General features: G+C 42.2%; 3 protein-coding genes and 5 non-coding genes across 11 annotated transcripts in view; 5 read left to right on the top strand and 3 right to left on the bottom strand.

The window, feature by feature from the left end:
• Window positions 1-10,501, top strand: part of POLR3GL (RNA polymerase III subunit G like) — a 12,798-nt gene extending 2,297 nt beyond the window's left edge. Inside the window, exons 2-9 of one of the 2 annotated variants that reach the window (XM_029231328.1) lie at window positions 798-1,001; window positions 7,183-7,350; window positions 7,691-7,820; window positions 8,675-8,743; window positions 9,084-9,140; window positions 9,381-9,454; window positions 9,579-9,692; window positions 9,987-10,501. In XM_029231328.1, coding sequence (XP_029087161.1) covers window positions 7,225-7,350; window positions 7,691-7,820; window positions 8,675-8,743; window positions 9,084-9,140; window positions 9,381-9,454; window positions 9,579-9,692; window positions 9,987-10,073 — 657 coding nt within the window. In that variant the 5' untranslated portion in view covers window positions 798-1,001; window positions 7,183-7,224 and the 3' untranslated portion in view covers window positions 10,074-10,501. Of the gene's footprint in view, window positions 1-797; window positions 1,002-7,182; window positions 7,351-7,690; window positions 7,821-8,674; window positions 8,744-9,083; window positions 9,141-9,380; window positions 9,455-9,578; window positions 9,944-9,986 lie in introns of those variants that run through there. The other variant, XM_029231327.1, reaches the window with a different exon arrangement.
• An 11,763-nt stretch (window positions 10,502-22,264) lies between these two features.
• Window positions 22,265-26,003, bottom strand: TXNIP (thioredoxin interacting protein). The gene is made up of 8 exons (XM_029228966.1): window positions 25,451-26,003; window positions 24,853-24,925; window positions 24,599-24,746; window positions 24,280-24,382; window positions 23,890-24,146; window positions 23,632-23,788; window positions 23,367-23,518; window positions 22,265-23,237 (listed from the first exon to the last, which is right to left on the bottom strand). The coding sequence occupies exons 1-8, from the start codon at window positions 25,698-25,700 to the stop codon at window positions 23,202-23,204; spliced, it is 1,176 nt and encodes a 391-aa protein (XP_029084799.1). The 5' UTR covers window positions 25,701-26,003; the 3' UTR covers window positions 22,265-23,201.
• An 11,090-nt stretch (window positions 26,004-37,093) lies between these two features.
• Window positions 37,094-41,464, bottom strand: HJV (hemojuvelin BMP co-receptor). Of its 3 annotated transcripts, XM_029227265.1 has the most exons (4): window positions 41,306-41,451; window positions 39,830-40,034; window positions 38,854-39,416; window positions 37,094-38,353 (listed from the first exon to the last, which is right to left on the bottom strand). In XM_029227265.1, the coding sequence occupies exons 2-4, from the start codon at window positions 39,924-39,926 to the stop codon at window positions 37,730-37,732; spliced, it is 1,284 nt and encodes a 427-aa protein (XP_029083098.1). In that variant the 5' UTR covers window positions 39,927-40,034; window positions 41,306-41,451; the 3' UTR covers window positions 37,094-37,729. The 3 variants fall into 3 exon arrangements, with proteins under 3 accessions (XP_029083098.1, XP_029083099.1, XP_029083100.1); XM_029227266.1 differs by lacking the exon at window positions 39,830-40,034 and having other exon boundaries at window positions 37,099-38,353; window positions 41,306-41,464; XM_029227267.1 differs by lacking the exon at window positions 41,306-41,451 and having other exon boundaries at window positions 37,099-38,353; window positions 39,380-40,616.
• A 15,623-nt stretch (window positions 41,465-57,087) lies between these two features.
• Window positions 57,088-57,159, top strand: TRNAE-CUC. The gene has a single exon. It is a non-coding gene; the product is annotated as a tRNA-Glu (tRNA).
• A 2,279-nt stretch (window positions 57,160-59,438) lies between these two features.
• Window positions 59,439-59,510, top strand: TRNAG-UCC. The gene has a single exon. It is a non-coding gene; the product is annotated as a tRNA-Gly (tRNA).
• An 818-nt stretch (window positions 59,511-60,328) lies between these two features.
• TRNAH-GUG lies at window positions 60,329-60,400 on the top strand. The gene has a single exon. It is a non-coding gene; the product is annotated as a tRNA-His (tRNA).
• A 990-nt stretch (window positions 60,401-61,390) lies between these two features.
• On the top strand, window positions 61,391-61,463 carry TRNAK-CUU. The gene has a single exon. It is a non-coding gene; the product is annotated as a tRNA-Lys (tRNA).
• A 7,107-nt stretch (window positions 61,464-68,570) lies between these two features.
• Window positions 68,571-68,644, bottom strand: TRNAN-GUU. The gene has a single exon. It is a non-coding gene; the product is annotated as a tRNA-Asn (tRNA).
• Between the last annotated feature and the right edge of the window lie 862 nt (window positions 68,645-69,506).

The following is a 69,506-nucleotide window of genomic DNA, read 5'->3' as shown; positions in this document are numbered from 1 at the left end:
TTACATACATTATCTCCAATCCTCACAACAACACTATAAAGTAGGAATTATTTTCTTGTTATAGATGAAGAAACTGAGACTTAGCAAAGTTAAGTAAGTTCTCCAAAGCCTCACAGCTCTGTTTCTGTCCTATTGCAAAGACTTTGTGCTTGCCACTCCACCTACAGCCTTCCCAGTCCAGAGGCTTCACTCCCAGGGCCATTTTCTCTGACGTCTGGGTTATTGTTCTTAACTAACTCCTAGATTCTATCTCTACTCTGAACTCTTTCCCTCTGTTTGTTTTTTGCGAAAGTGGGACTCCTCCTCCCACCGTGCCCCCTTTTACCAAGGGCTAGGAGGAACTGGAAGGCAGTGGGAAATGCAGGAAACACTGGATTCCTTCCCTGTCTCCTCAACTCTGGTTATCTGATTCCTAATCCTTCCTTTCCCAAACCCTCTTTCCATCTTCTCACAGACATGGCAGCAACCCACAGGAAAATATTTTTCTAGAAAAGAAATATTCATTGGTGGTGCTGGAGGGAGGCAGTGCAGGATTGAAGGGAAGGTTGGAGTAAAGAAGGAGAGGCCCAGTGTGAAGACAGAGTCACAAAAAGAACGACGCCTAAGAAGCAGGTTTCACAGAGGTTCATTTCTCTGTGTAAGCTCCCTCAACAGAGTCCCTCGGTGAGATGTGAGAGTCAGGTTCCCTCTGTGAACTGTCGCTAGCCAAGGGGATCCTCCATCTGAGATGAGGTGTGAAATGACTGACCCTTGGTTGATTCTGCAACTCCATCTCTCTCCTCACCCGGCTTCTCTAGCCTGAGTTCCGGCGAGCTCTCTCCCTCCCTCCACGCCTCAGTTTCAAGTGGGCGGACCTCCCTCCTCGGCTTCTCCAAGATTGGCCGGGAGAACTCACCAATGGGGAGCTCTGGGAGGCGGACCTAGAACGCCAACAGCTTGAGGAAGACCAGCGAATTTCAAGTTGGCTGCGGCGTGTTTTCCGCGTGGGGGAGGGGCAGCAGGTAAGGCCCCGACTTGGTGGCTCTGACCTGGTTCCGTTCCACACCTTCCGAAGTAGTTCACCGAGGCCAAGTTGCTAGATAGACAACGCTTTCCGGCAGCCTGTTGGATCAGCCCGCTTCTAGTTCCCTACCCTTTTCCTCTGGGCTCCCATTGCTCTGTTGATTTTATGCCAGAGAACCGTAGTTTTCTTTCGCGCAAAGGGGAGATATATTAAAGGAGACAGTGAAAGACTCACTCTGGTACCTCTGACTCTTTGCTATGGCGTCAGCTTCCCCTAAATCTATTACTGTTAAGAGCCTGACAAACTCCTGTTATCTATCAAGACTCTGATGAAATGTTACCTTTACCTGTAGCTTTCCTGGTTCACCTTTTTTTGCAGAATTAATTGTTCCCCAGTCTGACGATAGCATTGTAGGCATACCTCTGTTGGAGCACTTAGTGCTCAATCCCTCTTTGATGTTTCTATTCTTTTTAGAATATAAGGTTTTGTAGGGCAGGTTCTAATATTTAATACACAGTGCCCAATAAAGGTTAATTGGGTGGAATTAATTGGGGAGGAAGAATTTAAACTCCGATGTAATTAGGGAAAAATTAATAAAAGATAAAACAAAATACAATACAGTATATAATTATGACCTCTTAAATTAGTGTTTCATAATATAATTGCTCCCACAGTCCAGAGAAGGGAGAAAGCTAAGAGGACTGGGATGGTGAGGGGAGGCTTTAGGAATCACAAAGTCTTAAGTTTGGAACAGACCTTAGAAATCATGTATTCATTCATTCATTCATTTTTAAGCAAATATTTATTGAGCATCTACTATATGCCAGACATAATGCTAGACAATGGGGATCATAGTGAATCCTCTACTTTAGATATGCATTCTTCCTTTGATAAACCATATTTAGTAAATGGTTATCCAGCTTCAGTTTAAACTTCTTAGTAAAAGAACTTCCTATCTCACTTTGTTCTTCAATCAGTATCTAACAAATAAAACAAATACGTGGCTCAACAAAATGCAATCCACATTTCCACTGTAAAAGAGGAAGAGCTGTCCTAGTGGTAACATTCTTAAAGATAAAGAAAATCATCCCTTTTGTTTTCTGATTATAGAAGTAATATACATTTATCCTAGAAAACTTGGAAATACATAAAGGTATAAAATATCTATTATTTCATGACCGTGATATAGTGTTATTATTTTAATATGTATCCTTTCAAGTTATTTTCTGCTTGTATACATATGTATACATCTGTGTGTTTATATTACACACATAGGGCCATACAACAAGTGCAACTTTATATCATGCTTCCCCCACTTTACATTATATTGTGAACATTTTCTGCCTTTAAATATTATTTGAAATAATTATTATGTCTACATAATGGTCTAAGATGGATGTTTGATTTTTTTTTAACCATTCATTTTTTTTGTTGGACCATTTAGGTTATTTCAGAATTTGTGCTACCATGGATAGCTCTTTGATAAACATGCTTTTACTTATATCTCTGACTATATATCTGATGATTTCTTTAGGATAAGTGTTTAAAGTGGGATTACTGGGTTGAGGATATAAACTTTTAAAAGGCTGTAGATTCAAGGGGTCAAATTGCTCCCCCAAAAGACTGTGTTTATAGTCCTTCCAGTAAGGTATGAGAGTGTCCATCTCAAAAAAACCCGTGGCAGCCTGATTATTTTTTAAATCTTTGTCAATTTGATAGGTAAAGAATGGTTTTATTGGCTATTCTTTTCTTAATTGCCTATTTGCACATTTATTCTATTCATGTTCTTTGCACATTTATTCTACTGGGGTGATTTTTTTTCGTTTGGATTTCCATGAGTTCTAATATGAGTGTTAACTCCTTGTCTTATTTATTACAAATATAGCAAACTGTAAATATTAGAGTGCTCCAGGCCTCAGTCCCTGGATCTCTTCTTTCCTCTCTTCACATCCACTCCTTTAGGAATCTCACCCAGTCTCATGGCTTGAAACATTTGTATACTGAGAACGCCACTAGAATGTAAGCTCCATTTAAACTCCATGGGTGCAGGAGTTTTTTGTCCATTTTGCTCACTGATACATCCCTAGCACTTAGAACAGTGCCTGGCACTTAATAAGAACTCAGTAAGTATTCATTGAATGAATTTAGATGGTTTTTAAATTATTATTATTCCCATTTTACAAATAAGGAAACAGGTTTACAGTTATTAAATAAATTGCTGAAGGTTGTATAGCTAGAAAATGACTGAACTGGGATTCAAATCCATGTTCTTAACTACTACATGTACTGCCTTTCTTAAATTTGATGTAATTGTTTTTCTGTATGTTCTGTTGAAACCTGCTTCATAGTAACTTCTACCACATCACACAGTTATGCTTAATTGGGAATGAGTATAATGTATATGAGATGTTGTTGTTTGCAGGGGAAGGAGAGTACAGGGGTAAACACTAGGGAGGGTTGATGTTTATGGAGGAGCAGTCTGGGACTAGGTTATGGGAAACCTTAAACATCTTCAAGAATTTAGACTCAATGACAATCTTAAATAGAAGAGACTCATTGTAGATTCCTGAGCTGAGTGGGGTACAGATAGTTTACAGTTTCCCAACCAGTTTAGTGCCTTAATTAACTAAAGTTTTGTCTTCTTTTTACCCCACATCCTTGAGGGTCACTTGGTTAGTATGTGGAAATGGAGTTAGATTTGTCTAACCTGAAAGCTCATGGCCTTTTCTTAACTCCTCACTGCTTTGCAGTCAAAACAGCTCCTGTGTCCACTGCTAGAACTGTATCTATCAGGTGGAAAGACATCTAAGCTGTCTACTTAGAGTGTCTTTTCCCTTGAAAGGGCCTGAAGACATGGTGGCAAATTCTTACTACTTCTCTAGTGTCCATAAGACATCCTCTCTCCTCTAATGTGTTCTTTAAGTCAGATCACAGTTTAATCTATTAACTAACAGCCATCTTTTCCTGACATTTTTCTTGGCACTTGGACTTGAAACTTTCCAAATTCCTCAGGCACACATTTTCCCACCTCTCCTTCCTGCTGCATATTATTAATCTCATCTACTATGCTGTTTTACTATATTTTTAATTTTTTAATGAATATTTTTCTCTTATTACAAAAGCAGCACCTATTCAGTACAGGAAAAAAAACCCCATAAAATACACATCATCAAAAAACCCCCAAAACCCATCACCTCCAATTAACCAATGTTAATTTTTGCTGTATATCCTTCAAGAACAACTTTTAATTCATATATCTGGGTGGGTGTATGTGTTTGACAAAACAGATTACCTGGTACATATTTTAAAATCTTTTCTTCCCCTAACTAATCTTTAGTGGAGTGCATTTTGTTGAGCCATGTATTTCTTGTTTTATTTGTTGAATATTGATTGAAGAACAAATATCCAAAAATGGAATGACCTGCAAAGTGAGAGAGGGAGTTCTCTTACTAAAAAGTTTAAATTGAAGGTGGATAACAATTTACTAAATATGGTTTTTCAAAGGAGGGATGCAGGTCTAAAGTAGAGGATTCAATATGATCCCCATTGTCTAGCATTATGTCTGGCATATGGTAGATGCTCAATAAATATTCGTTGAAAGAATGAGTGAATGAATACCTGATATCTAAGGTCTGTTCCAAACTTGAGACCTTGTGATTCCTAAAGCCTCCCCTCACCATCCCAGTCCTCTTAGCTTTCCGTGGGAGGAATTATATTATGAATCACTAATTTAAGAGATCATAATTCTATACTATATTTCTCTTGTTGCTCCATAGCTAACATATTTTTAGTATGTTCCCTTAATATGAAGTGATGAAAATGGCTCTTCATCTCTGTGATCTTCCTCCCTGAAACACACAACCCCGGTCTAATCAAGAGAAAAACATCAGAAAAATTCAAACAGAGGAACATCCTATAATACACCTAACCAGTACTCCTTAAAACTGTCAGGGTAATGAAAGACAAGGAACGTCTGAGAAACTGTGAATTTTGAATTGCTACTCAAGTTTTTTGCTTTTTTTTAATTAAGAAAATTTATTTCTTAAAACAGTTTTAGATTTTCAGAAAAACTGAGCAGATAGTACCGAAAGTTTCCATATGCCCTGGCACCAGTGTCCCCTATTATTAATGTCATATATTATTATGGTATATTTGTTACAATTAATGAACAAATATTGATACATTATAATTATTCAAGGTCCATACTTGATTTGGAGTTCCTTAGTTTTACCTAATGCTCTTTTTCTGTTCCAGGATCCCATTCAGGATACCACATTATATTTAGTTATCATGGCCCTGTTATGTATTGAATATGTCTATACATACATATACTTACATGCACAAACATATATGTATATGTATGTATACATACATAACTAAAATTGAAAGGATCTATATGCAAATACTAAAAATGATTATTACTACATCATGGTCATGAAATAATAGGTATTTTTATATATACCTTTATGTTTTTCCAAATTTTCTAAAATAAATATATACCACTTCTATAATGAGAAAACAAAAGGAATGGTTTTCTTTGTTTTTATGAAGGTCACCGCTAGGACAGCTCTCTCTCTTTTACAATGGAAGTGTGACCTTTCCTTGTTTTTGATGACCTTGACAGTTTTGAAGAGTACTGGTCAGATATATTATAGGATGCTCCTCTGTTGGAATTTGTTGGCTTTTTTCTCCTGATTAGACTGGGGTTATCAGTTTTGGGGAAGAGGATATCACATCATATTAAGGGTACATACTAACAATATGATTTAATTTTGTTCATGTTGAAACCTTGGTCATCTGACTGAAGTAATGCTTGTCCAGTTTCTACACTGTAAAGTTACTCCCCCCACCTTTCCAAAATTGTTTTGGACAAAATTCCCTATACACAGGCCATACTTAAGGCGTGGGGAATTACACTCTCCCTTTTTAGGGTGGAATCTACATAATTTATTTGGAATTCTGCATGAGAAATTTGTTTTTTTCTCTACCACGTATTAATTTGTTCAAACGTTTATTTATATCAGTATGGTCTCTTGGATATTTATTTTATACTTTGGTGTTATAATCCAATACTACTTTATTGCTCAAATTGTTCACGCTTTGGCCATTGGGAGCTCTTTCAGTCGACTCTTATGCCCCTTTGACACAGCCCCATCAATGTGTGTGTTGTGGTTTTGAGCACTTTCTTACTTTCTGGCACTACAAGATGCTTCAGGCTCATCTTGTATGTTTCCTGCCCCAGTCCTAGAATCGGCCATTTCTCCAAGAAGCCCTGGTTCCTTTTATTGGAAAATGGTATTAGGAGCCAAGATCTGGGTGCTAGGTATCTTCCCTGCTACTGGGATTTCATTTCCTTCAAGTTTCATTTTCATTTGATGACTTTCTTTATCCCCCATGCTCTCTGACTGGCTTCTCAAAAATAATGACAAGAGGCAAAGTTCAGTTACGGTAGCAGGAGGAACTTTCAGTTCATCTCCAGTGGAATGGGCTGTCTTGGAGGAAAATGGACACCCTCTCCTTAGGAAAATGCCACCAGAAGCTGAATGACCAACAACTTACAGAGGGTAGTACTGTACTGGGAGGGTGTTTGGGCTGGAAGACTCCATGGGTCCTTCCATTCTAAGATTCTGTGTTTCCAGGTGGTGTTTAAAAAGATCAACTTGATTGTAATGGCTCTTATCACATACATCTCCACTCCCAATCAAATGACTGTGAGACTGATGACTCATTCCTGTTCCCTCCCAGTGTCTGGCACACTACCTTTTTCATGGTAGATGCTTAATAAATGTTTTGTTGAAATGCATTGCATTAGATTGAGTTTAGGCCTAGTTGGGTTTGGAAAGTGAGGGAGAGAAAGAATTCAAAGATCATATGTAGATATGCAGATGGTGATAAACGTCAAATTAACTTAGGGGCTTAGGAAAGTTTTATCCAAGGGTCTAGTCACTTTCCTCATTGTGCTACAGTCACACCACATTGCAATCATCTGTCCTGTTGGAACCGTGTCTCATCCATATTTTATATTTTTAGAAATACCTTGCTTGGCACTATGCCTTCTCAAAATTTGTTGAATTAAACTGGCTTTTCAGGTCTCTGGGAGAAAAGATTGAGTGTCTTGTACCTCCCTGGCTTTCTGTCTGTTCTACTGTACTTTTTCTCTGTGTTTTTGTCTTTATCAGGTTTTTCCTATTGGATGTCTGAATCCCCAGGCCCCCTCCATCATGGCCAGCCGGGGTGGGGGCCGGGGTCGTGGCCGTGGCCAGTTGACCTTCAGCATGGAGGCTGTGGGCATTGGGAAGGGGGATGCTTTGCCCCCACCCACCCTGCAGCCTTCTCCACTCTTCCCTGTGAGTGTCTGCCCTCCTTTCCCAAGACTCCCATATGCCCCTGGCTGACTGTGTATGATCCTGGATTCCTCCTGAGCCATCATAAAATCATCCTCATCTTGCCCCTCCCTGTCTGTATACTCCCACCTTATATGGGATGTTTTCCAGACAAGGAAGTGTCTACCCTCACTTTTTACATTCTCAGCTCCCCAGCTTTCAAAATGCTGTGCTGCTCCACCCATTTGCCTTGGTCCTCTGCTCAGTGGGAGCATTGGATTGAATTGTGGGGAGAGGAGAGGCCCTCCCAGATTTGTACTCCAGCATTTTCTCTCTGAATTGACCATTGCCTCTGCCTCCTTAGCCCTTGGAGTTCCACCCAGTGCCTCTGCCCTCAGGAGAGGAAGGGGAATATGTCCTGGCACTGAAGCAGGAGCTTCGAGGGGCCATGAGGCAGCTCCCCTACTTCATCCGGCCTGCTGTCCCCAAGAGAGGTCAGTTGGAATGCTAGTATCATGTTCTGAGTGCCCTCCATGAGTAGTGCCCTATACTTAGCACCGCTGGGGCCCAGAGAGGCCAGAAGAGGCACAGAAAGCTCACTGCCTAACTGGGGAGATCACAGTAATTACCCCTGCATTTGAAATGCATTATGGTATCCATGGTTTGTTTTGAGTCTCACAGAAGTCTTGGACAGTAGGAGGTTAAGTATTAAGATGCCCATTTTACAGATAGAAATGAGATGTATTAAAATTTTTAACAATCTGGATATTGCAGGTACCAACCAATCAGAAGAACTTGAGAAGGGGTCTCTGAGAAGCCCTGTAATTAAAATATTACCCCTTTGGTTTGTGGATCATGAGAGGTCAGGGAGCCAGGAGGGACTGGAGTACAAGATGTACTTAGGAGGTCTGGGATAGTGGATATTTACCAACTGGTGTGGAAGTACAGTATTTCAATGTATTGACAACCAGTGCTTTCCTACTAAGCCCTAGAAGCTAAAGTTCAGAGAGATGAAACAATTGCCTAAGTTAGTCCCATTAACGAGGAGTAAAGGGAACACTGAAACCCTCGTTTCTTGCTCTAGTATACTTTCCACTGTACCACACTACCAGTCAATATAGCCATGCCTTTGCATTAAGGGAGGTAACAAAAACATTGTAATTTGAGGTCGCAAAAGGACAGGTTAGAAGAGTGTTGAAGGTCCTCATGGAAGCTGACCCCCTGGGCTCTGGGTCTGGGGTGAGGAAAAAGACAATTTCTGAGTTTTGAGAGGGCTGGACCTCAGGAAGAACCCTGTTCTAGGGCTCTGAAAGGATAAAACTTTGACCCTTGACCTCTGATCCCTCAGATGTGGAGCGTTACTCAGACAAATATCAGATGTCAGGGCCGATTGACAACGCCATAGATTGGAACCCTGGTAGGTGATGGGCCCTTTCATTGACCTCCCTTCTTTCAAATGCTTGAGATGCCTCAAGCCACAAGCCACCACCCTGTCCACCCTCCTCTGTCTCCACCTTCACCCTATTCAGGAGCCTTAGATGTGCTCCAAAACACTCTCAGACTCTACCTAAAAACCTATTAAATGGCCCCCCTCCTCTGGAGGCATCCAAGCCACAGTTTTGTTCCAAGCAGCTTTGACCCAGCCCCTTCCTTCCTCACCCTTAACCCTGATCCTTACCTGTCCTTTCAAAGAGTCCTCATTCATAGGACACCCCAGGGCAGAGTCTTGCTGACTTTTTCATTCCCGCTATTCCTAGATTGGCGACGTCTACCCCGGGAGCTAAAGATCCGAGTACGGAAGCTACAGAAGGAGCGTGAGTGTATCTGGAAAAAGGAGGGAAAGGAGAGGTTTCCTTCATCAGCTGTAGGGCCAAGGCTGCTGGTGGTCTTGCCTGCCCTCCCAATTCCTACCTACCCAGTCTACCCAGTATTGTTGCTGGGTGCCACGGTGGCCACATGAGGGCAGCAGAGTGACATGGTCTATGCAAGAGGGTGGGGTAGAAAGCCATCTAGGAAGTTTGCTCTGATGGTTCACCTTTTGATCCTCTCACCAGGGACCACCATTCTACTCCCCAAGAGGCCCCCTAAGACCACAGAAGATAAGGATGAGACAATACAGAAACTAGAGGTAAGGAAGAAATGTGCATAGAGACTACCTGGGCCCCAGATTCATTCCTCCCCTTTGGCCCATGTGTGCCTCAATTTTTCCCTTCGGTGAGCTGAGTTTCTCTTCCTATTCATCCTCACATAAGACCCTGGAGAAGAAGGAAGAAGAAGTGACTTCAGAGGAAGATGAGGAGAAAGAAGAAGAAGAAGAGAAGGAAGAGGAAGAAGAAGAGGAGTATGATGAAGAAGAGCATGAAGAGGTGAAGGGGACCTCCTTTCATTCTCAGGCCCCCTTTCTTCCACGCATAAGCTCTGGGGATCTCAACTTCAGAAGGCTGGAGGGCCAAAGGAGATAGTGCCTCCAAAGGATAGCGCCCTCCACTTTACCTGTCCCTAGGCTCTTCTCAAGAGTGAACTACAGCTTGAATTCAGAGAGAACTATAGGCTTGGAATGCTGCGATTGGGAGGGAAGGGGACTGGTGCACAGGGATGAAGGAGAATGCTGAAAGCATGCCGACATTCCTTCCTTCTTCCCTCCTTTCCTTCTATTTCAGGAAACTGATTACATCATGTCATATTTTGACAATGGAGAGGACTTTGGGGGTGACAGTGATGACAATATGGATGAGGCTATATACTGAAGAAGGACTCTAAACAATACCCTGGACGTTCATATCTTTCTTGATTTAGGACACAGAGAGTAGCTGTCCCCTATTATTAGGTTTTGTGGACAAGCAAATCATTTGCTCAGAATCCAGATAACCTGTTTGGTCCCTGGAGATAGGAATAGAGAGTGACAACAGATAGCTCTCTTTTCTACCCTTCCCCTCCCTCTCTCCTGTGGTATTGTATCACCTCTGATATCTTGGGGAAAGGACAAAGGACCAATGTCTTAATTGTATGAAAGTGAGAAAGGAGGGTCGAAAGAAGGACTGGAATCATTAGAGCTGAGACAGCTGTGCACATGCCCCTACCCATTTATAGTTCTTTGTGGAGATAATTGGGGGTGCGAGCAGTTAGGAGGAATAAGGCCAGTTTTATATTTTTAAATAAAATGTTTTTATCTGTCTCTCTGTCCAGGGTGAAGCCTAGTGGGAGAGGGCTGGAGGAATGAAGGGGATGCCTAGTAAGCCATTCTTCTCTCCTCACCTGTTAAGAGTCCAGTGTGACACACTGGGGGTTACAGCCTTCCTGTCCTTCGCCCCTTCCCTTCTACCCCCATGGTGGGACACCTAATCCCCATCTAGCTCTGCCAAGGCACATTCAGGAGCTCATCTGCGGGGCTGCGCAGAGAGAGCTGTATACAGCCCACGCCCTGAAGACCAGCTGGCTTCTGGGCTTCTGGTCCTCAGGCAGTGGGGACGACATGATTCATGTGTGTTCACATGTGTTCACAGGGACACAGGCCCTCACTTTCCCACGCTTGACCTTGATCTTGTCCTTGTTTACAAGGAATGATTACAATTATTTTTGTGGGGAGAGTCAAGAAAGCCAGGTGTGGGGAGGAAATAGGGAGGAAGTGCCGATTCTTCTTCAGCACACTCGCCCTCTTCCAGGCCCTGGAGACCCCACTTCGAAAGGTGTGTCTGTGAAGCAGGAGCCCCCTAAATATCCTATTCTCCACTTCCGGAAGCTGCTGTGTGGCTGAGTTGCAGTTTCCCTTCTGTGGAATTTAGTTCTTCCTTTGTGGAGTTTAGTTTGCCTTTCTCTCACTCCCTTCTTGTGGGGAGGGGGAGGGGGTAGGCAGTGTTGCTTTACAGGAAGTAAGGAGGGTGCAGAGGAAGGGGGTGACTTAGGGACACTCAGCTCTGAGAGGTGCTTTCTCACCCACACAGTTCTCCCTTGGGTGAGGTCACTTCCCTGGGCTCTGATTGGCTTCCGAGGAAGCCCTAGATGTACTGATTGGTTCCAGCCACTTGACATGCAACAGTCACGGGCAAGCTGCATGTCCAGAATAGGGACTGGATAAGGAGGCAGGAACAGATAGCTGGGATGCTGTCATAGCAACCTTACTAAACATTTGAAAGCCATGAAGATGGGATGTAGGAGAATCTTCAAGAAATTCCCCAGCCATATTCAGGTAGGCAGACTGAAATCCCTATGGCATCAAGTGATAGAGACTGGCAATCTAATGTTAGATACTTCTGACCCAATTGTAAAGAATGAATAGGGGCTGTGACTCCATTGAGGGAAAGCACCTTAAAAGCCTGGTTTGGGTGTGGTAGTAGATGTTAAGGTAGGAGCCAAGAGAACAGAGAAGGAAACAGGAATAGAAATAGAACATTCCAGAGTTATTGAGCAATTTGGATGATTGATGTGTTTCCTTTTCTAGTTCTCTGAGGTATTGTGTGAGTGGAGTAGGGGGAGGGGCCAGGGGACCTGTCACTGGGGTTTCCCGTAGTCACACTGTAGCCTGTGATTGTAGCTAGGGAGAAATTAGCAGAAAACAAAAATAAAAGACCCTGGAAAATCTCCTTTTACCTTTCTCCCCTGCATATACACACATACCAGACCTAATCTGGTTAACTATGTTTGTGTCTATGTTGGGGGCACAGTTGACCTCCTAAATCCCACCTAATGCCAGCATGTGTACTCAAAAGAGTGGGAACAAAGAAGATTCTAGACAAGAGACAGTAGAGGAGAACTGAACACACCCCTGCCCCCACCTCTATACACACACATCCTTTTCCCATGAAACAGGGGAAGGATAAAGGTTAGAGTGGCCTCTTGGGATCAGTTGTACTTCCTCAAAGACAAAGTGTCAGAGAGACCAGACCATTCTTGGACTCTTTCCTATCTGGCCTCCTGCCCTTCCTGGCAGGTGACCTTGCTGAACAAAGCCAGAGACAGGGGACCCAGCAGCTTCCCCAGATTCCGGAACAGTTCCAGGAATGAGCTAGACTGTTTCCATTGACCTTTCCCCTACTTTCCATAGGTTCTATTGGGCAGGCTGAGGCAGAAGCCTAAGACTCAGTAAATAGAGTCAGGGCTGCTAGTCCTCCGGAGGACCACCTGAAAGGGTAGAGGTCCAAGCACTACTTGCAAACATTTAGAGAGGCCCCACGTGGTTCTTGCTCAGCCCTGGACTGCGTGCCTGCTTATGTTGAATAGATTGCTCCCATGCCCACAGCCTAGGCTGCTCTGGCCCCAGGCAGGGTAGGTTCTCAGTCAAGAATCCTCTCCTTCCATACCCCATGTTCCATCCCTAGCCTACTGGTCCCCTCCCACCTCGGGCAGGAAGCTTGAGATTGGGGTCTGCAAATTTAAGCTCAGGGACTCAAGTGATTTGAGGGAGGGCTGAATGAGAGACCTGGTTATAGCATGCAGTTTAGAAGATTGGGAGTAGAGACCAAAGAAAATTGGAGGGTCAAATATTGGGTGGACAGGACACCCATGGTTGGTGAGGTAAAGACATGTATTTTCCTCAATTCGTTTTTATTGCTGTTTGAACTTTGAAAGGAACGAAGGGTGGTTTGTAGGCCTAGGCTAGTTTAAGAACTAAGCCAAAGGGAAAAGCTGCCATCTCAACTGGGCAAAGCACTGGTTTATGGTCCTAGTTTCACCACTCCATAGCTTTGTACCCTTGGGAAAGTCATGTAGTCTCCAAGCGTCAAATTCCTCATGTATGAAAGAGAATTTGAGTTAGATGTCCACTAGGAAATCCTTCAAGCTGACGTTGATCCACCTGCAAGAATCCAGATGGTTCTGAGAACAAAGGTCAGGATGTGTCCAGCTTTTGCTGAATTCATTCCGTCTGCTGGATTTCCCCACCTTATTCTCAGCTGGGCAGGCTAAACATACCTCAGGCAACTAGCCAGTCCTTTCCAGGAACCTGCTTCAGCCCAAATAGCAGAAGGATCAGCAAGTCCATTAACTAGCAAGGAAGGAGACACCCCTGCAGCAGAGTTCAAGGTCACGATCAGCAAGCCAGGACTCAAATCAAGCAGGCCACCAAGGAATTTCTGACTGAGGAAGGGGCCTGTGGGGCAGGTCCTCCCTATCTCCCCTCATGTAGCATGTCTGGCCAAAGGACAGAGAAGAGAAATGAGCTAGACAGGAATAGTTCAGTTAGCTAATCTGGCCAGACCAGTGGTGACCCTTTCTCCACTGACCTTTCCCCTACTGAGACTCACTTTTTCCCCAAGGTCATTTGGGACCAGAAAGTGGGAAATAACAAGTTCTAGTTTCCTAGTATCGCCTCAGAAAGTTATTTGCCTTATCCCCAACAGGACTTAATTTGCCATTTTGTACTCCGGAGGGAAGGGAGGTTCCCCCTGCAACTCTAATGGGAGTCAGTGGAAAGACAGTGATCCAACCCTAATTGCAGGACCTGAGAGGCTAAGTGCGATCACCCTGGGCACCCAAAATTTGGGGGGAAGGAATCCAGGGATTCCTCAGACCCAGTCCTGACCAATGCAGGGAGGGGCTATGCCCCGGTGACCTCTGACTCTGGGACTGTTCTTCATTCTCAAACCTCTACTCCTCCTGGAATTCTCAGCTGTGGGCTGAGGTTCCCAAGACTTGGATCCCTGCCTCTCCTTGAATCTTCTCCATTCTCTAATTCCATTTCCCTTGGTATAAAATAGACAAGGAGAAATATCCAAATCCTGTGTCTTACGTTCTCTGTTACACTCAGGGCAGCCTTAATAGTGCTAGAATAGGAAGGAGGTTAGACCTGTCTTTGCCTTACCCAAAAGGATTGGGGGGACAAACTAACCTGAGTCACGGACACAGATCTGGGATATTTCCTATCTTGGAGAGAATAGATGAAATCCCATGTGGACAGGGAAAGAAGCCCTGGTACTCATCCTCCTTATGCTCTGCTATGGCCAGAGAAATAGCCATTCTAGAGGGGAAATTCCGTCAACTAAGGAGGTCAAGGTAACTCTTTTACCTCATTTTTCTTGGGCAGAGATGGTAAGAGGATGTGAAACAAAGATGGGGTCAGTGAAAGGAAGGCCAAATGCTGACCGGTCCTTTTCTCAGCCCTCTGCTTCCTGTCTCCAAGCCTCTCTCTTGGCCCTTGGACAGTCTTTCTTGTCTGACCATACTTGGATGCTCTTGGCCCCTCACCTCTCCCTTACTTGGCTCCTGTTTTGAGACTTGCTTTCCATCCTGAGCCACCATTCTAACACCTGTCCAGAGCTATCAGGGATGTTTATAAACTTCTCAGGAGCTGGACTGGGCCAGGTCAGGAGGGGTGGCTGAGAGCCAGAAAGAGAGCTTGCCACTCAGACTCTCTTATTGTCTTTCAGATTCCTTTCCTTTTCTGACTCTCTAACCACGTCTTTCTTTCCATGTCTCTCTTTGCCTCATGTCTTTAGCATTATGCTACTTAAATTAGGTTATCAATGGGTGATGTGGTGAGGAATATTTGGAGCCACAGACTACACACCTTCCAGAATGTCAATTTTACTTTTAAGATTTGCTGGGGGAAGATAAATTATTCTTATACTAAAATTACACAAATATATTATGCAGTGTGAATCAAAATTTGCACTTTTTAAACATAAAACGGGTACTTCAAAGACATTTCTGGCTTGTGACAGGCTACTTTGGACTGTTCCAGAAGCCCGGGGGAAAATTCAGTTTCCCTAATCTTAGGGGTCCTTCAGAGGAAATATTTGAGAAGAAGCTCTACTTAGAGCAGAGGTGACAACCTAAGGCAAAAACCTTAACACCAGACAAGAGCCAAGGGTATAAAGGAGTGAAGCAGGTGAGTGTAATGCAATAGGGAGTGGTGAGAACTGGCAGATACAAGTCTGCCTGACCCTTTTAGCTCTAGCAGGTTGATGCCATGAAGGAATGTGGGCTCAGTGTTACCAAATGTGGTTGCTTTTTAAGGGAAGCCAGAACAATAGATTTTAGTGAGCTCTGTTTTTTTAATGTTTACAACCAATTCAAATATTTAGGAAGAAGCTATACAAGTTTCTAAATGCCTGCAAGCTGATTCTACCTATGGGCCCTCGGTTTGCTGCCTCTGACCTCTATCAACATTTCTTCCACTTCCCAAAGGTGTATGTGGCCCAAATCTGGACTTCCAAGGTCTCAAATTCTGTTCCCAAGAGCTGGGGGCAGTGAGCTTCATGAGGTTACAGGGGAGAATGGAGCTCTCCTGCAGGACAGCTTGGGGAGGTAGAACTGAAGAGAAGCCCTTTGGGTACCAATGGCAGGTGACACCTTTCTCCAGCGGGAGAGAAGGAGCCATTGGTCCCTGCCCAACCACCTTTTCCCTGATCTTCAGGGATATGGAGCTAAAAACATCTTGGGGTCTGGAACAGAAACCAAAGATTCCTCAGAGTTGGAAGATGAGACAAGCATGAAAGCCCACGCATAGAGAGAAATGGGAGAACAGGAGATGAAGGAAGGAAGCTGTGAGCCTGGATAGATGAAGGAGGAAGTCAGAATTTAGACAGGTAAACTGGAGAGGGAGGGGTCTTTAGCCACAGAACCATATAAGGGAAACACAGTTCTCACGCTCCTGAACCCCGCCTCCCCTCCCAGCAACTGAAATCCTTCCCCTGTCCATCTGTCCATGAGGTTAAAAATATCTTAGCTGGGTACCCAGCCAGACATTTCCAAGAACCTGTTTACCGACCATCTGATTGACTTGGAGAGGTGGTCAGCAGCTCCATCACCCAAAAGGGAATGAGAATGGACCTTGCTTACATTCCAGGACTCAAGGCCCATGGGTGTCACAATTCTGTCCCCATGTTCTGCCTTTCCTCTTCCTTCTTCCATCACTTCATGGCCTGGAGATGACCAATCAGTTGGTAGTCAGAAAAATCCCAGTCTTCAGTCTGTCCAACCTTTTCATAACAGGCTCCATAGAAAGCACAGCAGGGTCACACCAAGGGAAAGGTCAGGACAAGACAGGAATAGCCTAAATAGGCTAAATTGGGCCTCATCAGTGGGGCCTCCACTGGCTTTTGTGCTACTCAGTCTAGCCCACCTCAGGGAAATAAATCAAATGAGATGCAATACCTTCAAATAAGGAGTCTGGGAGTTCTTTGTAGTGTCACAAACAGCACTCTCTGTTTCTCAGTTCATCACTCCAAATGGTGGGAAGCTTGCCTCTGGAGTTGTATACTGGAAAGTTAAGAAAGCTCAATTAATTAATTCCCAGAAGGTGATAGAGTTACTCCAGAGGCCTGTAAAGCACGCTGGGAGTATGAGAGAGAAAACTCTAGTGGTCCCAGAGCTATACCATGGGGGTGTGCAGAGGGCCTGTCCTGGCCTGGGGGTGGGAGTCCCAATAGTGGGCCACCTCTCCCACCACAAAATTAACTACAGGGTGAGTCAGCCTCTGTACAGTGACCTCTTCTCAGACTGTTTTGCTACCCCAACACAGGAAGGGAATCAAGAGGAGCAAAGAGAGAGTGGTGTTAGTTATGATAGGTCAGAGAGGAGGAACAAATTTGAGGACATGCCTGGGAGTGAGCTAATCAAGGCAGTGGTGGTGAATATGCCTCCTCTTTTATTTTAGATAACAAGCACAATAACTTCGCCATTGTTTTAACTCTTCATATATATATATATATATATATATATATATATATATATATATATATACATTTTTTTTTAAGGAGAAATAAAGCTGTATTAGTTTGCTAGGGTTGCCAGAACAAAATGCCACAGACTGGGAGGCTTAATTAATTTTCTCACAGTTCTGGAGGCTTTGAGTCCAAGATCAAGGTGTCCACAGGTTTAGTTTCTTCTGAGGCCTCCCTCCCTTGCTTGCAGATGGCCGCATTCTTTTCTTTTTTCATTTAATTAAAAAAATTTATTTTAGGCTGTGTCGGGTCTTCGTTGCTGCACGCAGGCTTCTCATTGCAGTGGCTTCTCTTATTGCGGAGGAAGGGCTCTAGGTGCATGGGCTTCGGTAGTTGAGGCTCACGGGCTCTAGAGCGCAGGCGCAGTCGTTGTGGCGCATGGGCTTAGTTGCTCCGCGGCATGTGGGATGTTCCCAGACCAAGGCTTGAACCCACGTCCCCTGCATTGGCAGACAGATTTTTAACCACTGCACCACCAGGGAAGCCCCTGGCCACATTCTTGCTGTGTCCTCACATGGACTTTCCTCTATGAGCTGAGTGTGCATGTCTGTGTCCTAATCTTCTCTTCTTATAGGGGCACCAGCACATTGGGTTAGGGCCCAGCCATATGACCTCATTTTACCTTCATCACCTCTCTTAAGGCCCTATTTCCAAATACAGTCATATTCTGAAGTACTAGGGTCTGGACTTCAACATATGAATTTATGGGGTTTCAGTTCAGACCATAAGAGCAGCTGCTCCCTGTTGGTTGAAGCAGAAGTCTCTTCTCAGAGGAGAGAGGAGTCTTCCCACATGGCCTAGAACTTGACCCAGCCAAGTCATGACCATGACTCTGATTCCCTGTTGTTTTACCACATGCCTCAGTGACTGAGAGTGTAGGTCAGGGAGTGAAAAAGAAATTATGTCCTTAGTACATTTTCACTAAATATTTCAGCCTTTGTGAGGCCACGTATTCACAAAAGAAGTAAAGAAGTTACGTTTTTGTCAACAAGTGGTTGGCCTTGGAAGGCACACAACTCACTGAGGAACCACATAAGTGCCTCCAATATGCTGAGGCAAGCCATGAACACAGGAGCTGAAGACAGTGAGAAATCAGATGTCACATCCTAGTTGGGAAGCAGTTCATCACCAGGTTAGTTCAATCAAATCCGTGTTTTAGGTGCTGGGGTTGAGGAGGGCGTCAGTCCTGGAACACTTTATCAGAGAAATTTATATTTTCATATGGCCTCAAGTTACTGGCATCCTCCAGTACTCCCTTTAGCATTTCTTGAAGAGTAGGTATTATAGTACTGAACTCCTTCAGCTTTTGTGTGAGAATGCCTTTCATTTTTCCTCATTCCCAGGTTTCACATGTGGATGACCAGGGTTCACACTTAAAGAACTTTACTATTTTCTTACAGCTACATTGGACCACCAGGAAAATAACTTGCCTGGATATTATTTCTTGCTTTTAATGGTCACGATTTTTGCCAGAAGATGAGACAATGTATGTCCTCCAGCATCACATCTATGTACATATTTCTCTGCAATGTGTCCAGCAGGTCCCACTCTTTGTGGGTGAGTTCTACAAACACGTCTTCAAAGGTCACTGATCTCTAAAGCATCATGGATATTCTGGTTCAGTCAGCATCATTCTTTCCAGTGCCTCCCATGACTTGCTGTATTCTGTTGGTCAGAAGCCAGTCAGTAGCCACTTAGTAGTTGCACAAAGAGTGGAGTTTCCTCACTGGATGTGGATCACAGTCTGTGGCTGGGAACATCCAGAAGTGGGGTTCAGTGTTCTCCCCCAGAACTGGGAAAAGTGGCTGCATTCTGGAAATAACTGAAAGTGATGAAAATCCAGCCTCAATCATCACTGAGAAGGTGGGGATAAACCGCGCGGGGCGGCTGGAAATGAAGGCACGGTGACGGGAGGAGGGTGCATGACCCCTTTTCACAGCTTGGGGCGCGGGCGGGGAGCGTCTTCTTCCCGCAGCCCCGCCAGCCGCCACGCGGGCCCCGAAGCCGCCACATGTGCTCCTGCCGCCGCCATGGCGCCTCCCTTCCCCACATATATTTTTAAAATCCTCACTTCTAAGGTTGTTACTATTACTCTTTCCCATTTTACAGATAAACTGTAGCACAGAGAAGGTTAAACAAGTTGCAAGGTCATACAGCTAGTTAAGTGGTGGAAGTAGGATTTGAATTTAGATAGTTTGGCTCCAGTTGGTATTGTGCTTAATTACCACACTATACTATTTCTCCTTAATAGTATAGGGAGGCTGATCCCTGAACTTCCTCTAGGCTATAGACTCACCTATTGGGCCAGGACCTGCAGCCCTGGTTCTGCAGTCATCTCTGAGAGGGAGTTTTTCAGCTTTGGAAATGGAATTGAACGTAGAGTCAGAACAGAGAATGGGGCAAAAGTTTCTTTCTTTCCACTCCAGAACTATTGAGGTCAGGATGCTTGGGACAGAGGCCATCAGAGGGTCAGTAAAACATTCTCCTTATCCATCTTATGCATTCCATCACCTAGAGATAGTCCGAGGAAAAAATACTAGGAAGGGGTCTGTATACTACTGAAAGAACTGGGCAAAAGTAACTCTTTTACCCCGCTTCATAACCTTCAGCTCTTAGGTGATTGTTTTTTGTTGACCAGGTGTTTGGTCAGATCTTCTCTCCATACTTTTCCCTCCCGATGCCTCAACCCAAGTTATATCCTTGTTTTTCCAGTCTGTTCAGAGTTATCAAGGTAGCCAAGGATCCTGGTTGTGGAAGTATCTGTTCTTTCCTTGTTAATTTTACTTTCTCTAGCTCTTTTCTCTCTTTAGTTTTCTTTCTGTCTTCTCTCAGATCTTCCTATACCAGATTGGGCCTAATGAATAAATGATACTAAGAACTGGATCTCCTCAAATGGCTGTACATGTAGGTTATAGCTCTTTAAAAATTAAAAGGCATATGAGAAGTGCAAAGGAAAGGAAGACCCAAGGTATCCACCCACTTAAATGGAGAAACAGCTGGGCTGGGACCTAAGGAAGAGTACTTAAGCAAGCCTATGTGCAGATGTCCTGGGGTGGGGTAGAAGTTGTGTATCGAAGGCAAAAGGAAGTCCAGTGGAGACTTTTGTGCTCTAAGGGAGGGATGCGTTTCCTCTGGATGAACAGCTATAGCTGCTTCCTTCCTTCCTCAGATTTTGCTGTGCTGTTCAATATGACAGTCACTAGTCACAGGGAGCTAACTAAATTTAAAATAAACAGAAATAAAAATTCAGTTCATCAGGAAGAGTAGCCACATTTCAGAGCTCACTAGTCACATGTGGATAGTGGCTACCATATTAGGGCAAATATAGAACGTTTCCATCATTATAGAAAGTTCTGTTGGCCAGTGCTGGATTTGAGGTATTAGGGTATCAGGAGGAGGTGCATATGTTCTGGCCCTTCAAGGATCAAATCTCTATCAGACCTTGGGTGTAAGTTATCTACCCTCTCCATCCCCTTCTCATATCACGTACCAGTAGCCAGGCTGTATACACAAACAACCAGGCTTTTGTGCTCCATGGTCTCTCCATCTCTTTGTCCTGCCCTCTGGCCTGCTCTTGTCCTTGCTCTATCCCTCCAGTCCCTGCAAAACAAGCTCCAGAAAAACTTTTCCATCAACTTTGACTTAGTTTTCTGGTCACAGAGTTGAAAAAGGGCGGAGGCACTAAATTCTTGAACAGGTAAGAAAAGGAGGCAGAGGTGAGAGTAAAGGTCACAGTCACCATGGCAGCAGAGCTAGAGATTGACACCTTGGTAAAAAAAAAAACGACAACGGCCAGTAGAGAGCAAAAGAGCTACTGAGAATGAAAGATAGATGCAGACAAAGATTGAAGTGGAAAAGAATCTTTTCAATCCTACTTTCTGTTCAATTTACATTGATTTTATGAAATTCCAGGAGCCTGAGGTCTGGAATTACTATGTGGAGGTCCATAGAAAAGCGAACCCCCAAATAAGGGCTAGGACTAGATTTGTCTGCAGATTTAAATGAACCAGAAATCAGAACGTACGCTAACCTCTGCCATCTCGGGGTTTCTCATCACTAGTCACTCCTAGTCACTCCTTTCGGAATAAAAATCATTTCAATTAGAGGTGAAATTGCGCCATCAATCTGTTATTACTGTACAAGGAAGTAACAGAAACTGCTGAAGCATATCATAAGGAATGAGGGTTGGTTTGAATATTCAGCAAACATTTACTACGTTATGATCATGTACTTGGATACGAACTGTAATGGGAGCTGCAGAGATAAAAAAAACGGTAGCTGCATTCAAATAACTTGATGGTCATTAACTCTAAATCCTTATGTCCTGTATTATGTCTTCCTGCATATAAACCAGGCTTATACTGGGAAGAAACTATGATGAAACCAAATTATGAAAAAGACCCATAACCTTTTCCTTCCAAATCCCCTCACAAACTTCATTTCCCTGTATTTCAAGAGCTCATTAAACAAAACAAAAATCAAAGCTTCATGCACTCCAAAGTTGAAGGAATTTAGTAATGATTAACTATAGATGTAGAAAACTAGCTTGGACCACCAGAAGATCCCACTACAGTTCTTTAGTGAATTCGACAAAAGACAATGTAGCTCAAATTCCTTCCCTTGTCACCCCACCAACCCGCATTCTGACTATATTCATTACGGTCAATAGGAAATGGTTTCTCTACAAGGTTTCCAACAATGTGAATTGTGAAGTAGGGGGAAAGCTCCTTTGGGCACATTTTCTTTCTAATAACGTCTTCAACACCATCTCAGAGACCAGAAAACAAACTCTTTTGCCATTAAAAAAAACTTTATTTTATTTTTTACAAAGAATACCCCCACCTGGGGTGAAAAAATATATCTGGTTAAGTACAAAATATAGTTTTTGTCATACAAAAAGATATACAATTAAAAAACAACAGAAGAATGAAACCACCTTCAGCCCACATACTTTCTCAGGAAAGGGAAGATAGAGCTCAGTGCTCTGACACAGGACAGTGAACAAAGTGCTAAGGCTGAGGGAGACTGAGCAAGTGCTAGAGGCTGCAGTGAGAGAGGGGCTGTCAACATCCCTGTCTCCTAACACTGGGCAGGAAGGGAGCCCGCACAGCTTTTGTGAAGACCTGCCCTCTAGTTTCTCATGGCAACATCTGTATGCTCTGATCACAGTGTTGGGGCATTTTGATTTAGAGTTCCTCCTTGGGTTTGGAGAAGTCACAGTGGGCAAGGCTGATAGCAGCAACCCTTCTCATATAGTTAAGAGTGTCAGAATTGCAGAATTCTGTACACTGGGACAAAGTCTCAAAAGCAGTAACACTTTTTTTTTTTTTTGTCATTGTGCTTACCCCTAGAGACATAGTAGACCAGTTTTAGCTTACACTTGAGAAAGGAAAAAAATCCCAAATTTGACACAAACTAAAGTGCTAAGAACATCACCTCAGAATCAATTCCAAGGAGTCAGATGAAAAGAAAAACACATTCTCCCACGTGAAAATGTTTGCCAACAGGAGAACACAGTGCAATAGGCTCTAAAAATGGCTTTTAAGACCTTTGGTGGGGTACAGTTACTACCGCTTTATACCTGATTAAAGTACTTTCTGAACAAAGACAACCTTTGAGCTTCTTCCCTTTAATCCACGTGGGAAGCTCACTCCAAAGTCCAAACCAAATCAGCTCTGGAGGGATTTTTTTTTTTTTCTATAAGTGTACAAACAAAGGGGAACAACGATTTTAAGAACATCCTTTTCCCAAAGTTTTCGCCGTGATTTTTTTCCTTTTCATTTTCCTGGTTTGCTAAATTGGCTCTCCTCTACACGGCAGAGGTTCAAGGTCTATTGTTATACCAATCTATAATCCCCTCCATAAAACACTGGGAAGACCATGCCAGGAGGCCATTTCTACCCCTTATTCAAAACTACTGAAAATGCCTCAATTTTCAAAGAGATTTAAGAAAATGGGATTGGCCTGAATTTTTCTAGTATGTTTTTAAACCCATCCAGCAAAATACCCCGTATCACATCTCACTGGCTGAGGACGAGTGTGCACCCATTAAAGCCCAGGAGATTGCATGCTGATCACCTCCTACACTGGAGAGTCAGAGGCTGGGGTGGACCGGTACCCCACTGTAGAGACTGCTGAGTCTCTAAAAAAGTACGAGTCCGGGAAGAGAGATGAAAAAAAACAAGTAGGTACAGCTGCTTCTTTTCTTCCACATGCTCACTGCACATTGTTGTTGAGGATGCAGGGATCCACCTGGGAGGAAGAAAGAAAACATTTTAGTTTGGGTGAGAACTAAAAGAACAACCCAGTTTAGCAATTCCTCCAAGTCAACTTCCTATAGTAGGCTTAGGGCAAATGTAGTGGTAAAATGACAATTCTCACCTCAGTGTAAGTAGGTGGTGGCATGAACTTGAACTCAGGAGCATACATAAAAATAGGGCTGTCTTGAGAACCATCTGTGTCATCTAGCAGAGGAGTAGTGGGACTCTCCAATCGGTGATCTTCAGGAATGATATCCATATAGCAAGGAGGAGCTAGAGAGAGAAAGTATGGGGATAAGAAGCCTGGCCAAGGAATGCTTGACCATCACCAATTTTACAAACCCAAGCAGGCCAGAGAGGAAGAACAGACATTAGGTCTAGCTCACCTTCTGGGGTATCGGGGATGTTTAGATCTACCCAACTCATCTCAGAACTGGTTCGGCTGGCCATGCTGGATGTCCGGCTACTGAGGCCTGACCTGCTGCCAATTACCAGGGGCAGGTCAAGAATGACTTTCTTGGAGCCAGGGACGCTAACATAGATCTAGAAAAGAAGACGGTGGTTTGTTAGACTGGAGATCTGGAGAAAACACCACTATTGTTCTGACAGATGAACAATTTCTCTCTCCAGCCCCACCCACTCACCAGTAAGGAGTATTCAACTCGAAGGATGTTGCAGCCCAAGATAGAAGGCCTGATCTTCTGCACCCGAAGGCTCTTGCCACGCCATGATGCACAAGTTCCTGAGATGATATGATTGCCTCTGACCGATGACAACTTCTGCGTCAGCATCTTGGTTTGGCCATTGGCAAGGTAAGTGTGGCGGGCAACAATGGCAGCTTTGGGGACCACGATGCGGGAACTCGTATTCTCAAAGTCAGCATGGATGTTAATCTCATCACCTAGCAACAAGAAAGATGAAAACTGATGCTTAGTACAGTTGATGACTTTTCATCTGTCCCTGTCTCCTGCCCTCACCCCCAAACCCACAGTTCCTGTTTTAATAGTCTCCCATTTTAAGCACTAGATCCTTACCTTCACAGAAGCCTTTTCTGTCTATTTGGGCAGAGACAGACACCCGCCCATCAGGAATAAACATGCAGGAAACTTTCTTCTCCTTTTTAGCAGACACAGGTGCCTATGTAGAATGGAGAAGAAAAACGTGTTTTGAGAATTCCTAGAGATCCTTTCTCTGCTTCTCTTTCCTTGCCACTGCTAATTTAGAATAGGCAGCTTTCCCTCCCACCCTGATGACTTAGGACTTGATTCCCTGAGGGGCTTCACTCTAATGCCCTAGACACTTGACTTATTATCCCTGAAACCCAGAAAAATAGAATCTTAAAATGAACCTCACCAGTAAATCAGGAGTATTGACATCCACTAGATCCATCACTTCAAAGTTTTTCTTTGTCTCCTGAGTTGGGTGGCTGGGGCGATCAAGAAAAGCCTTCACCCAGTAGTCTACACACCCATATTTTCCTTTGAAAGATGTTCCCAGAGGCCTTTATCAAGAAAGAAGAAACAATTAATTTAAAAATGCTCTCCAAGAAGAGTAAGTGATCAAAGCAGGGGAAGATAAGTCCACAGATGCATTTAGCTGATACATACCCCTGAGGAAGCTCAAAGCCAAACTTGTATTCATATTTGTTTCCAGGTCTCATGATCACCATCTCATTCTCACCTGAAGGGAGAGAAAAGTGAGTAGCCATTAGGTTTCTTGTTACACTTAAAATGCATCTGTGCGATATGGAATTCTTGGGCAGCATATAAGAGTATTGTAGAACCCCCATTTTCATCCCTTATGTTCTTAAACGAGAGATTCTGATGCATTTCATTGGGCCAAAAAGTTGCAAAGCCCTGCAGTGCTCAAAAAGGCTCAACCAGGACACTTAAGCTACTATCATCTCAAACAGGAAGCAAACAGAATAAACAAGTTACGCACACAGAAAATCTTTCAATAGCTAAGGCAACATCCCTCAGGATCACCTACAGAACACAGCACCATAAGAAACTGCACACATCACCCTTTTTTGGGTGGGGGGTGGGAGGAGTTTGCAAGTTAAAACTAAAAAAGATAAGGAAGCCACACAAAATGCAAACCACACAACCTGAGCAACTTAGAATCTACACTGTAGGCTCCATTTATTCGTATCAATTCTCTTCTCGAATCAGCTTTCACCTTCCAGCAAACAGCTGGGTCACTCACCTGTTGGCTGGTCGTCCAGGAGAAGCGTGTCTTCGTAGCGCAGGTAGTTCAATGTCTGTTTGCACTGTTGGGATCCCTGCATCCACAGGACCTTGGCCATTCCGCAAGCCAGGATCCTGACAGCTTTGACTCCAGTGACTTCACACACCTCCACTATCACCCGGCCAGCCACCTTCTCCCCACTGCCGTACACCTTTTCGGGGTCATTAAAGACCACCTCGAAAGACTTGATCTTCTTGAACATCACCATAACTGGGCTGAGTTGGCTTAAGAGTTAAAAACGAGGGAGGAAAAACAGAACCCCAAATCAAAGGACCCTTAGCAATAAGTTAAAATTATTTCACTCTTCAATCCTCTACTAAATTTTCGATAAGATGCCCACAGAAATTGTAAGCTGCGGCTTAGGCCAAGGGATTTCAAGAGAAAAATAAACCCGTCCTTTTCTTTCTTTCCTCCAACAGCTGGAAGAGAGCCCCGGATCTCCGCGGAAAGGATAAAAGTACACCGCCTGAAGAGACGAAAGGAGAGTTACAACTAAGAGCCGGAAACTGCTCTATATAGTAGCCCGGCAGGCAGGGCCACGCGAGCGCTGGCCTGGAGGCTCGTGCTGCCCTCGTGCACAGCCCTCCCATTGGCTGCCTGTTCCTTGTTTACCAGGAGCCCGACCAATCAGTGAGGTCGCAGCAGCGCGTGGACACAGTGTGCTCCTGGCGGGGAAAATAGTTGTTGTGCATCGCTGCAGGGCCAGGAGGAGGGGGCGGAGGGGCTGTGGGGCGGAGGGGCTGTGGGGCGGCTTCCCTTGGGCCCAAAGGAAGGAGGGCTTCGCTGCCCGTAAAATTTATCAGAGGCCAGAGTCCTTCGAAGGATACTTTTGGGGTGCCAGCGATGTTTTGAGGTAAAAGGAAAATGTGCTTATGAGGGAATTTCGTGACTAGCCTCAGCCAATGCAATTAATTTAGAGGCAACTGTTTATTTCCGACTCACAAATCGCAAGTCGTGTGAAAAACAATCCGAGTTCCGGAATAATTTAGGATCGGGGCGGAGGACAGGGAGTGCCGCTGTTACTGTTCAGGAACATCCCCTTTGTCCTTCTGTTGCCCCGCACCTCTTAAAAACCAACAACACCCCACCCCACCCCCTAAAAAACCTGCTGTGTGGGAAGGAAAAGAGAGCTTGTCACAAAATTTTAACCTCTCTTTAGCGCTCACAGGAAAGCGAGTATCTGGGACTGATCCGCCTTCTCCCTCCCTTTCTAGCCCCCGGGCGCGGGGCTGTGTGCCTCAGCCCCCGCGCCCTTCACTCTGTTCTTGGGACCGGAAACAGTGCGGGCGTGTCCACATCCTCTTGCTTATCCCCTCATCTCTTCAGTCCCTAACTGCAAAGTTGGGGGGCGCTTTATGTTCCGCCAGTTACCTCATTACCTCTTCAGTAAAGTGTGTTTTTTAGGCTCTAATTATCTCTCACTCCCCGCTTCTCCAGGAAAGGAAAAAAAAAAAAAAGGGTGCTTCACTCTTTTCACTCCCCCCCCACCGCCGTTACTTTAACTCTTTCTTGTCTTCGTCCGCTCTCCAACTTACGAAGTCAAAGGTACATCCCTAAATCTGCTGCCTGTGTTCCTCACAGCCTTCAAATTAGTTAAAAGCAAGAAAGTTCTCTTGTTTGTAACCAAAGTGTCCGAAGAAAGATGGCCGTATTCCTGTTTGAAAGAAGCATTCCCCTGTCTTTGAAAAGTTTTTCATTTTTTGTTGTGTTTTGTTTTTTTCCCTAAGCTGTTTAGAAATTGTTGAGAAAGGGAAGAGAAAACAGAAGGATCACTAGCACACTATATATTCATGCTAAAAGAAGCCTTGACTCTTCGTCCTGTGTTGTCATTTGTCTCTCTGTCAGATGGGCTTTTCCTTAGCTGGCCATGAGATGCCTTAGGAACCGACTCCTGAGAAATTTTTCATAAATGCAATAAGAAAAACTTGTGTGCAGAGATACAGGGATTCTTCTCCCTTGTCTTTGATTCCTGATTCCCTCCCATTTGTTGGGGAATCAGGAGATGACTTCATTTCTTGTGCTGGAAAGAGAAAGACAGTGTTCCCAAGATTGAGATGGGGAAGTAAATAAGAAGCATTAGAACATCCAGAAATCCTACCCTCCCAGCAAAAAGACGGCTATTCAATGCTGTGAAATATCCTTTTTCCTTCCTCACACACCCTAACTGGGTTGACACTCTAAGGCTAACAAGTTACAACTCAACCCCACCATCAAGCAAGCTCAAAATTCAGGCATCAAGACTACTGGAAGGGCTTCCCTGGTGGCGCAGTGGTTGAGAGTCCGCCTGCCGATGCAGGGGACGCGGGTTCGTGCCCCGGTCCGGGAAGATCCCACATGTCGCGAAGCGGCTGGGCCCGTGAGCCATGGCCACTGAGCCAGCGCTTCCGGAGCCTGTGCTCCGCAACGGGAGAGGCCACAACAGTGAGAGGCCCGCGTACCGCAAAAAAAAAAAAAAAAAAAAGACTACTGGAAAACACACACACACGCACAGCACCAACCCCCAGGAACAAAAAAGGGAACATGTTGATCCTTAGGGTGTGTGGGTTTGAGGCAGCACCCTGTTCAAGAAAGTTAAGCAATAAGGCCTGAGTTATTTTCAGTTGGTCAACAGTACTGATTGAGTTATCTGGAGCAGGGAAGGTGGGACTCTCATTAAAGTAATTTTAAAATTTTGAATTGTAGCTTCTGAGAGAATTTTTAGCTTGATAGATACGAAAGTACATAAATACGAAATATCAAGATGTTTACAAAGAAATACATGAATCAATATTGTTAAACAGTGTGTGATGTGTAACTACATAAATTTTGAGGGACTGAGAGGAGAGGTGAGTGTAATAGACCAGGGTGTGTTGATTTGGGACATCTTAGAGAAAAGGGAATGCTGATATTTATTTGGGCACATCTGTGAACTTCTGACTTTAAAAAAACCCATAATACCATTCCCTTTTGCTCTAAGTTCCTCTCTTGGGCTCCAGTTTCTTCTTTCCCGTTCAAAACTTGGTACAGACCACTTGTTTGCGCTGTGCTACCACTGGGTTCCCTTAAATGCCAAAAACCTATTTCACTTTGGCAGCAGCTGCTGCCTACCAGGCCTGTAGCCAAAGCATGTTCTGAAATGGAGTCCCCCCTGGCAGAGTTGTTTACAACCTTTCACCTTATAACCTGGTATTCTGATGAAAATGTGCCTTCTGATTCTTCTTTCTCAGTTCCTGTGCCAAAGAAGAAAAAATCTTGTAAACTGCTGTCCTGAAAACAGAGTACAAACATTTGTGGGGTGCAAGAGGGCAGGTCCAGTAAGGAACAGCAAAGGAGGGCTAAGTCCAGTTTTGCAAATTAGATCATCTTTACCTGCTCCTTCCCCACCCTCTTCAATCCCAGTGCCAATAGGAAACCAAGTGGTGATTGTTGTTTGCTTTACAGGAGGTGGTTGAGTAAAGCCAAATCGTTCATGAAGAGAAGTGCCCTCAGTGCTCAACTGCCAATCAGAAACAAGGAGCTGGTTGCATTTCTCTTTTCTTTAACCTCTGGTGTGATAAACATTTAGGACTCTAAAGACTCAGGTTTCCTAATAATCCCTTCTTTTTTCCTTTTAATTGCTACTGTCATCTCCACTCTGTAAAATTCCCTTTTACTCTTATCTTTTCCATTCTCCTCTAGGGAATATTATTTTAGAGACAAATAAAGGGAGTGTGGCATTTGAGGCTGACCAACTTTGCGTATGCCTCCAAGTCATAGATAACTGAGAACTTAGAGTTCAAAGTGACTTTTTGGCTATTTATTGAGCACCTATAATGGACCAGTTCCTTTACATAATTAGCTCAATTATATTTTATTTATCCTTTTAATCTTGTTTAATCTTGTTTAATCTTGTTTAATCTGTCATCTTGTTTCAGAAAGGATTTAGGGTAGATTATTTCATTTAATTCTCACAATAACCCTGTGACTCAGGGTTGATGAAGTCAGGCTCAGAGGGTTAAGTAATTTGCCTGCAGTCACAGATTTTGTAAATAGAGCAAGATGTTGAACCCAGACCTGTCTATATGTACCCTTTCTAATGTGTTGTCCTGCCTCTCAGTGCTTTAACACATGGTATCCTGTTTGATCTTCACTGTAAAGGATTCAAGCAAGACTCATAAAATGTTAGAGTTAAAGGGGACTCTAGCAGTCTTTTTTTAAAAAGACTATTCCCTTATTTTAGTTAAGTGACTTGCCCTAGGACATACAGCTAGTAACTGGTGGAGCCACTCTCCAAACCCAGGATTCTTAATACTTAATCTAGAGTCTTATCTCTAGTTTGCTTTGTAAGGGTTCTTGTTTTTCAGTTTAGCTTTAATTATCAAAAAATACTTCATCTGAACGGATTGGTGGTTGCCGGGATTTGGGGGGTGGGCGAAATGGGTGAAGGGAGTCAAAAGGTATAAACTTCTAGTCATAAATAAGTCATGGGGATGTAATGTACAGCATGGCAACCATAGTTAATAATACTGTATTGCATATGTGCAAGTTGCTAAGAGGGTACATCTTAAAAGTTCTCATCACGAGAAAAAAATTCTGTAACTATATATGGTGACATGTTAACTAGACTAACTGTAGTGATCATTTTGCAACATATTCAAATATCCAATCATTATGTTGTACACTTGAAACTAATATAATGTTGTATGGCAATTATACCTCAATTTAAAAAACCCCTCATCTGGAAGCCCACATTTCGTGTTTATTGGGGTCTGTTTTTCTACTATGTTGAGGAAGGAATGGAGATGTAGAAGTTGTCCAACTTCAGGGAAAGATGGGGAGAGGAGGTAAATTAATTTGTTCAGAACTACTGCAGACATATTTCTTAAAGTTGCCTTATTATATAAAAAAATTGTTTCCCCCTCTCATGCTATCACCCATATATTTTCTTTCCTTTACTGTCAAATTTCTTAAGAGAGTAACTTATACCAGCTTTCTCTGTTGGCTAAACTTGTCCCTTTGTAGTTTCGCTTCTGCTAACACTGAAATGCCTTTCTTAAAGTTTTCCAGAGGAAACCAGAGTAGTTTCTTAGGCCTTATTTCCCTTGACTCCTATATAATTTGAAAACTGCCATCTTTTTAAATTTAAACGTTCATCTTGACTTTTGGATTTTATCCTTTTTCTCCCTTGCTAGCAATTCCTTTTTTCTCTACCCGCCCCCCCCACTGAAAGCTTTTCTCCTTGTCCCTCTCCTTTTCTGTCTTCAAGCTTTGCTGTTCAGTTTGCCCATCTGTACATCACTCAAGGAAACCTCTAGCCTGTCTTGAGATTTCCAGTTGGCATCTCAAATTCAACTTGTCTAGTATGGAGCTCATAATCTTCCCCCGTGCTCAACCTCAGTTCTTACCCTTGTTTCTTTTAATGGGACCATTATATATTCCCCTGGTTATCAAGGCATAAAGTCCTGAAATTGTCTTCAATTCCTTCCTCTCTGACATTCCCCACGTTCAATCAACTGCCAAATTCTGAAGAGGCCATCTTTCCAGTGTTTCTAGAATTCCTTATTTCTTACTCCACTGCATTCACTCTGGTTCATGTCCTTGTTACTTTTGCCTAGATTATTTTAATAGCTTTTAGCTGATCTTTCTGCTATAATCTATAGACCATGACTAGTTTAATCTAACACAATTGAGTTCCTATCTGTTCCTGTGATGCTCCAAAATCCACCACTTACTGAATCAAATTCAAATGCTTCAACCTGGTATTTAAAGCCTTCACAAATTGACCTAAACCAAACTTTCCAGTCTCATTTCTCTCTACGTCCTCAGAAATGTACCCTACACATCAGCCAAACCTGAGTACTCAGTATTCCTCTAATATATCGTTCTCTGCATTTGTTTATACTTTTCTTTCTGCCTGGAATGCCTGACTTTCCTCCCCATCTCTACTTTTTGAAATCCTACCCACTCTTCAGTAGACAGCCAAATGACTTTTCCTGTATGAAACGTTTCCTGATTCCCAAATCCCCTCATCTCTCACCTTGTAACCAGATAGGATTTCATTCTCTTTGAATACTCCATTCCACATTGTTTATATTTCTCATATGGAACTTACATGTAAAGTTTCTTTTCTCTCCTAGGTAATGAATTCCTAGAGAGCAGGATCTGTGTCTTTTTAATTTTTTTATTCTTCATAGCATCTAGCAGAGTACATTTCATAGAGAAAATATGTTATTAAATATAAACTGCATTGGTAGACTGGGATATGTCTCTGGAGTAGAATATGTTACTAATTCAGAACCTAGTATAGTTTCTTATCAACAATAAGAAATTCAATCTCAGTTCCTTCTGCTATACTTGAACATAACCAGTCCCTCCTCAAGGCCTGTGGCCCAATTATGTATAGAGCAAGGGTGGTGAGGGTGGTGAGGTGGTGAGGGGTGATGGTTTATTTCTCTATGAGGGAAATTTGGACTGTGTTAATGTTTATAAACATGAGAGAGATGGGACATTTTGTGCTTAAACCAGCTTCCCCTTTTCTGAGAAATTCTTTCTTACACAATTCAGTAATACAGTTGGCTCAGCCCTGCCACCCAGTGGATAAATTAAAGTACTATTGAGATCCTTAGTCCATACAGAAGCTTTTCTGAGACCTGAAACTTGACCCAGACCACTCCACTGAGTGACACAGATGATTCTTTGATCCTGAGAAAGGAGCAGAGGAGGGAATATGGTGTTCGTGACTGAGAGGAAGAAATTACATATTAAAACACATTTCTGTTTTTTATTCATTTAACAGTACTTTCTATGTTAATAGCATTTTACAAATGTACATAGAGCTAAATATACATGTGCATTATAAAGCAATTGCACAAGCATTAGATTCTCACTAGATAGGCAGGCAGATATTTTGTAGAAAGGAATATTGCAATGTAGAGAGCTCAAGTGACTTTAACTTCATGCAATTAGGACAAAATTCATCTAATTTATGGCTCAAAAATCTTTCCACTAGAGCATCTCTTATCCTTTAAAAAAGAAAAGAGTCATCTCCTTCGTAACGATTTCTCTGATTTCTACAAGCAGATTTAATTGTCACTTTCTTTGTATTCCTAACAGCATATTGGACATACTTATATATATTATGAATATTGATCATTTATCTGTTTATTCGTTTATTCCTTCCCACTAAACTGAGTTTCCCAAAGATAGGAACCATGTTGTCTTATGGCCTGGCATAGTTTTGGTGCTTCAAAAATTCTAGATAAGGGTAAAAGTCAGTCCGTAGAGGATTATTTTAGCCTGATCAGCTAATGTGTAACATATGTAGCCCATCCCATTGCTCATCCTTCTGGTTTTGGCTTCTTCTCCAGCACTGATGGTATTCTCCCCAGGCTTGGTCGTGGTAGATGCAGGACAGTGATCTCCATAAAGAGAAAATTAAACCATGGCAGAACATTTTCTGTTCCAGGTGCTACAGTTTCAGCAAAGGACCTTTCGATTCTTCACTGGGGTGAGGCAGGGTTGGAGGGCAGGTTGAAGAGACTGATTAATTTTTTTAAAAAATCCAGCTTAACTAGTTTCTCATAGGTAGAAGTAGAAATGCTGTATCAAAGACCAATTACACAAAACCTTTGATATTAAAAATATTGAACCAGTAGCAAAGAATGATTCCATAATAGCCCTGCAGTGGAGGCAGAATCCAGTTATCTTTCCTGATTTCTCTTTCACTTTCTCAAAGCCCACCCTCCATTCACACACAAATTTTACCTCAGAAAACATATGTAACTTATTTCTTCTTATTAACTATTAGGAGGAGGATGAATAATTTGGTGTGGGAGTAGGCAGAAAAATTGAGGAAGGCCTATTATTTTCTAACGTTCTATCTTCCTTCCTTTCCTTAGCGCTGGTGCAATTTCTTGGCACTGATTTTGAGAACGTGTAATTACCGGACCATGGAAATTATCTGTTTCCTTGAGAAGAAATGTGGGAAGGAACTTGCCATGAAGTATACAAGGTGGAGTGAAGTGGGTAAGAAGGGGCTTGGGTAGACCTGAGAAATGGTTGAGGTGTCCACAAGTATAAGAAGCTAAGGGGAAATGCTCAGGACTGGCCAAGGTGGAAATGCCCTCTCTTTTTAAAATCAAAATAATGTAACATAATGTAGTTAAAAATCACATAATATTTGATGCTTATGCAAAAACCCAGCAGTCCTCAGTTCACTCCACTGAGATGGTCTCTTTCAATTATTTCAGCTTTTTCATCTGGTATTTACTTCATATTTCTAAATTATATGTTTCTTCTTTTGTTTCTTAATTTAGAAATATTAAACATCTCTGCTCTCTTTTTGTTATAGTATTTGAAATTTTAAGCATCTTACATCACATTGTATCCCTACCTTCCTGTTCCTCCTACCTCATCCTCCTTACAGAGTTATATAACAGTTTGGGCCAAATCAGTAGTCATTGTTTACATTATTATCACTGTGTAAATAGCATCAATTGTGGAGCTAAGTAGTGTATTTTGATTGTTTTGTGTCCTGAACTACCCTTTGTTTGTTATGAAGTTATAATTATTTAAGCAATTTATTTAGTTTATTATGCACCTATCCTCAGTTTATGTCTGAAATGCCAATTCTGTCAAATACTTATTAATATTTTCTCTCAAATGGTCAACAGATCAGATAATCTAAGAAATTAATTTTCTTTTTCCTGAAGGCTTGCTCCATCCCCACTGGGTAATTCTTTTTAGTCATCAGTACTATCTGCTGAATGTGAAGTGAAGTGGAAAGACAAAACTGAGGCACAGGGTTGATGTTTTTAAACCAGAAAATGTCCTTTCTGTGATCTCTGACCTGGAGAAAGACAATCTGGAGGAAGGAATATGGTCCTTGTGATAGGAGTAGAAGAGAGAGTGTACAATATTTAAATATTCTCTTTCCTTTCCCCATCATCCTCCTCTTTTCTGTGTTTTCCTAGAAGAAGGAAATTCTGTTCTAATCTTCCTTTTTATACTGTGGTCATACTAAGCCTTCGACTGATCCACCAAAGGAAGAGGGAAATGCAGGCTACCTATTTTTTTAAATTACATATTTATTGGGTATACTGGATGTTTGGTGAACTGCACATATTTGAAGTGTATATTTTCATGGCTTTTGAAATGAAATCACTGCCATAATCAAGATAATGAACATGTTACTCCAAAAAAGTTCTTCATGTGTCTTTGTAAACCATCCCTCCCTCCCCCCTCCCCCGACCATCGCCAGGCAACCATTGATCTTTTTCCTGTCACTATATATTAGTTTACACTTTCTATAATTTTATATGAATGGAAGTATAGAGTATGTAGTCTTTTTTGTTGTTGTTTGGTTTTTTTCACTTCCATTCTTATTTTGAAATTCATCATATTGTTGTGTGTATCAGTAGTTTATTTCATTTTATTGCTGAGTGATATTGTATGCAAGTCATTGTGCAGACACATGTTATCATTTCTCTTCTTTCAATACTTAGAAGTGGAATGTTTAGATTGTAAGGTAAGTATATGCTTTAAAAGAAACTGCCAAACCATTTTACAAAGTAGTTGTACTATTTTACATTCCCACCAGTAGCATGTGAGAGCTTCACAATTTGCCAACACTTGATATGGTCAGTCTTTTAAATTTTAGCCATTCTGGTGGGTGTGTAGTGTTTTCGTATTGTTTTTTTAAAATTTGATTTGCATTTCCATAATGAGTAATGATGTTGAGCATCTTTTCATGTGCTTATTTTGAGCTACCCATTTTTAAATACTCCATTGGTAATAGGGTTAACCTAAGTTTGGGCAAAGGAAGCAGTGTTGCATGACAGGTGCCATAAAAGGATCTCACTCACCAATTCGCTATGAAATTCTTCTTAACTTACTTGAAATTCCCACACCTGAGGGACAAAGTTACGTACTCTTTTGAGTTAAGAGAACCAATATAAGGAGCAGTTTCTAAAAAAGATGTTTTGAGTTAAAATGCCTAAGTTATCTGTAAGTGAAGACAGCAATGGATATGTTTCCTCCAGTTTTCTTCCATTAGAACAGATTGTTTTCTAGATTAGCTAAAGGTCATATAGGGACTTCCCTGGCGGTCCAGTGGTTAAGACTCCTGCTTCCACTGCAGGGGGCGTGGGTGCCATCCCTGGTCAGGGAACTAAGACCCCACATGCCTCGTGGTGTGGCCAAAAAAAAAATAGAAAAAAATTACAGAGACTGTGCTTTGTGGGAATGGCAGAGCGGCTATGGTCCTTAGAGAAGGTGGAGAGACCGGAATAGAGGATGAAGAATTGCAAAAGAATTTTGAAATGGCAGCCCAGGTAGGACCCCCTGTCTGGTAAGCAATGACTGGTGTGTATGTGTATCCTGGGGGAGTTTGGTCAGGTGGGTGAGACTGAGAGAAGAGGGAGGAGACAGGGTGAATACACAATTATGTTAGGGAGGGCAGGCCCTAGATAATGGAGTGCCTAAAGGGGAGACTGAGACCAGAAGCAGGGGGACAACGCTGAATGTTAATGTTCTCTCCTTCATAGTTTTGTTCAGAACAGAACTGTTACTTTCGAACATCCTGAACTAGAACAGCTTCTATTTTCAGTCTTTTCTTCTACAAACTAGATTCCTTCAATTTGGGGCCTTTCCCACCCTTTTCCAGCTCTCCCTTTTGGGTTTCATATGATAGAAGAAGAGAATAGTTTTTGTGGTGGCAGCCACTGCCTGCAGCTCCCCTTCCCTGCCAAGCTCCACAACCAAAATCTTTAATGGCTGTTTCCTTGACAGCATAGTTTTGTAGTTTAGAGTTCGTTAGGTCTCTGGAGCCAAATTGCCTGGGTTCAGTCTCTAGCTCTACCATTTATTAGCTGTATTACTGTGGGCAAGTTGCTTAATCTTCCTGTACCTCAGTTTCCTTGTATAAAAATAGAGATAAGAATATTACCTTCCTTAGAGAGTTGTGAGGATTAAATGAATTAATAATTTTAAAGTGTTTAGGGAACCACTGGTGGTCCAGTGGTTAAGACTTGGCGCTTTCACTGCCATGGGCCCGGGTCCAATCCCTGGTTGGGGAACTAAGCCATGCCGCATGGCCGAAAAAAAACCAAAAAAGTGTTTAGAACATTACCTGGCAAGTTTTAAGCTCTCAATAAATGTTAGCTGTTAATTGAATTTAAACTCTTTGGCCCCACTTTCAAGGCACTTCATAATCTGGCCTCTGTCCATCTACCCTTCTATCCCATTACTTCTTGTCTACTTCATTTGAGTTTTGCTGATTTCCTCACTGAATCATGCATCTATGTATAAATCCAGATGGTGTCCATTGCCTGGAAGGTCCTTAATTCAAATCCTACTCAATCTTCAAAGATCACTTCAAATCCCATCTCCTCTACTACCTCTTATTATATCTTGAGTTCTCATCAACCATCTTCCCATTTGGATTCATAGTACCATAGAATTTAGTGAATAATTACACTCTCATCACTCCTTCACGTGAATCAGCTTTGTCTCCCTAATAGCCTGTAAACTTCCTGAGGGCAGAAACAATATCTGATACTTCTGAGCCCTCTTTCAGTGGAGTGAACGCATTGTCTTTATGCCATCTTAAGCGTCTGTAAAGAGATTCAACATAGGCAATAAATGTGAAGAATTCATAACTTTAATAACAGATTAGTTAGGGGTGGGGATGATAGCTTCTTTCCTATCTGTGCTATTCTCCAAAGACAGAGATTCCCTTCACCAAAAATCCAGACAACCCCCACTTCATCTCTGAACCAAGAAAGCAGAACACATCTTACCCACATATTCTTATCAAATAGACTCTTCTCCTTATCATTTCCTCCTCTTTCCACCTTCCAAGAGAAAATATCATTAGATTTTGAGTTTCTGATGGGTAATGATCACCTCTTTCTCTTTCAGTTCTTCTCTATTAAAAGTCTGAACCCTTAAGTTTTCTACTGATGGTCAGGACCCCATAACCTCTAAGCTTGTAGGGGTGATCTCAGGAGTAGATGGACTGGAACAATTTGCTTACTATAAACAAGACTGGGAAAATTAGTGAAGAGCCCTTACTGAGGTCTGGAATGCAGAAACCTTGCCCAGAATCCTCCCTCTGTGATCATTTCAACCCTGGACTGCAGCCTCTCTCACTCTGGATAAATGTCATTGTTTCACGTGTCTCTTAGTCCCCACTGTTTCCTTCAGTGATTCTTTACGTTCTTCCTTGCCAATCTCTATCCACAAATCACTTCTAAACCAGTCATGAGATTGCTGGCCTAGTTATTGAATGCAAAGCCACAGAACAAAGACCCCAGAAAGGAGTGGGGCTAGGAGGGTTGCTGAGGAAAGAGGAACCCCAGCATCCAAGGGGAAGAGGTGCAGTTTTTCCAAGTCCGGCAGGAAGGCTCGGGCATCCTCCAGAGCTGCCTGTGCTGCCACAGTAAAGTTGGGGTCACCAGAGATTAAAACATCAAAGACACAGGAATGGAAGTAAGCGTCTTCAACTGGCAGCCCTTCCTTGCACAGCTGTCTGGCGGTATCAATGGTTATAGCTCCCCGACGACTGCGCTCTGAGCGTGAGAGTCGCTGACTTGGAGGGCATCCCCCAACGCAGAGCTGCAAGTCCTGCTCAGCTGAGAAGGCCCTGGCCACATCCTCTGCTACTTTGATGGAGAAGGAGAGCTGCCCAGCTGTCTGCCGAATGATTATAGTTGTGCCAATGTAGACAGCTCGGATCTCCACATGGCTCCCAGGGTTAGCAGTTCGAATGGATAAACTTGAGCCCCCAGGTCGGTCACCTCCATTGATAGAACCATCTTCAAAGGCTGCGGGAAGATTGTCCACCTCAGCCTGGTAGACCTTCTGATCAATGCATTCCTGCATGTTCTTAAATATAATGGTGAGCTGTGAGGGCAAGAGGGAAAACAGTTTATTTTGGGCTCAGTGCATCCTACCCGCTTCCACCAGTCAGGCCTCATTACATAGTCAGGGATCTGATCCCAGCAGAGATGAAAGGCTTATCATGGTTCTCACTCCTTGATCCCTTCTTTATGTTTCAATATTGCTTTATCCCTGCTCAACCCCTCTCTTTCTTATTTGGTCTCAACCTCGGAAACTCCCACAGGAGAAGGAAAAGTTTCCTTTCTGTAACTCCTCAACCCAGGGCTCCTCAACTTTCCTCTTTCCAAATTTCTCTTCAGTGTTTTCTGCATTGGCGTGAAATTCCCACTGAGGGAAAGTGATTTACAGGAGCGAGTGTTTGGTAGGAGGGAGTGATTCAAGATGTGACAGCGGTTGAGGAGGAGAGGGAATAGGGAGCATTGCTGAGAAATAGTGGGAACGGCATGGGAGTGGTACCCTGAGGTGACCCTGGGAGGATCTGGAGGAGCAATTGAGTCCCTGACCTTCCGGGTGGTGGTGGCGTTGGCCCCCGATGCCACGGGGGAGCTGGTGGCCTGGACAAAAAGGAAGTCATTATCCAGCAAGGGCCAAGCTCCTTGGACACGGCACGTGTGAAAGTGGTGATGGAAGCTGCGCACGTGAGGGTCCCCGAAGGAGGCGCAATGCAAGAAGCCTGGGGGCTGACCGTTCAGCCGGAAAAACCGGCCTTCATAGTCACAGGGGTCCGGGGCTGGGGGACCAGAGGAGCGCACCGGGCCTGCGCCTGGAATGGCTGGGCCCCGGGGTGGGGGAGGGGCCGTGGGGCCCTGGCGGGAGCAGTTGTGCTGGATCATCAGGTCTTCGATGCCGTGCACAGCAGAATGGAAGGCGAGGTCCCCGCGGCAGGTGCGGGCCGTGCGCCGAGTGCAGAGCGCGTAGGAGCGGAGGGCTCGGCAGAGGCCGCTGGAGCCCACCCCTCCACCCCGGCCTCCTCCTCGAAGGGCTCCTGGTGAACCCCCACCTCTAAGGCTCAGAGTGGAAGATACATACTCAGCATTGCAGCGGAGGATCTTGCACTGAGAATGAGCTGAGGACGGAAGGGAGAGAGGATTGTGAGATGGTCCCCAGATCCCCGCTCAACCATAACTCTCCCAGACCTCATCAGGGGATTCCAGCCGGTCCTAAAACCCAACTGAGAGCCTTCCACAGTCCCCAGTGCGCAGCCGCGAGCCCCCAGCCCCCCAGCTTTCTAGTTTTGTCCTCTTTCAATCTTGCTAAACATGTGTAAGCCCTGCTAGATCTATTCTCCCTGTGGATCAAGGGCTTTCCCAGTGCCCTTCCCCAAGTTGAATGGAGAATAAAATATACCTATCTGAGAGTGGGGCGAGTGACTGGAATTCCTCAGCACCCATCTCTTCTCACTCACCCAAGCTCACATGCCCACCCCTACATAGCAGCCTACCCCCAGATTCCCCAAACCCTTATCTAACCCTTCCTTACCATGTCCACAGAGGAGCAGCAGGAGAGTGAGAATGCTTAGAGTTGGGGGACTGCCATGGGGGCACCAGGGACTAGGGGACTGGCCTGGATCCCCCATACCTATCCAGCCAGGTCCCCCCAGGTTCCGGTTCTTTCCAGCTGGTGACCCTCCTACCTAGTGAATTTTGACCGGACGTCCTGTAAGGGACTGAAAAAAGAGATTTGGCTGGGCATGAGGAAAGAGAAGAGTTGAAGATTGTTCAGAATCGTGTGAAGAGAATCTCGGGAGATCAGGAAAAAGATGAGCAGACTGGAGTTTGGGGAGAATGGGGCTCCCTGAACTAAAAGCGAGGCTGTTAAGCCTCTGTGCCCTGCTCTTGTGGCCACTTTCAGGTCCCTTATGCAATACCCCTAGGTGGGGGTGGAAGAAAGGTTGAGTGAACTCAGGGGGGCAGAGTCCACTGTATTGCCCCATTCTGAGCTACCAAACAGCAGAAATGTCAAAAAAGGAGGAATCATGTGGATAGATCAGATCTCAATCATACTAGTGGGCTCCCCAACAGAATTATGATCTGAAAATGCTTCAGAAACATACCTCTTATTTGCCCTTCCCTATCAGGAGGGGACACCCTCCAGAGGTCATTCATTTATTTTCCTCCTTTGTGTCAGAATTTTCAGCGAGAAGGGGTAAGGGTGGTATAACCATCCCTGTTCTCTGGAACGTCAGTATTCAAATGAAAAGGGAACCAGTCTCTTTCATCTACTCTAGAGAGCAAAACTTATAATCCCTCTCTCTCAGGGGATAATGGGATGCAAGCCAAGCATGCAAATAAATATTTGTTTGTAAGTCAACATTTCTTCTTGTATTTTTGCAAACCTCACTGAAGAACCACTCTTGCCATTAACCTTACCTTGCAAGTTTAGAAGTTCTCAATCTTTTGATGAGAACAGAGCTTGGGGAGGGGCTAACTCCCTTTTGCCAAACTACCCTCTCCTGGGATAAGGATACGATTGAGGGAGAGTCATGCAGGAGGAAGAACAGGATGATGGGACTAGAGTTGTGGGGAGAAATCATTTACAACGAGGAGTAACCCCCAGCCTTGGAAGCCCAATGTGAAGGGCACTGCTAAGTAGGAGCAGGATAGAAGGGTATCAGTGGCTAATCATCTCAGGCTAAATTTGGCCTTGGTGAGAAAACCACAGAATAGGAAATGTGGGACACATATTAAAGAAGGAGACTTCATCAGAAGTCTTGAGGTAACAAGATAAGAAGAGAGCTGACTCTCAGAGGAGAGACGGAGGTTTAAATTTCTAATGGCCAGAGGCCAGAAAGAAATAAGACAGAAGGAGAAATGGAGATTGGGCCACCTTGGTATGGGAGAGATCCTAGCTTTTGGACCAGAGACATCCAAGTAGATGTCGTAATTTTATGAAATTCTAACTTCAATTCTAACTCCAAAAGCTTATTAGAGGAATTGCAGTTTCATTTTGACTTACTGTTTCCAGAGGTCAAACATTAGTCTGATATCCAATTCTCCAGCCATGACTGTCTACTGTCAGTCAGCTCCAGCCAGGGGATCCCCCGTCTCTTTCTCCATGTCTCCCCTAGGTCCCCAGACCGGCTGCAATCTCACTGAGGTCAGGGAACCAGAGAAGGTCTGGTGTGGGGGGAAGGGGGAGTATATGGCTGGCTGGAGTACTGGACAGCTGAGCAGGGGAGGGAGGTGGCTACTGAGTTGACTGTTTTAAAAATAGCTAAGTCCAAGATTCCAGGAGCATTGGTGGGGGTAGGGTGTTGGAGTGGGGGGAGTGGGGAGGGTAGAATTAGAAACAATATGGAGTATAGGGTGCTAAGTGTGGGTGGGAGGACAGAAATATGACAAGCAAGTCAGATATCCAGTTCGAGCTTATATGATTCTAGTCACTGCCTACTGCAGGCAGCCCTTCAGCATTTTCAGTAATGAGCTCCTGGCCTTTAAAAATTAAGAGTGGACAACTGTATGCATTTCATTCACCACCCTCATCCCTGCTGTACTGAACATTGCGTTTAGTTTCTACAGAACATATCTAGGAGGTAGCTGACATTAAATAAGGTGCATAGCAGAGGTAGTTCACAGCCCCTCCCCCATTTTTGTAGAGATTTCAGGACTTAAAAAGCCAGCTGTCTAAAGAAGAAATCTGAGCTCTGAGTTGTTTAGGATGAGGGTTTGTTTCAGTCTACCAGCTCAGATCCTTGCAGCTGTCTATCCCCCTACCTCCTCCATTCTCACTCCCTAGTTTATGTAGCAATTCCTCTTCCCAAGTATACACACAAACATACAAGCTCCTGAGTTTCTGGGGAGGAAGCTAGCAAAGGCAAAGAGAAGAAGAAGGAATGGGGACAGAATTTTTTGAAGGTTAATAATCCACAGGGAAGAAGAACTTGGAGAGATAAACTGAGAGAAAAAGGGATTCAGAAAGATACTTTTGTGAAGTAGCATAATCTAGTGACCTTTTAAGATATTGCAACCAAGGAATTTAGCCATGTTGTATTTTTGCAGCCATAGGCACCAGGGATCGTCATCTCTTAGTACTTGCCAAGTGAAATTAACAGAAGGACTGATTCCAAATACTGTCATTAAAGCATCTTAAGTTACTCTACATTTAATTCAGAATTTAGAAGTCCACAGAGTACTCTTCTCTTTTTTATACATATAGATCTGAAAAATTTTCTCTCCACCACATGAAGCCATATCACAAGGGCTTTTATTATAAAAATGTAAAATGACCCCAACCAAACTATCCAAATGATTTTAAAACACAATAATTTGACTATGACATCCCAAGTGGGATATACTCTAAGAAGTTAAGTAAAAACTCTATATTCTGAATTTAACTTGGAAGTATAACTCATAGTTATACTCTTATACATGGTATATACTCATAGTTATACAGAGCTCATGGTGTATTTTATCCTAAAACATACTCTAACTTTATCCTGAAAAGGCCTAGAAACAATAACCCAGTAGCAATGAACACCCCTGGTGTCCAATCCGAGCTATCTCAATACCATTTCACACTAAAAGGAACTCCTTGGAGAAATGGCTAATTTCAGGTATGGGGCAGGAATTGTCCAAGATAAGCAAGGAAGTTTTCAAAAACTGTTAGAATTCTATCAAAAGGACTCAGAAGCAACTAGAACAGTTCCCACTGGCCAAAGATGGGACAATTTGAGTGTCAAAATGGATACTATATGCAATGGATCTAAACATATCAGGTTTGTTTAAATCTATGAGTTTACAGTGATTCTTAAACATACAATCTCATTGGTCATTGTTGGAGAATGCTAGGGGAACAACTAATTCATTATGTTGAAACTGGAAAGCAGTAAGCATTTATCCTATTTTTTCTGTGGGAACACAAGATGAGGGGAAATTTTCTCTTTATAGAAGTTTTCTAGCAAATGAATGAAGAAGGAATGGCATTTTACAATATCAGCATTTTGTAACTCCTAATGAATTAATGTATCTAGTCAATGATCAATGATAGCTGTTATCCATCACAAAAGGAGAGACAAGCATGTCCTTCTGATCATAGGTGGAGTACACAATTCCACCCATGAAGTAGTCCTGCAAAAAAGAAACCAACCCCTTCGGTCTGAATCTGATCAACCGGTAGTTAGCTTACTACTTATTTAGAAGGAATACAGGAGACATAAAATGATACCTCAGAGGTGCAAATCCAGACTGTGGGCATACTCTTCAGAACAAATGACCTGGGTTCTTCAAAAAATAAATTGGGAAAAAAAAAAAAAGACAAAGATGGAGAGAAAACCTATAGCCTTAAAAGAGAATTAAGAAACATCAAGCAGTTGCAGAGTATGGACTTTATTGTATTCTAATTCAAGAAAAAATATTATGAGATATTTGGAGAAACTTGAATGTTGATGAACACTTACTGGATACTTAATGATTTATAAGGAATTATTATTAAAGTTGTTGATGTGATACTTTTTAAAAAGTGCTTATCTTTTAGCGATACATCTTGAAATAGTTGCAGGTGAAAAGATATGATAGCTGGGGTTTGCTTCCAAATAATCCAAGATGTGGGAGAAGTGGGTGGGGGTAAAATAAGATTGAAACATGAAGTGATCAGTGTTAAAACTGGGCGATGGATACACAGGGATTTGTTATACTAGTCTCTTTCTTTTTGTAAATGTTTGAAATTTTCCATAATAAAATTTTAAAGTCAGAAGTCATCTGTGGGCCCTTTGAGATTATTGGAGAATTTTTACCAACATCCTTGTCAAAGCCCATTGACCAAAGACCACTGGGAACAAACCTGAAGTCAAAAAATTGGGTTTCTTGGGCTTCCCTGGTGGCGCAGTGGTTGAGAGTCCCCCTGCCGATGCAGGGGATATGGGTTCGTGCCCCGGTCCTGGAAGATCCCACATGACGCGGAGCGGCTAGGCCCGTGAGCCATGGCCGCTGAGCTTTCGCGTCCGGAGCCTGTGCTCCGCAACGGGAGAGGCCACAACAGTGAGAGGCCCGCGTAACGCAAAAAAAAAACAAAAAAAAAAATTGGGTTTCTTGCTGCAGCAAGGAAGAGAATGCTGCAGTGGGACTATGGAATCAGTTCAGTAAGGGGAAGTTAGGAGGAACCTCTTGTAGAGACTGGGCTGCTGTTGGATGATTCTCAACTAGAATTTAGAATAGTAAGGGCCAATTCTGGACTGAATGTTGTCAAGAAGCAGGGGTATTTCAATGGTTGGGTATCTAAATTTTTATCTAGGAGATGGAAGGATTAAAGAGGGATTGGAGCTAAAATTGGTTAAAACAACAACAAAAAGTAGCAAATATGCATGTTAAGAGGGGATGTTTGCACATTTTTGTAATTGCAGAGTGGTCTTGTCTCTGTTTTATTCCAAACAAAGTTGCAATGTGGGTCCGATAAGCTGAGAGATAATAATTGCCAACCTTGACTTCTATACTCAGCTAAAATATTATTCCAGAATCAAAAATAAGTAAAACATTTCAAACAAATTGAAACCTGAAGGAATTTACCACTAATATATCCTTGTCAAAAGAACTGTTAAAAAAAAAAAAAAAAGAACTGTTAAAAAGATTTACTACAGAAAGGATGATTTGAGCAAAGAGGATGGATTAGATGTGAGAAGAACTGGTAAACCAAGAAATGTGTGGCTAAATCTAAACGAATAATTATTGCATTTAAAAAACAACTGCCTCTGGGCTTCCCTGGTGGCGCAGTGGTTGAGAGTCCGCCTGCCAATGCAGGGGACACGGGTTCGTGCCCTGGCCCGGGAAGATCCCATATGCTGCGGAGCGGCTGGGCCCGTGAGCCATGGCCGCTGAGCCTGCGCGTCTGGAGCCTGTGCTCTGCAACGGGAGAGGCCAGAGCAGTGAGAGGCCCACGTACCGCAAAAAAACCCCCCCCACACACAAAAACAAAAACAACAACAACAAAAAAACTGCTTCTGAAAGTAGGCATAGAGGGAACTTTCCTCAACATAATAAAGGCCATATATGACAAGCCCACAGCCAACATCATCCTCAATGGTGAAAAACTGAAAGCATTTCCACTAAGATCAGGAACAAGACAAGGTTGCCCACTCTCACCACTCTTATTCAACATAGTTTTGGAAGTTTTAGCCACAGCAATCAGAGAAGAAAAGGAATCCAAATTGGAAAAGAAGAAGTAAAGCTGTCACTGTTTGCAGATGACATGATACTATACATAGAGGATCCTAAAGATGCTACCAGAAAACTACTAGAGCTAATCAATGAATTTGGTAAAGTAGCAGGATAAAAAATTAATGCACAGAAATCTCTGGCATTCCTATATACTAATGATGAAAAATCTGAAAGTGAAATCAAGAAAACACTCCCATTTACCACTGCAACAAAAAGAATAAAATATCTAGGAATAAACCTACCTAAGGAGACAAAAGACCTGTATGCAGAAAATTATAAGACACTGATGAAAGAAATTAAAGGTGATACAAATAGATGGAGAGATATACCATGTTCGTGGATTGGAAGAATCAACATTGTGAAAATGACTCTACTACCCAAAGCAATCTATAGATTCAATGCAATCCCTATCAAACTACCACTGGCATTTTTCACAGAACTAGAACAAAAAATTTCACAATTTGTATGGAAATACAAAAGACCCCGAATAGCCAAAGCAATCTTGAGAACGAAAAACGCAGCTGGAGGAATCAGGCTCCCTGACTTCAGACTATACTACAAAGCTACAGTAATCAAGACAGTATGGTACTGGCACAAAAACAGAAAGATCAATGGAACAGGATAGAAAGCCCAGAGATAAACCCACGCACATATGGACACCTTATCTTTGATAAAGGTGGCAGGAATGTACAGTGGAGAAAGGACAGCCTCTTCAATAAGTGGTGCTGGGAAAACTGGACAGATACATGTAAAAGTATGAGATTAGATCACTCCCTAACACCATACACAAAAATAAGCTCAAAATGGATTACAGACCTAAATGTAAGGCCAGAAACTATCAAACTCTTAGAGGAAAACATAGGCAGAACACTCTATGACATAAATCACAGCAAGATCCTTTCTGACCCACCTCCTAGAGAAATGGAAATTAAAACAAAAATAAACAAATGGGACCTAATGATACTTCAAAGCTTTTGCACAGCAAAGGAAACCATAAACAAGACCAAAAGACAACCCTCAGAATGGGAGAAAATATTTGCAAATGAAGCAACTGACAAAGGATTAATCTCCAAAATTTACAAGCAGCTCATGCAGCTCAATAACAAAAAAACAAACAACCCAATCCAAAAATGGGCAGAAGACCTAAATAGACATTTCTCCAAAGAAGATATACAGACTGCCAACAAACACATGAAAGAATGCTCAACATCATTAATCATTAGAGAAATGCAAATCAAAACTACAATGAGATATCATCTCACACCAGTCAGAATGGCCATCATCAAAAAATCTAGAAACAATAAATGCTGGAGAGGGTGTGGAGAAAAGGGAACACTCTTGCACTGCTGGTAGGAATGTGAATTGGTTCAGCCACTATGGAGAACAGTATGGAGGTTCCTTAAAAAACTACAAATACAACTACCATATGACCCAGCAATCCCACTACTGGGCATATACCCTGAGAAAAGCAAAATTCAAAAAGAGTCATGTACCAAAATGTTCATTGCAGCTCTATTTACAATAGCCCGGAGATGGAAACAACCTAAGTGCCCATCATCGGATGAATGGATAAAGAAGATGTGGCACATATATACAATGGAATATTACTCAGCCATAAAAAGAAACGAAATTGAGCTATTTGTAATGAGGTGGATAGACCTAGAGTCTGTCATACAGAGTGAAGTAAGTCAGAAAGAAAAAGACAAATACCGTATGCTAACACATATATATGGAATTTAAGAAGAAAAAAATGTCATGAAGAGCCTAGGGGTAAGACAGGAATAAAGACACAGACCTACTGGAGAACGGACTTGAGGATATGGGGAGGGGGAAGGGTGAGCTGTGACAGGGCGGGAGAGAGGCATGGACATATATACACTAGCAAACGTAAGGTAGATAGCTGGTGGGAAGCAGCCGCATGGCACAGGGATATCGGCTCGGTGCTTCGTGACCGCCTGGAGGGGTGGGATAGGGAGGGTGGGAGGGAGGGACACGCAAGAGGGAGGAGATATGGGAACATGTGTATGTGTATAGCTGATTCACTTTGTTATGGAGCAGAAACTAACACACCATTGTAAAGCAATTATACCCCAATAAAGATGTTAAAAAATAAATAAATAAAATAAAATTACATCAAAAAAAAACCAACAACTGCTTCTGGCAGTAAAAAAACACAATAGTAACACATAAAGCAGGAGAGGAATTGTAATTAAAGCTGTCATATTGTTTGTCAAGATTTATTGGATTTATGCTTTAATTAATTATTTTAATTAATGAATATTTAAGTATGTATTGTAAGGGTAGGTACCAAAATAATAGGAAAAAATAGAGTGTGTTATTTCTGAACCAAGAGGAGAAAAAGGGGAATTAAAATAACAAAATAAGACTAAAACTTGATTAATTCAAAAGAAGATAAGAAAGAGGAGGGAAAAAAGTATAAATCAAAACACCATAATAATATCATAAGCCAAATTTTAAAATCAGGTAATTCTCACTGATCTGTAGAAAATGATTTTGGAAGTGGGGGAAGAGTGGAAGCAGGGTCAGCCATTCAGAACTATGACTGTGGCCAAGGAAACAATGAGAAGTGGCCAGTCTTAGGATATATTTTGCAGGTAAAGCTATAGGACTTGCTGATGCTCAGATATTGTTCTTGAGACTAATTTTTACTACTTTTGACAATGTCTATTTTTAAAGGTAGATCATTTCTCTCATGATTCTGTTGCTTATAAAGCTTTAAACTAGTCTATTTTCTCTAAATCCATGGCTCTTGATAGGAAAAGTTTCCCTTCTCTCCTAGAAGATGGTCACTAACTCATTGTTGCCCCAGGATGATTTGGAGCATGGTTCAGGTCCTTTAGATCTTTCCCATCCCATTTACAGACCTTTCTCCTTTACCCCTTTGGATTCATTTATATTGTAGTTGTAAGTTACTACATGTTCATTCAGTGTTAGGAAGCTGTAAAGAAGCTGCAACAGGAAAAGTAGTGGAATGAACTGGATAACAGCTACTAATTTGTGTCCCTTTGTGCTAGGATAAAAAACATCCCAGCTGTGGCTGAGGGTAGTGCTACCTTTGAAAGTATAGACAAGGTTAAATGATAGGAGAAACACAGCAGAGAGTATTATGTTGGTTTTACAATAGGGGAGTAGTCTTAGAAATGGGTAGGGAGAATTGTCACGTGACACAGTAAAGCAGACCGACCTGGACAAGGGTAATCATCATAATAAAAGTAGTTTAAATAATAGCATTGCTGAATATCTGCTGGTGCCATATGCTATGCTGAGTGATTTGCATGATAATATTTCTAATCCTTACAACAACCCTGAAAGGTAGATTTTATTCCCATTTTACAGATATGGAAGCTGAAGTTCAAAGGACCATCTTGCCCAAGGTTTACCTAATTCAAGCCCAGATTTACCTGACTCAGGTGCCAATACTCTTTGCATTATAATGTCTTTTATAGGTTCAAAGGTGGCTGAGTTTAAAGGATGAAAAGGAAACAGAAAAGATACAGATTTAGACAGGGATGTGAGAGACAGTATTGGCAGAACAGAAAGAACAATCCCTAGATCTTCAAATTAGAATGCTGGCTCGGAGAATGGGCCTATCATTAGTAAATAATAAGAATAGAGACAGGCTGGCATCCAGCTTTTATATACCTAAGGAGTTCAACAAAATTTGTGTTTTGACTCATTTAAACTATGTTACAACCCTTATAGCAGTATGCTAAAAAAAAAAAGAAGATAATCATTTGATAGCTTCTTTATTTTGTGTCAAATGAAAAAACAAAAACAAGAAAACAAGATACTTGTTTTGTGGGGGTTTTTTTGTTTGTTTGTTTGGTTTTTTTTGCGGTACACGGGCCTCTCACTGCTGCAGCCTCTCCCGCCGCACAGGCTCCGGACACGCAGGCCCAGCCGCCCCGCCACATGCCGGATGCAGGTTTCTCACGTACCGGGTCACGAACCGGCGGCCCCCGCATCAGCAGGCAGACGCCTAACCACTGCGCCACCAGGGAAGCCCACAAGACACTTTTTCAAATTCATTTCAGATAAAGGCAGTGATGGTTATGGTGTTCAGTTGTTATGGGTATAAGGGCCTACTTGATAAATTCACCTTGTAATAAAAGTTTGCGGGACTTCCCTGGCGGCGCGGTGGTTGAGAATCTGCCTGTCAGTGCGAGGGGACATGGGTTTGATCCCTGGTGCGAGAGGGTCCCACGTGCCACGGAGCAGCTGGGCCGGTGTACCACAACTACTGAGCCCGCGTGCTGCAACAACTGAAGCCCGCGGCCCTAGATCCGATGCTCCACAACAAAAGAGGCCACCGCAATGAGAAGCCCATACAGCGCAACGAAGAGTAGCCCCCACTCGCAGCAACTAGAGAAAGCCCGCGTGCAGCAACGAAGACCCAAAGCAGCCAAAACAAAACAAAAGTTTGCCTCTTTTGGCAGCTTGATGTGTTTCCTTTTAAGAAGCGATGGGAATTATATAACTCATTTTCTTTTTCTTTTTTACTGTTCATAAATCCAGAGGTAAATATAATGCTCAATTATAGTATTTATATTAGCTCAGGTTTTTGCTCTATAGTTTGTCTTTTCTAAAGCTTTTGAATCTTCTATTTTTATGTTAGCTGTTTGCTGTATTTGGTTACAAGTGAGGTGTTTACTTTTAACACCTCACTTCAAATCTCTTTTGGGAAAAACGTTCCCAAAATGTAAAAGTAAATCAAATATCTTTGGAAGTGGGAGTTTAAATTTAAATTAAATTAAAAAGCATTCATTTTTTCATAGCTTGGAATTTTGCCATTTTACTCATTTGGAGTTATTATATAAAGACGTATTGTTTGTGCCACCTTTACCCACACATTTGATGTTTTTATCAATTCCTGCAAAGGTGAAGAAAGCGGTGCTTACATTTCCCTGTATGAAGGTGAGAGTTCCAAAAATAAAATGTTTCTAAAATCTAAGACTGCCAACGCAGTAAAAGATAAGTTTCCTCTTGTTGAACTGATTAGGAGGTTGGCCGTGTGAGATTACTTGGGATTGAGAGTTTATAAATTAATGGTTCTGAACTTTTGGGGTCACAAACTCCTTTTGAAAACCTAATGAGATATGGGCCCTGTCCTCAGAAGAATGCTCAAGTACAAGTACTTGACATTTCAACCACAATTTCTCGGGGATATATATGCCTCTTACTAGAAGGCTAGAATAGATAAGACGTGACTCCTCTTTACTGTGATAGCACAGATTCCTAGTCACCACCTAGGCAGGGAGCCTTTATTGTGGATAGCAGTAAGAGCAAGGTAGACACTTGCTAAATCAACCTTGAGTAAGTCAGTCGACACGTAGCTCAAAGCAATAATAGAATCATAGGCAAACAGATTCTGCTCTTCCTGCTCCAAGAGTATTTTGCATTCTCTTTGAAGCAATTCTATTATGGTCATCAAGTAGTTCTAAAAAATACCCAAGTTGCTGAAGAATATCCCCTACAGTATATGCCCTCATAGATTTTGTTTTGTTTATTTGGGTTTATATTAATTTCTATCTTGAGGTCTTATAGAAGGGGAACTCTCTATTAACTATTTGGGTAGAAAATTCTGTCATGTTGCCATAAAGTGTTTTTATGTTTCATGTTTCTTTTGTGGTGTGTATAAAGTCCTGACCACTAGCACACTATTAAAAAGACATTATTTATTTTTTATGGAGCCAACCACCAGAGGCTCCTGGACTCTATGGAAGCCGCAGATCTTCTAACATCTGAAAAAAGGATTATCCTTTTGAATGTGAAGGTGAATGTGAGTAACTGAGAAAAGGTAGAGCAGGCTGTGAAAGTAATGAAAAAAGAGAGATTAGGGTTCAAAACATATTGAGATGTGTCTTAGGGATCTTGAGGGTAAAGCTGCCTTCAGTGTTTCTCAGTGGGGCCTTATTGACATTATGGGAGGGACAATTTTTTTGTGTGTGGAGCTGTCCTGCTCAGTGCAGTACATTTAGCATTCTTGTCTCCCATCCCCTGTCAAATGCCATCTGCATCCCCAGTCAATGTAAATTTTTAATGCCCCTACATATTTCCAAAGGCCTCCCAGGAGGTGGTACCACTCTGGTTGAGGAATACTACTAGATATTCTTAATCCTAGGTGGTCTCACACTACCATGACCTAAACTGGTTTAGCAGAAGTCTTTTCACTGTATGGACTATCCTTGCTTTAGCAAGATACAGGACATTTCCATCACAAGGATCCCCCACGTAGCCACACTCACTTCCCTCCAATCTCCATCTCCACATTAACATCTAGCAACAACTAATCCATTCTCCATTTCTAAAATTTTGTTATTTTAAGAATGTTATATAAACAGGTTACAGTATGTAACGTTTGGGGATTAGCTTTTTTTACTCAGCATAATTCTCTGCGGATTCATCCAAGTTGTGTGTATATCAGTAGTTTGTTCCTTTTTATTGCTGAGTAGTATTCCATGCTATAGATGTACCACAGTTTCTTTAACCATTCACCTGCTGAAGGACATCTGCCTTGTTTCCAGTTTTTGGCTTTCATTAATAAATTTGCTATAAACATTTGTGCATAGGTTTTTTTGTAACATCTTTATTGGAGTATAATTGCTTTACACTGCTTTGTGCATGGGTTTTTATGTGAACATTAGTTTTTATTTCTCTGGGATAAATGCCCAGGAGTGCAAATTCTGGTTCCTATGAAAATTGCATATTTAGGGTTTTTTTAATAAACTGTTTTTTTAAAAAAAATAAACTGTTTTCCAGAGTGGTTGTACCATTCTACATTCCCACAAGCAATGTATGAGTGATCGTTTCCCTGCATTATTCTCACCAGCATTTGAGTTGTCATTATTTCTAATTTTAGCCATTCTGATAGGTATGTAGTGATATCTAATTGTGGTTTTAATTTGTATTTCTCTAGTGGCTAATGATGCTGAACATCTTTTCATGTGCTTATTGCTGTCTGTATATCCTCTTGGGGAAATGTTCCTTCCTGACTTTTGACCGTTTCCTCACTGGACTGTTTTTTATACTGTTGAGTTAGAGAGTTCTTATATATTCTAGACAATAGTCCTTTGTTGGGTATGTGGTTTACACATATTTTCTCCAAGCTAGCAGCTTGTTTTTCACTCTCATAATAGGGTCTTTTGCAGAGCAAACATTTAATTTTGATGAAGTCTACTTTATTGATTTTTCCTTTTACGGATTGCTTTTGGTGTCAAAACTTTGTCTAGCCTTAGACCATGAAGAGTTTCTCCTATGTTTTTTCTAAATGTTTTATACTTCACATTTAAGCTCTTGATCCACTTTGGAGTTATTTTTTGTATAAGGTATGAGACTTAGGTTGAGGGTTTTGTTTATTTGTTTGCTTTTTGTTTATTTGTTTGCCTATGGATGTCCAATTTCTTCAGCAATATATATTGAAAAAGCTATTTTTTCTCCACGGAATTGCTTTTTCACCTTTGTAAAAAACAACATGAGTTGGCATACTTGTATGGGTCAACTGCTGGGCTCTCTATTCTGTTTCACTGATCTGTATATTTATTTTTCTGCCAGTACCATACCATCTTTACTACTGTAGCCTTTTAATAAGTCTTGAAAATGGATAAGCTGATTCCTCCCACTTAATTCTTTTTCAAAACGTGTTTTAGCTATTCTAGTTGCTTTGCCTTTCCATACAAGTTTTAGAATAATTTTGTCTATATCTACAAAAAAATCTTGCTAGGATTTCCCCTTTACTAAGTTTTAAATTGTGGTAAAATACATAAAACATAAAGTTCACAATTTTAACCATTTTAAAGTGTACAATTCAGTGGCATTTAGTACCTTCGAAACGTTGTGCAACCATCCCACTATCTAGTTCTGGAATGTTTTCCTCACCCCAAAAGGAAGCCCTGTTCCCACTGTGAAGTCAGTCCCCAACCTCTGGCAATGACTGATCTGCTTTCTGTCTCTGTGGATTGGCCATTCTGTACATTTCATATAAACGGAATCATACGATATGTTACCTTTTGTGTCTGGCTTATTTCATTTAGCATAATGTTTTCGAGGTTCATCCAACTTGTAGCATGTCAGTACTTCTTTGTTATGTCCAAATAATATGCCATTGTATGTATATACAACAGTTTGTTTATCCATTCATTCATCCATGGACATTTGGGTTGTTTCTAACTTTGGGCTATTATGAATATCATGCTGCTATGAGTATACACGTACAAGTATTTGTATGAGTACCTGCTTTTAGTTCTTTGAGATCTACCTAGAGTGAAATTACTGGACTGTATTCTATGTTTAACATATTGAGGAGCCTCCAAACTGTGTTCCACAGCAGCTGCAACATTTTACATTCCTGCCACCAGTGTATTAGGGTTTCAATTTCACCTCATCCTCACCACACTTGTTATTTTCCATTTTTAAAAATTACAGCCATTCTGGAAAGTGTGAAGTTGTATCTTACTGTGGTATTGATTTGCATTTCCCTAATGACTAATGGCATTGAGCATCTTTCCATGTGCTTGCTGACCATTTAGATATCTTCTTTGGAGAAATTCTATTCAAATCTCTTGCTCACTTTTTAATTGAGTTTTTTGTCTTTTTTGTTGTTGAGTGGTAGCCCCTTCATTCTTAAAGGATATTTTTGCTGGATATAGGAATCTGGGTTGACAGTCTTCTTTCAGTGCTTGAAAAATTTGTGCCACTTCTCTGGCCTCCATGGTCTCTGATGAGAAATGTGCTGTCATTCAAATTGTTTATCCATGGTATGTAAGGTGTCATTTTTCACGGATTTCAAGATTTTTTTTTTTGTTTTTAGTTTTCTGCAATTTGACTATGATGTGTCTTGGCATGAATTTGTTTGGGTTTATCTTCTTTGGGGTTTGCTCAGCTTCTTGAATCTGTAGGTTTATCATCTGCTAAATTTGGGGAGTTTTACTCATTATTTCTTTTAGTACGTTTTTCAGTCCTGTTCTTTTTCTCTTCTCCTTCTGGGAATCTGATGACACAAATGTTAGATCTTTTGTTATAATCCCACAAGTCTGTGATTCTGTTCTTTTTCTCTTCTCCTTCTGGGAATCTGATGACACAAATGTTAGATCTTTTGTTATAATCCCACAAGTCTGTGTGACTCTGTTCTTTTTTTTTTTTTCATTCTATTTTCTCTGTTGTTCAGATTGAGTAATTTCCATTGTTTTATCTTTCAAGTCACGGATTCTTTCCTCTGTCCCCTCCACTCTGCTGTTGAGCCCATCCATTGAGGGGTTTTGTTGTTATTGTATTTTTTAGTTATCAAATTTCCATTCAGTTCTTCTATTTCTTTGCTGAAACTTTTCTTTGCTGGGACTTTCTATGTTTTTGTTTGTTTCAAGTATCTTCGTAGTTGCTTGTTGAAACATTTTTATGATGACTGTTTTAAAATCTTTGTCAGATAATTCTACCGAGTTGATCATCTAGGTATTGTCTGTTTTCATTCAGTTCAAGATCTTTCTCATTCTTGATATGATGAGTGCTTTTTTATTAAAGCCTGGACATTTGGGACTCTGGATCATATTTAAACCTTCTGTTTCAGTTGGCGTCTTCTGATACTAATCAAGTAGAGGAAGTGGGGGTAAGGTACCTTGTTACAGCCAGGTGGGTGTAGGAACCCAGGTTCCCCACTTAGTCTCCATTAACACCTGAGAAGAGGGGCTCCTCATTACTGATGGGCAGGGTAGGAGTTCCACCTCCCTCTATGGCCTCCACTGATACTGGGAAATAGGAGTAACCTTGTTATCACCAGGTGTTGGTGAAAGTACGATTCTCTACCATGTTTCCTCTGATACCAATCCAGCAGTGAAGAGGAGGACCGCTTCTTTACTGGCCTGCTGAGAGGAAGTCTAGGTACCCCATATACCTAGACTTTACTAGGTATGGGTAGAGGTGAGCCACAATTCTTTCTGTGGCATTTGGCTGGAGTAGAGCAGTTATTATCTAAAAGTTTTCTATTTTGCTAGGCTACCTCTTCCCTGGTCCTTTGGCTAGAGAGAGCAGGTTTTGCTGTTGTTAATACTATTGATACTTCCTAGTTTCTCTTGTTACTGAAAATTACCGGCAGGTGGCAGAATAGCTGATGAAAATGGACTGTTCACCAAAACATAAGAAGGCTGATTTCCTTTGTGACATAGGGAAATAAAATCTATTACCTTGCACCCACCCTGGATACAATCCCAAGATTTTGTTCTGATGGTTAGATACTCTTTATCAGCCTTTGAGTACAGGTAGCTGCCCAGTGGGAATAGAGCTGGAGTAAAAGGAATGGGCTTTGTTAGGCTCCTTGGTGACATATGACACCAGGATTACTTGGGTTTTGTGAAAATAAATGTCTAGCATTTAGTTACTCTTCTCCCTAGGAAGGTGGAGATTGGATGACTGGAGAATTAATACTTTCTTTAAACAACATTGATACTTTGAAAGCGCAACAAAACCCCCAGAAACACCCCATATCCTATCACTCATTTTTTCTATCAGGCCCTGCTGATATGTCCACATATATGATTCAATTTTTTAATTCTCGTTTTCACTTATTGTCAAAGGTGTTTTCTGATGTTAGTGCATGGGGGTGGCTTTTTAAAATTTATATTTGAACTCATGTGCAAAGAATTAATCACATTGCAGTCATCTGACCAAAAAAGGTCTGAGGGGAGGCTTTTGATTGTTTGTTTCATTTTTGGTTTTCTCAAATTTTTATTTTGAAAAATTTCAAAACTACAGAGAAGTTAAAAGAATAAAATATTGAACATTCAATTACCCTTCACCTAGATTCATTGTTAACATTTTGCCATATTTGCTTTCTTTTCTGTCTCATATAAAGCTAATTTGCAGACATTGATGGGTATGGCTTTCAAGGTTCCTTTAGTCTAGGTATGCACCCCAGTTTTCTTTTCTTTCTCCTCACTCCCTCTCTTCCTTCTTCATATTTGAAAATTTTGAAGCTCCAAAACTCTTTCTCTTAGTTTCCCACCAGCGAGTTGTGCTCAGATCCTGCTGACCACCAAGCACCCGTAGGCTGAGTCACTTTCACTTGTCTGTAATATTTGTTTTGGCCAACAGAGTTTGGCTTAAATTCACACGAGATGCAAAAAAAAAAAAAAAAAGCTGCTATAGGACCAGGATCTCCTAGAGTTACTTACACGACAACCTTTATATTCCTTAAGGAAAATTCCTAGTCAATTTGGCAAAGCCCAGTTGGAGACCTCTACTTTTCTGCTGATCCCAATTCAGGAAATCACTGCAACTACAGGAAGCTGAGAGTTTCCTATTTGTCCTTCTATCTTTTCTCCAGACATTTGTCTCTGGTCTTGGGAACTGCGATCGTGTGTACACGATCCTCCCTCAGCTCTGGGAGCCATGCAGAGGAGTTCTCTCAAGGGTTTTCTACTCCAAAAAAGAAATATGAGGAAAAGGTAGCTTTGACGTGGGGAAGGCCCAGTAGTCTAGAATCTCAAAATCTAGGTGGTTGAAACAATATGTGTCACAAAAAGGGTGGAGACACACGTTAAGTTAGCCTCATATATTCTCTGTCGCAAAACTTCTGCACATTCCCTGGTGGTCTAGTGGTTAGGATTCGGCGCTCTCACCGCCGCGGCCCGGGTTCGATTCCCGGTCAGGGAAAGAGCATTTTTTTCTACGTACACAATACTTTGTGTTCGTTTTTCTTCCTACAAAATACTTTTAATGACAGTTCCTATAGAACACTTTTAATGATTAATTTTGTTTCTTCTACTTAGTTGCCACATGGGTGACCTTAGCTGAAATACAGGAAATGCAGGAAAACATAAAGAAAAAATCGTTTACCATTCTACCAACCACCGGTAGCTATTATCCAGTTTTTGAAATAGAAAATGGAATAATGCTGTACATACTATTTAATTATCAGCTTTTTTTAAAAACATCTTTATTAGAGTATAATTGCCTTACAATGGTGTGTTAGTTTCTGCTTTATAACAAAGTGAATCAGTTATACATATACATATGTCCCCATATCTCTTCCCTCTTGCGTCTCCCTCCCTCCCACCCTCCCTATCCCACCCCTCTAGGTGGTCACAAAGCACCGAGCTGATCTCCTTGTGCCATGCGGCTGCTTCCCACTAGCTACCTATTTTACGTTTTTACCAGCTATTTTTAAAGTTAATATATTTCTAACACTTTCCAGTAGAAATAAATACACTTCAGCAACATGATATTTTCTTTCAATTTAATTATTTAATTTTTGTAAAGGTAATATATTTACATGGTTTAGGATTCAAATATCCAAAAAGGCATAACTGATAAACCTACTTTTCACCTCGGCCATCTAGTTTTCTTCTAATAAGGCAGCCAGTAGTAAGTTGCATAACTATATTGTAATATAAGTATGTTGTAAATATAAAATATAAATAGATTGTAAATACAAGTACATGCATACATACGTATATATTTAAGTACGTTCCCCTCCCTCGCACAAATGATAGCAATCTATACACACTTTTCTGAACTTTGCCTTTTTCACTTAATTTTAGAAATAGTTGCAGATTACACATGAAGAGCTTCCTCATTCTTTTCTATGGCACATAGTATTCCATTATATTGATATTCCATAATTGGTCAAACCAGCTTCCTATTGATGACACTTCGGTTATTCTAATCCTTTGCGGCCATAAAAATAATCTTCTACATATGTTATTTTGTACGTGTGTAGAATAAATGTCCAAGAATTAAAATGTTGGTTCAAAAGACATGTGCATTTGTGGATGGGTAGTGCCAATATGCCCTCCTTAGAGGTCCTGCCAATTTATACTCCCACCAGCAATGTACAATATATAAAAAAAAAATGTGGGTTTTCATCAAAATGGATTTCATCAACCGTATTTCTGGACTTTTAGGTTTTTCCCCCCTAAAATTTTGGTTTTACAAATAACACTGATGAACATCTGTGTGAATACATCTTTGTATATCCTTAGGGATTGCTTTAGGATAAATTCATAGAAGTGGAATTACTACTTCATATCATATATTAGATGGGTTAAATAATTAAATGTAAGAATTGAAACAATTTTTAAAAATCGGTGGATAATTATCTTATTGGGCTGGAGAAGACTTTTTCAAGGTAAAAGCAAACACAGAAATCATAAAGGATAAAACTGATAGGTTAGACTACATAAAAACAGAAAACTGCCCGTCTGAAAATCCTATAAATAATATTAAAAGACAAATGCCAAACTAATATGTAAGTAATATACATATAATATAAATTACCCAATAGCAAAAATCGACAAAGCGTATGATTTAGTAAGTCCCAAACTAATACAAATAATTAGTAAGTTTATGAAAAATGATCAACCTCAATAGTAATACAATAAATGCAAGTTAAAATGAGACTCCAAATTTTTATGTTGCACTTTCGTAAAGATAAAAAGAATGATGATATCTAGTTGCCTGAGGTAATTTGGTAATACTCATTGAAAAGTGAAAATTGGTGATATCGCTCCACACAGCAATTTGGCAATATGTATTCAAAGCTTTAAAATGTGGGTTATCTTTTCAATGGCAACTTTACCTTTATGCATTCGTGCTGAGGAAGTACTCTCAAATGCGTTAACGATATATGTACAGAGATTAACACTCGCATTAAGGCCTTAACTCGTCCACTTGATTTCAGAGGCTCCCTTCAAAAGACAATAAACTAGAATTGATGATTTTCCTTCCCTAAACCTCTGAAACGACTAGAAAAACTACCACAACATTATCAACATAATCATAGGTAAAATCCTAGAGATCTTTTTTTTCCTCTTCGTCCTTTGGCTTTGTGTTGAATAGTTCTCTTAGCACGAATCCCTAAATATGAGACTTTGGTCGGAGCAAACCATGACGAACTAGTCATAAGGATACACACGGAAGCTTTTTTTACGTGTGCGTTGGTGGTATAGTGGTGAGCATAGCTGCCTTCCAAGCAGTTGACCCGGGTTCGATTCCCGGCCAACGCACTACCGATATATTCTTTTCTCCGGAAGCTCGAGTAGAGCAAATAGGGGGATAAAAAAAAGCCTTTGACCACCCATCCGTCCTCAAACTCTGAACCTTCTGGGAGACTCTACCGTGAGCGAACCTAGGCAAACCCATCTGCTGCGTTTGGCCTCTTGCTTCGCACCAGTTTACGATAGTTCTCCTTTTGGGGGTCTTTAGGGAATGTCAGAAATGGAGGCTGATCGGATATGTTTTTCTGAATACTCGGAGGCGACTTAGATTTACTAAAGCGTCAGAATAAGGAAGTCAGTCCAAGACTCCGAAGTTCCTGAGAGAGTGCGCCAAGGAGCAGTGAGGGAAGCAAGAAAAATAATAAAGGGGGACCTCACGCCGTTTAGCAGCTCACCAGCTTCGCTTCTCTGGCGGTTCCAACATTCGGGCGACAGAAACCTCAACTCCAGGGTACAAGGTGGAGATGTAAATAGGAAAATCCTCGGGTTGCCTAGTGGGGGCGGCTTGATTATTTGGAGGGGAAAGAGAGAAGTGGCTTGAGGAGGGCGACTGGGGACGCGGTCCCCGAGCTGCAGGCGACGCTCTCAGACCTCGTCGGGACTGGGTGCGCCGCCGTCCAGCGGAGGGGGTGATGATGGCGCGGGCACGGCGGGATTCTGAGACCCAGATTCGGGTGTCAGGGCTTCGAGGTTATGGGTGGAAACGTTTGGGATTCTAACCTAGGCGAATCACGCGAACTAAGCAAAGAAAGCTGCAGCACCACTTAGACAATCCTGTTTGTAAAGACATTAAATCCAACCGCAGTGCGCCGCCTTGGAGGTGGCGCGCCGTGATCGTATAGTGGTTAGTACTCTGCGTTGTGGCCGCAGCAACCTCGGTTCGAATCCGAGCCACGGCATATGATAGTAGCTCACCTTGGTGGCCTCCTTTTTTGGAACCCTTTAAAGCTTAAAAAAAGCTTGTAATCCGTCTTTGCTCAAGGCTGCATCGCAGAAGTGCACTCTACGAATTAGATAAATAACTGTATCCACTCAGCTCACTCCGCGGCTCTCCCACCTAAGCGAATCTAACCAGCCCTGGCAAAGCTGCTTCAGGGCGGTGTGGAGCGCCTCGGAGCAGCAAGCAAGGCCTGCCTTCACCTGAGCAGAGGATAGAGCCCTTCGCTGGTGACTCCGGAACTCAGCGCCTCTTCCAGAGGTTGGAGAAATGAACGTTTTGGAGAGTGGAGTGAAATCTCCCGCGAGCGCCCACGCCTGAGGCTCTAAATCCCATCCGACTTTAAATCTCAGTGGGACCTTCAGGTCCCACAAAATTTTAGTATTTAAAAACAAAATCGTGCCCCCAAATGAATAGTCAATTGGACCTAATTTCCGACTGACGCGTCCTTCAGCCTCACCCCCACCCCATCCCCTGGTGGTCACGGTTTGGGGGGGGGGAAGGGTTTCGGACCGAGAAGAAGGAAGAACGAGGCTGCAGCACCAAGGTCCCGGGAGCACAAGTCCCCGCGCCCCTCCTACTTCTCGCGGCAGTTTGTGCCTCTCATCCCCATTCCCTCGTGCTTTTTCGCCTCCTCTTCTGGATTCCGGGTCCTAGAAACCGGGTTCTCCAAAAGAATTTGCTGTCCAAAAGGTCTCAAAACCTGTCTAAAAGGAATTTGAAGAAACGTCGAGGTTTCAGGACTAGTGATTCCCGTGCCCTCTGCAAGTTCTTCTAGCCCCGTGCAGTCCCATCACTCTAGAAGCCTGGAGTTTCTCGGTGACAAAAGCTAGTGCTGCGTTTAAAATCCTGGAGCCAGAGAACTCTTTCAAACTAAGCTGTGTGTATCTTTGACCGTGCAAGCTGTCCCTCGACAGAAATTATATTCCTGTAAGAAGATACACAAGGCAGCGCCCGGCTAGCTCAGTCGGTAGAGCATGAGACTCTTAATCTCAGGGTCGTGGGTTCGAGCCCCACGTTGGGCGGTGCTTGTTTTTCCCCGCCTACCTCTGTTTTATTGAATCTTCTCTTGTTAGCTGCCAACTGAACCAGCAGCTTCTAAATAGCCATTGTGGTCACTGTTGTTTTAAACTTCGGTAAATTGTTCCAGAAATCGCCTCTACTCGCCCCAAATCTAGCAAAGAAGAGGAATCCGGGCTACCGATTCCAGCATCTCAGGTTGAGACCAGGGGTCACAGATCTACAGCTGCCCGAACCCAGGCTCCTCCGAGGAGGCTCCTCCTCCTCCCCGCGGGGCTCCTCCTTCGTCCTGCCTCGACTCTGCTCCACTGAGAAGACATCTTAGGACATGACCAAAAGGAAACACTTTCGTTCTCTTCTCGTCTGCGGGAAATTTTGGATAAGTGTTGAAGGTCCTTCTTAAGTAGTTAAAATGTTCTCCATTAGGTGCTAAGGAGCGTGCCTTTGCTTTTTAGGTTTTGAAACGTTCATCAGCCTCAAAGGGCTGTAAAATACAACTAGTTTAGGAAGATCTCGAAACGAAAAAGAGGAGAGGGCGCTGGAAATGGAGCTGAGGAGGAGGGACGCGGAAGAGCAAAGAAAGGGGGAAGTACGATAGGAAGGGGAGGGAGGAGCAAGGACGACGGCCCGGAGCTGGCAAGTGGAGAGATTGCAGCGGTCTCGTCAGATGGATGTAAGCGGACTCTCTGGAGCGCCGCGCCCAAGCGTTTCGAGTTAGCTATTGATCGACCGGAGAACTCTGTTCTACCCCGAAGGCCTGAAGTTGTTTGTCTGATATTTGTTCCTGCTAAATCTCTCATTCAGTGTTGGGATGAGTGGTGTGAGTAAAGTGGGTTTTCAAAGTGAGTGGAAGGAGAGTTTGTCCCCAGTCATCAGGCTTCTCCACCACAACGCGGACACTCGCTTTTAACTCCTCATACAGGTCTTTCCCACATCTCCCTAAGGATCATTTACCAGTCCTGCTTTTTGTTTTTAAGTTTGTAAATGTGCTTTAATCTCCTTTATATATCCCGCCAACCACCTCCAAAATCATCAAAACACTAGCCGATTATTCTCAAGGTGTTGTGCCGGGACAAACATCACCAGCATCATCTGGAAACTTTTGAGAAACGCAAATTCTCAAGCCCTACCTCAGACCTACAGATTCAGAAACTCTGGAGGTGGGCCCAACAATCTGAGACTTAAGCTCTCCAGGTGATTTGGATAAATGCTCGAGTTCAGGAACCACTGCATTAGGGCAACTTCCTTTCCTATCAACCAAGATGTACCATGTTCTTGGCTAGGAGACTCAACGTCATAAAGATAACACCTCTCTTTAACTTGGTGTCTGAATTTAACATAGTTTTCATTAAAATATCAAAAATATTTTTCTTTTTTATTCAAACTGGACAATATAATTCTAAAGTTTAAATGGAAAAATAAGCAGTAATACTCAGGAAATTCTTTTTTTAAAAGAACAATGAGGAAGGGTTAACCCTATGAAATATTAAAATACCATAAATTATGATGATTAAAGCAGTAAGATATCGTGTATGGGTAAACAACAATTAATGGGACAGCACAGAGTCCAGAAATGGACCAAAATACATGAAGAAATGTAATACATTAGAAAGAGGACTCAAATCAATAATTCTAATGACCAATTTTTTAATAACTAGGTAGCTGTCAACAGAAGGGCTGTGACAAAATAATGGGAAAAAATAATGGTCAATGAATATCATACCCTTTACATAAGGGTAAATTCCAAATTGATCAAAGATTTAAATAATAATGAAAAGGAACATAAAAGTTCTTGTAGACGCATGAAACAATTATTTTATTATCTTGTGTGTATGTGTGTATGTGTGGAAAAGCCTGTTCTAACTATGACACAAACTCAGAAGTCCTGAGAGAAAATATTGATGAGTTTGACTATATAAACCAAATGGAATCTGCATAAGCAAAGTCCAAAGACAAATGACAATTTGGGGAAGTATGTGCAACTCACATTGTGTTAAAAATCCTCCATTTTGAGTTAATGCTTTGGCATATCAACATCCTTCTCACAGCCCTAATTGTGAATGCACACTCAAAAACAGCTGAAACACCCTGATAAGCAACCCAACCCCTGGACTCTAACTTTCCCCTCCTCCATCCTCTTCTCCCGGCCCCGACCCCCTTCCTCCTCCTCTTTCCTTCCTCTCTTTCCCCAACTGGGTTTGCTATCCTTAGACCCCACTCAGGACCCCAGTGAAGGCTTTGGCCCACAGGTCCTGGCTCTCACTGCTCCCCACCTGTTCAATTGAACACACTGCCAGTTGGACTCCTGTGTGGCCCTGCGCACGCCCGCGGTGACCCCCTCTGGGACCTGTGAGTATAATAAACTTCTCTTCTGGTTCTCTTCCCTTCCTGTGGAGGCACCAAATTTACCATACCATGCTAGACATCTACATTCTTAGAACATACATCATGTACAAAAGGCTAATTTCCCTTATATTTACAGAACTATAAGCCAATAAGAAGTAAGCCAATAACCCAATAAAAAGTAGCAAACATATAAAGAATAGAAAATATAAAAGGCTATTGCCCATATGAAAAGATACTTAACATTCAACATTACTACTAATGAAAGTAGTGCAATTTAAAACTAAGTTGAGATAATATTTTCAACTATAATATGGTAAATTTTTTAAAGTTTAATATGTTGGAGAGTTAATAAATATTGTTAAAGAGAGGGTAAATTGGTTTAAGTTCTACTGGGTGTTTTGAACAATATCTATCAAAAATTTAAACTTTTTTTAACTTCAGTAATCCACATTTAGAAGTTTATCCTACAATATTCCTATACTTATGTGAAATTAAGTGTATACAAAGTTATTCACAGAGCACTTTTTATTACAAAGATTGTAAACTCTCTAAATGTCCATCAGTTTTGGGGGTGACTAAATAAATGACAGTACAACCATACAATGAAATATAGTTCAGCTAGCTGTAAAAAAGAATGAGGAAGCTCTTGAGGGGAGATTTACAGAAATTGGTTATAATTCAGTAATAAATACATGGAAAACTAAGCAAATGGAAAAGTAACATAATTGTTACTGCCAAGGGAAGATTATATTCAAAAAGTGATCATGTTAAATTATGCGGCTTCTCTGTTAATAGTTTATATATTAAAAATAATAATTATTGATCTCATCAAAATTAAGATATAAGTATATTGATGTATTAGGGTTCCTTCCCCAGAAAAACAGAACCAATAGAAGATACACACGTATGTATATAGAGATTTAGTTTAAGGAATGGACTCATGTTATTGTGGAGGTTGGTAAATCTAAAATCTTCAGGGTAGGCCAACAGGCTGGATAGCCAGGGAAGAACAGATATTGTAACTCTAATCTGAAAGCAGAGTCTGGAGGCAGAACTCCCCCTTCCTCTGGGGACCTCAGTCTTTTTCTCTTAAGGCCTTCAATGGATTGGATGAGGCCCACTCACATTATGGAGAGTAATCTGCTTTACTCGGAGTCTACTGATTTAAATGTTAATCTCATCTAAAAAATACCTTCCCAGAAACATCTAGACTGATGTTTGACCAAATATCTGGGTACCATGGCCTAGCCAGGTTGACACATAAAATTAGCCATCACAATTGGGAAGATGGAGGAGTGGGAAATGTGTGTGTGTGTGTGTGTGTGTGTGAAGTGGTAAGTGTAGGGGGAGTATGGAAAAGAGAGATAAAGTGCCTAAAACTAGAAAATCAAGAATTAACTATATATATATATATATATATATATATATTTTTTTTTTTTTTTTCTGGAACGCGGGCCTCTCACTGTTGTGGCCTCTCCCGTTGTGGGCCACAGGCTCCGGACGTGCAGGCTCAGGGGCCATGGCTCACGGGCCCAGCCGCTCGGCGGCAAGTGGGATCTTCGCGGAACGGGGCACGAACCCGTGTCCCCTGCATCGGCAGGCGGACTCTCAACCACTGCGCCACCAGGGAAGCCCGAGAATTAACAATATTTGTCTACAGAGACAGAGGTGAATAACAAATCACTAATTAAAAGAATTTAAAGAAGTTACTTCTAGGGAGTAGGAAATGGGGGAGAGTTTCAGGGACCTGTTGGTTTTCATTACCGAGTTTATGAGTTTGACTCTCTAAACTATGTGCATATATAAGCTTGATAAAAATAAATACTAAATAAAAAAGGCTTTTTCTATGTTGTAGTTTTTCAAGTATTTTACCAAACTGTTGTCTTTTGAATTTTGTAGGGGAATGGCTCAGCTGTGGCACCCAGGTGACCTTGTATGTATTTGCACAGGCCACACCAGCCAAGGCTTGAACTAAAACTATTCTGAATCTTACCACAAGGCAGAGCACCTTGTGATTGTCCCAAAGCAAGAGAGGATGGGAGGGTTGTGAAGAGTGCCAGGAGACAGCTTCCATTCCCCTCCCTGTCTACCCTGGGACAGTTTCTCATTGCCCTTCAGGTTCTAATCACATATGAGGCATTCTGCTCACCTCCTCATCCCTTCCCTGGGGACAGCTGCAGACTGTAAAACTACTTAGCTGCAGTCTAGAATTGGCTTCTCAATAACAGGTATCCCACAACTTGCATTGTAGTCACTGACCCCTTTTGTTTCAGTGTCATCCCTTTGGATGTGTGGGTTGAAGGCCCAGGAAGTCTATACCTTCAACTATTCTTTCTTTTGCTGTCTATGTAAGTAATAAACTTTCTGAATCTAAAAGTGACTTGTTATAGCTTTACAAGCTGAATCACTCAGGCCTTGGCTTTGCCAGATGTTGAGTGCTTGCTTGATTGATTTTTTGCTAAACGAATTCTTAAACTTTTTATGTAGCTAAATGTATTAAACTTTTTCCTTAGGGATTTTGAGTTTTGTCATGCTTAGAAAGGATTTTCCCTACAAGACTAAAAATTTTTTGAAAAAATTATGGGGTATTTTTTGAAGGAAGAAAGGTGTAATTATTCTTCTGCTTATGAGCTGAACAGAGATGCAATGAGCTCCCAGATAACTTTGTGGCACATTCCCCGAGGCTATCTGAAACCCAGACCTGCTGAGGACTGAGAGGGTTTCCTGAGACCTCCCAACTCAGGAACCCTGGGCTCTAAGAGGGGGATGTAGCCACTAAACAGATGGTGCGACATCCCAGGCCTAGCAAGAGTGGAGAGCAATTACTAGACCTGATTGGGCAAGGGGAGAGAGCTGTTCCTGGAACCTGGGAAAGTGATAGTTGTAGGTAAGGCTGTAACTGTAGTAGAGTGCCACTAAACAATAACTGTGGTCTTGGGGGGGTGGGTGGAGAACACAACTACTGCCAACCTGCAGGAAATAATTACCCTGACCTCATATTCCTCCTACACTCCCATTCCCAGTTAGTGAATCCCATTGGCTGTAGCCAGCAAGAAGTCGGTGGGTAGAGGAGCCCTTTTGCACAGTTCAAAAAGATTAACTTTCTGGGGCATATAATAGGGTGGAAAATGATGAGAATGTATCTGGAGGGACAAATGCAAAATACTCAGCAATTTTCATTCTTGTGATTAAAAAAAAAAAAATCCCATATACTCCCTCTCCTCCACCCACACTGCTTCCCCTGTTATTAACATCTTGCATTGGTGTGGTACATTTGTTACAATTGATGAACCAATATTGATTCATTATTATTAACTAAAGTGCATAGTTTCCATTAGGGTTCATGCTTTGTGTTGCATAGTTCTATTCCTGAGATTTTAATTGTGAAAGCATCTCATTATGAGGTGAGCTTTAGTGTCAAATAGGTTTTTCAAAAAAGGTTTTGTATTTCCTGAATTCTTTCATTTATTTGACATCTGTTTGTTGTCTTTAGACCTGTATGATATCTGGACTGGAGATATGTATGTATGTATTTGATTCCATCTTTTTTCCCTCTGATCATTATAAACCCTAGGTTAAATTTTCTTCCAATCGTTGTTTGTCAGAACCTTATTTTCTTGTCAGAGCTTTCCAACTTCATTAAAGCAAAGTTCTATAACTGGTATATGTTTTTCATACCATAGCTAGAGTCTCTTTTCCACAAAAATGCTGGTAATGTGAATGAAATTTCAAAATGCAGGGGTTTTAGTTTCTTTCTTTTCGTTTTTGTTTGTTGGATTAATGTCTGTGAATTTCTAGCTCAGATCAGACAAGCAGACAATGGAAGAAAGAAGCAAAAGAAAATCCTTCGGAACCTCTGGATCATGATGCTTTAAGAAGTTCACAGAGATTGTTACTTGTCCAAGCTCCCAGAGGAAAGGCTGTGAGTGTGGTTAATGGCCTGCCTTGTGGCTTCAACATCCTATAGTCAAGTCTGAGTTACAGCTGGGTTTGTCTGAGGTTTTTAATATATACTTATAAAGTAGGTGACTACTTTGTTATAAAAATAATAAAGTCATGCCTGTTGACTTTATTGAAAATAAAATTGTTTTAGTTTATTAAAAATAAAATTGTTTATTAAAAACTACCAGGTTGGTATTATTTGGCCTTTGGGAACTGGGAGCCTGAGTAGTGGAGGTGAGAATTTTCTCAATGTATGTACCTTTCTATAATCCCTTGATTTTTCTATTCACACACACACACACACACACACACACACACACACACACACAGTGCCTCCAGGAAGAAAGAAAAGAACTGCTGGACAAGTTCTCTCCCACCTTCATGTGACTGTTAAGTCTGTGCAATCTGGTCACCATAAAGGCATTTTAGACACTTGAGGAATGTCTCTCTGTGTTACCACCTATTCTGCACTGAATGTTGTCCGTCCCAAATTCCTATGTTGAAGCCCTAACTCCCCAATGTAATGGTATTAGGAGGTGGAGCCTTTGGGAGGTAATTAGGTTTAAATGAGTTCATGAAGATGAAGCCCCCATGCTGGGATTAGTACTTATAAAAACAGAAGAGACACCAGAGTTTCCTTTCTCTGCCATGTGAGGATGCTGTGACAAGGTCTTCTGCAAGCTGGGGAGGAGGCCCTCAACAAGAACTGAATTCTGTCAGCACCTTGATCTTGGACTTTACAGCCTCCAGAACTGTGAGAGGTGGCGAATAGATAACCTAAAGTTGCAAGTAGCTAGCAAGGACTTCGATGAAGCAAAAGGTGACGTCCCTGGGTGGGTTTGAACCACCAACCTTTCGGTTAACAGCCGAACGCGCTAACCGATTGCGCTACAGAGACGTGAGGGCATATTCCCCATAACTCGTTTCCTGATTCAAGAAATTGCTTTTCAACCTCTGGCTGGGGACATCCTTAGATTCTCATATTCCGGAAGCCGAGGGTGCGCGCGGGAGACATTGAAGCCAAGAGTTGGTGTCATCGGGCACGTTTGGACATCGATAGAACGTTTGGGAGTCAGCTAGGGGACTCTGACTGCCGAACGCCAGATCGATGGCCTTCCCACCTGCTCCCCGCCTCAACAGCCGCCCGGCTCCAGGTGACGACCGCAGCCTCCCGGGCTGAAGTCCACGTTACCATTCTTAGCTTCGCTCGCCGTGAGTCCCCACTTGACCCTGTGGGCGCGCGTGCGAAGGACACGAACCAGCTGTGCCCCCACTGCGCTGCCCACGTTCTGCGCCTTTCTCTAGATGTGGACTCCAACCGGCAAGACCTCAGAACTGCTCGCGATGCAGCCCGCCCTCCAGGGCAGGGCCTCGCACCCAGTAGGCACTCAATAAATGCCCGGTGAAGGATGCATTCTGCCGCAGGGTTTTAGGCAACCAAGAATTACAGTGTGTGCTTTAAGCTTTTAGGCCTACGAGTAACTCCGGAAACGGAAGGCTGGAAAGGTTTCTCAAAGCCGGAGGCGCTTTTATTCCCGCAGCTGACTGAGAACAAGGCAAAAGCCTTGACTTTGGACACGTGCGCCCCGGGACCGAGCGGAGTTCCCCACCCTGGACTACGACTCAGCATGGTGTTCACACCGAGCTAAGGTAGATATCAGAGGACAGCTGAAGCAACTGGAATCTGTAGAGAACCAGAAAGGAGAAGACAGTTTACAGGCTAGTTTTCAGAAATCCATAATGGGTCTCCTGCCAGTCAT

The sequence above is a fragment of the Monodon monoceros genome, unplaced genomic scaffold (genome assembly GCF_005190385.1).
Source record: "Monodon monoceros isolate NGI ecotype Baffin Bay Population unplaced genomic scaffold, NGI_Narwhal_1 Super_Scaffold_18, whole genome shotgun sequence".
Taxonomy (NCBI): domain Eukaryota; kingdom Metazoa; phylum Chordata; class Mammalia; order Artiodactyla; family Monodontidae; genus Monodon; species Monodon monoceros.
Note: the sequence above shows the minus strand (reverse complement) of the source record. Positions and strands in the feature narration are given on the sequence as shown.

Excerpts from the sequence above, each read along its gene's own strand:
- TXNIP (XM_029228966.1), bottom strand. The coding sequence starts at position 25,700 with ATGGTGATGTTCAAGAAGATCAAGTCTTTCGAGGTGGTCTTTAATGAC. Across the intron at positions 24,147-24,279 it reads CAGAAAAGGCTTCTGTGAAG|GTGATGAGATTAACATCCAT; the intron begins GTAAGGATCTAG and ends TCTTGTTGCTAG. Across the intron at positions 23,789-23,889 it reads GAGTTGAATACTCCTTACTG|ATCTATGTTAGCGTCCCTGG; the intron begins GTGAGTGGGTGG and ends CTTCTTTTCTAG.
- HJV (XM_029227265.1), bottom strand. The coding sequence starts at position 39,926 with ATGGGGGATCCAGGCCAGTCCCCTAGTCCCTGGTGCCCCCATGGCAGT. Across the intron at positions 39,417-39,829 it reads GCTGCTCCTCTGTGGACATG|CTCATTCTCAGTGCAAGATC; the intron begins GTAAGGAAGGGT and ends TTCCGTCCTCAG. Across the intron at positions 38,354-38,853 it reads ACGCCACCACCACCCGGAAG|CTCACCATTATATTTAAGAA; the intron begins GTCAGGGACTCA and ends TTGCCCTCACAG.